Genomic DNA, 71045 nt, shown 5'->3' on the forward strand with positions numbered 1-71045 from the left:
TGTCTTAGAGTTTGTACGTGAGTCACTTGTGGTTAGTTTGTGCATTGTAATAATGTGTGAGATTATTGGTTTAAGACCTTATCTGATAAGGCAAAATCACCTTGGCAGGTGGACTAGATTAGTTTGATAATTTTCAAGTGAACTAGTATAAACATACCTTCTTCTTTCCTTCTTGCAACTTTAACTTTATTATCAATAATGAAGTTTTAAAGGGGATTTCCTTAGAGAAGCTTTTGTTTTTAAAACCCAATTCAAACCCCCTTTATTGTGTTTTTCACACATTTAGTTGGCATCAGAGCTCTGGTTCAGAGTGATAAAAAGTTTGAATTTTTATCAAGAATTTAATAGTGTTAAGTACTGATCCAGACTGTGTCAAAAATAATGGCTAGTCCCACTGTCAACAGTGTCGTTATTGATAATAAGGATAAAGATCAATATAGTGTAAAACCTCCCATGTTTGATGGAGAAAAATTTGACTATTGGAAGGATAGAATTGAAACTTACTTTATAACTTTTGATTTTGATATATGGGATCTGTTAGTTGATGGCTACAGTTATCCAGTAGATGATAAAGGTATCAAAGTTGCAAGAAGTGCAATGACAATTGCTCAGAAAAAGACTTACACGAATCACTTCAAAGTTAGATCAATTCTACTAAATACTATTTCCCACACTAATTATGATAAGATCACAGATAAAGAGACTGCAAAGTCTATTTTTGATTCTTTCAGATGACTCATGAAGGTAATGCTCAAGTTAAGGAGACAAAGGCTTTGGCCCTAATCCAAAAATATGAAACCTTCATAATGGAAGATGATGAATATTCGGAAACTATGTGTTCAAGATTTCAAATGCTTGTTGCACGACTTAAGGTTATGAACAAAGGATATTCTACTGCAGATCATGTCAAGAAAATTATTAAGAGTTTGCCTAAGAAATGGAGACCAATGGTAACTGCCTTGAAGCTGTCCAATTTGAACTCTCTAAGTTCAAATAACCTTTTCAGTACGAGTCTTCCTTGCCAAACCAGAAAGTATCCTCCAGGATCTCATCCAGAGACAGAACAGAATGCCTGCTCTGATACCAATTGAAATTCTGGTGCAGCAAATCCAGATGTCTGATAGGGTGTCGAGACATTCGGTCTGTCATGAAATACACAGGCAAGATATAAACAATTTCAAGCAGTACTGAAAGGTAAAGAACACAAGATATTGATAACCCCGTTCGGTGACAAACACACCTACTCTGGGGGATACCATGCCAAGAAGAAGATTCCACTATCAGTAGTACTATTTTATGTAAACAACCTCTTGTTTACAGATAAACAACCTCTGATTTACCTAGTCATTATCCAATGTAACCTTTATCTTAGAAATCCATCTAAGACAAGAGAACCTCCATTCATTCCCTAGTGGTACCTAACTTTTACAACCCTGTAACAGCTATTTAACAACAATAGGAAAACACACTCCCATGACAATACCTAGCCAAGACTCTTGACTAAGAACAATAACTTAGAGTTGCTTCAAAGCTTCCTCCAAGAACAATAATCCTCTTGCCTACAGGCTTTAAGGTGGAAACTACTTCTCTTGCTTCACAGCTTCAAGAATAACATGGTGATCTTCCCACAGCCCAGGAGATTCACCTAGACAAACCCTAGACTTCTACATCTTGAGCCGTACGAAACTAGGTTACAAACCCTTCTTTTTATATCCAATACCCAACAGGATTTGGGCCTTCAATCACAGCTAATTCGCTGTTACAAATTAGCAGTTACTTCTGCTAAAAACAAGGTCTTCAATTACTTAGCTTCCAGGAATATCTCCTTATTTAGAAACTAAATAAAGCTGTATATTCTTCAAATATTCTGATTGATTCTTCTGACCTTTTAAACATATATCGCCTTATTTGATTGCGCAATATTTTTGTGATTTCTAAATCATAACAGATTTACTTAATCCACTTCAGTTCAGGCACGATTTTGTATGCTGTTATATAGGACATTTCATACGACATGTCATTCCAGATGTTGAGACATCTCAACATAACATGTCTTAGCATGAGATAGGACTTCTTGCTCAATCTGTTCTTGTCAATAAGTTAATTCAGCCTATCTATTAAACCTGTTTTATTTGTTTTACTAAAATTAATGTCATTCTTAAAGCTAGAGAACTTACAAACATGTAACAATCAGATCCATCAACAAACAAATCAATCATCATCAACAATTATACTCAATTTTATCATCATCAACAACACTTTAATCATGAACAATTTCAATTCTTAACAAAAAATATCATGCTTAAGAATCAAATGCAAGAATAATTACCAAATCGCAAAGAGGAAATTGAATCGAAGCAAGAGGAATTTTGAAGAATTGAGATCGGAACGGAGAGAGGAGATCACGAAATCGCGCGGAGGAGCAAGATTTAGTAGCCGACGGACTTGCAGTGTGTGTCGCGGTGGTCTTTGTGATGGAGCTTGGCCAGAATCGCGGTGACGAGCGGTGGAGGGCGGTTCGGTGATGGTGATACGACGATCGGAGAGTGGAAGATTGAAGAGTTTTAATGATGTTTGAGATTTTGTGTTCTAGAGTTCTTATGAACTTGAATGAAGTTGTTGTGATTTTTTAGAGAAAATTATGAGTTTGATTTGATAGAGTGTAGAGAAAAAAGAGAGAAAGTGTTTGCATCGAGAGAGAACAAAAATTGGTGAATGAATGAAATTGTGAGGGGAAAAGTATATGTAGTGAGTCCAAAATTCAAATTTCCAATTTCCCTCGTATTTTTGAACTCCATTTTTAAGGAAATGTGTTTTGGCATGAAAATCAGAGTCGATACCAATATCAAATTGAAGATGACGAAATTTTTGAACTATAACCACCGGAATCGGCTCAATCGGATAAACGGTGAAAAAGTTATGCGCGTTTGAACGACGAGAAATTCATCCGGTCATCTGACGTGGAAAAATCAACTGTGCAAAATTTTCGTGCGCACCTCTCATAGAACGCGATGAAACTCGGTCTTCTAATCAAGATATGAACTCGAGGCCTGAAAATAAGTCAAAGCCAACTAAATTTCAGAAAGAATGATGCCAGAATGGCCTCAATCGAATAAAAAATGAGGAAGTTATGTCATTTTGAATTTTGTCGTGTCGTGCCCAAAAATGCATTTCGGCAAATAAATCCCGACGCTTTTGTATTTTTTTGGAATTTCTGGTACAAAATCAGCCTTCGATCCGAACATACAAAATGTCAAGGACATCGAGACGGAATTACTGTCAAAATTTCAACCCAATCCGATAAATAGTGCGTGAGTAATGAATTTTTTATCATCCAAGAGACAGCGGTTCAACACAATTTCTCACCGTATATCTTCAGGTGAATTGCGAATTCGGAAATCTTCTTTAAAGATTTAATTCTAGTCCCAAACACGTGAAATGTAGTAGACCTCAAGACAGAAATTTTGGCATATGGATCTCCTCAAACGACCTTAGTGGGAGGAAGTTATGAATTTCCGAACCTCTAAAAGACAGTGAACGGTAAAACCGAAATAGGGTCATACTAACGAGTGCCCCAGGGGCACTGGTTAAGAGATTAAAAAGGTATGTTGAGCATTGTTTAATAAAGTAAAAAGATATGTTTTTACCCAAAATATATGTATTAAATGCATTGAAAATATAAATAATTAACTTTTTTAAAGAATATTAGGTGTATTCAATGCATTGAATCTAAAATATTTTCTTAATTTGGAATGCTTAACTAGTGCCCCTGGGGCACTCGTTAGCATGACCCACCGAAATATCAAAAACAATTAATTCCCACCACTTTCCTTAATGAATTGGATTATGGGCCAAAAACGAAAGATGTAGAGAATGACAAAACAGTCTTGAATGCGCGGGAACCGAGCCCATACGACCTTCCAGTCATGAGTTGCGAATTTTGCACTTGCACCGTAAGAACTGACTTCTGCACTGAATTGTCTCAAAAACCGTGGAAACTCTTGATCCAAAGCACACTTGAGTGCAAGGACGCTTACTATGACAAGGATTTGATTGGCCCCTGACAAGAGAACTTGAGAAAAATCTGCGGACCGTACCGCACTTCAAGAAACCTGAATTCTCGATTCACTGTATCGACTGACGGGTCCGTCATATCTGTTGTATCTTTTGAAAGAGTGGAACCTTGATCCTGTGATCAGAGAGCCAATGAAATGTATCTATGCATATGGGCTAATGTGAAGCCTAAGTTAGTTAGAAAAAGATAGAAGAGCAAATTTTAGAGTGCAACAGCTATAAAATATTTTTTTTTAGATTAATATTTTCAAGAGTGTATTTCTAAATATAATTTTCTTATGCATGTGTTTAGTGAAAAATTAATTTTTATGTGAATGTTTATAAATTTAATTTAGTCTAAAAATTATAAAAATAAAAAGAAAAATAAATATCAATATTAGTGGAAAGTTGAGTTAATTAAACTTTATTCCCATGAGAATGTTGGATTTTCATTAGGGGTGGAAATAGATGAGGTTGACTAACAGGGCCTACGGCCTAACCTAGGCTTTTTTTTTTAAATAGAAAAGACTTATTCTTTTTTTATTAGCCTATTTAATTAAAAAGGCTATGCCACAAGCTATTAAAAAAGCCTTTTAAGTCTATTAGACTAGCCTATTTAAAAAATAAGAATAAATTTTTTATTATTATTATTATTATATTTTATTTGTACTTTAAATTAAAATACAAAAATAAATCTTAGTTATCTTGAAGATCTTACGAAGATAAATTGAAAAAAATTTATGAACAATGTTATTAATTGTTTTCATAAGTTCTCTTAAACAAATAGTATCGCAAAACTAATGTTAATAGATAAACTTAATAAGTAAATGCAAATAAGTATTTAGTCTCATTGATATTTTAATTTGTTAGTCTATTTAAACATTAGTTGAATTGCTTATTTATAAATGTTCAAATATAATAGGCTTTTATGTAGGTTAATAGGTCAAACAGACATTCGAAAAGGTCAGACTCAAACCTAAAAATAAGACAATTTCTTTATCCACCCCCCTGGGGTGAGAACCCCTGCTGAAAACCCCATAATACCCCTCACTTCGGAGATGCATCTCCGAAGTCACATTTTTTTTCCTATTTTCTCATAATTCGGAGATGAATCTCCGAAAACATCCATTTTCGGGTGTTTTCGGAAATGCATCTCCGAAAGCACTTATTTTTCAATTTAAACGTTGGATTTAAACTATCAGGTGTTTTTTCGGAGATGCATCTTTGAAAATACCTTTCATATACCTTTTCCCTCCTTCACTATTTCATTCATTTTCTTCCAAACAAAAGCTCAAACCCTCTCCAAAACCTCCATCATTTTGAATCTATTTTTCGTCTCCAAATCAAGTTTCAAGTGGTTGATCATACCAAAGAGGGCATACAAAGCTACAATTTAAGGTAAATAATCTTCATTTCATCTCTTATTCCACTACATTGTTGCTGATTTGTTGTTGAAAATAACTGCGTCAGTTCGGAAATGCACTTTCAAAATACACCACCTAATAATTTTCGGAAGTGCACTTCTGAAATAATCTCTGATGTAGAATTTTAAAAAACTGTTTTAACAGCATTGATGTTTTTTGCATATGTTAGGTATGGTGCATCCGGACAACATTGTCACCGATGAGTTAGTAGTCCCGGAAAAGGACAACGTAGATGCTAAGCCTAATGAGCCGGTTAACGATGTTAAAACCATTACCGTTGCGGTGGATGTCCGACCACAATTTACAAATGATATGACTTTCGCTTGTCGTGAACATTTGCTAGATTGAGTCCGAAATGAAGCTAGTAAACTTGGATTTGACATTGTGATATTAAGGTCCGACAATGAAAGTAGTAGAAGGAAAGCTTTTGTTATGTTGAATTGCGAGAGGGGTGGGAAGTATGTACGAACAAACCGGGTGTTAAAACACGATGACACGGAATCGAGAAAGTGTGCGTGTCCGTTTAAGTTGCGCGTAACTCGTAGGATTGATGGATTGTGGTGTTTTGGCGTCATATGTGGAGTTCATAATCATGCACTGGAAACTAATCTTCACGGGCATCCAATTGCGTGTCAGTTGTCTCGCGAAGAGAATGATGTTATTTCAGAATTATTGACAATCAAAGTTGCGCCGAGAAACATACTTGCGAAATTGAAGCGAAAAAAATCAGATAGTGTTTCAAATATCAAGCAAGTATACAATGAACGGTATAATCTTAAAGTCATGAAAATGGGTCTGAGGTTGGAAATGCAACACCTTTTGAAACTTTTGGTCGATAACCAATACGTTTCAAGCTTCAGAACTTATGAGGACAAAGTTACGGTGCGTAACATATTTTGGACTCATCCCGAAAGTATCAAGTTGTTCAACACATTTCCAACTATTCTTATAATTGATTCGATGTACAAGACCAACAAGTATAGGCTTCCGCTTCTAGAAATTGTTGGTGTGACCTCCACGGACAAGACATATTCAGTTGAATTTGCTTTTTTGGAATGTGAGAAAGAAGATAACTTTACATGGGCTTTGGGAATATGTAAGACTTTGTTGGTTGATCAAAAGAATATGTCTAGTGTCATCGTTACCGACCAAGATAATGCTCTGATGAATGCGGTCGGTACCGTCTTCCCAGCATCAACCGCATTACTTTGTCGATATCATATAACATGCAATGTGAGAACTAAGATCAAACTCGCAGTTGGCACGAAAGAAAGAAAGGATGACAACGGAAACATCATCAAAGTCGGTGTTGTGGTGGACAAGATAATGGCCGCATGGAGGGAGATTTTAGATGCACGTTCCGAAGAATTGTATACCGAGAAAGTGGTACAATTCCGAACATTGTGTGTTTCTTTGAACATTTTTTGTCATTACGTCGAAAGTACTATCCTTGAAAAAGTAAAAGAAAAAATTGTTTGTGCTTGGACGGACCGAGTTAGACATCTGGTTGCACTACAGCTAACCAAGTTGAATCCGCACATGCGGCATTGAAGATATGATTGTGTGGCAAGGGGGATTTGTGTAAGGGATGGGACACCATGAACCAAATGCTCCAAAATCAACATAATGAAATTCAAACATCGTTTGGTCGGAGCAAGACGGTTGCGGAACACCAGTTTAAGGGAAAAAATCTATACTCGTAATTGATTTACAACATATCCCGTGCGGGATTGAATTTTATTTTTCATGAAGCGAAGCGGGCGGAGGCAACGGGTCCGGATAGTTCAAAATGTGGGTGCACAATTAGAAAAATCTACGGGCTTTCATGTGCTTGTATACTTTCTAAAAAGATGAAGTTGAATTCCCCGATAAGCATGGATGAAGTAATTGATCATTGGAAAAAGCTCCGTTTTGATGATTTCGTACCGGAAAAAGAGGGTGAATCCAAAATTACCATCTCCGACGAGTTGGAAGAGATAATGGATAAATTTTCTAAAGCGGATGACACCATGAAATTGCACATAAAAGAACAATTGCGAAAAAATGCATTTGACCGATTTGAAATCAAGAACGACAAAGATTTAGCGCTTATGTGGACAACTTTTGACGATTTTCTTCGAAGGGTCCGATCGAGTTGGATGCGAAACTTTAAAGATCAGGAGTCGACGTTATCAAAATGTTGACTCATCCTCAACTACCCGTGTTTAATAATATGTAACTTTAATTTCATGTTGATCTATCTTTGTAATTTCGATTATTTATGATAAATCGAAGCTTTGTTCGTTTGTTTTTTGTTTTCTACATCAGACAATATTTCGGAAATGCATCTCTGAAATAGGTGTTTTCAAAAATGCATCTCCGAAGACACATTTTTTCTCAAAAAAAAAGTGTTTTCAAAAATGCATCTCCGAAAACACCTTTTTTTCTCAAAAAAAGTTGTTTTCGGAGATGCATTTTCGAAAACACCTTTTTTTCTAAAAAAATAAGGTATTTTCGGAAGTGCACATCCGAAATCACCTTTTTTTTCATAAAAAGGTGCATTCGAAAATGCACTTCCAAAAAGTAGGAGCGTTTTTGAAATTTCGCCGCGGATTCCTAAGAAGGTAGGGGTGGATAAAGAAATTGTCAAAAATAAACCTATGATAGGCCACAAACTGGGCTTAGGCTTTGTAATTTTTAGCGGGCCAAACGCTTGACAAAGTCAAGTAAACAACATTGTCTAGTATAAAAGATACCCGAGAATAATTTTTTAAAAATTAAAACAAATATTATATTGTATTTCCAATATCATATTCATGAAAATGTTATAAGTTATCCTTGTTATGGCATCAAAAATTACTAAATCACTTAACAATTTATAATTTTTATATATATACAAATAAATGAACATATCAATTACAATTACAATGGTAGAATGACATAGTAAGAAATATGGGTGTAAGCGGATCAGAAAAGTCTAATGAAACCGACGATCCATTCTAAACCAAACCGAAATAAAATTGATTGTTTTTGGTTTGGTTCTAAAACCGAACCAAACCAATAAAAACCGAAGTGGTTTGGTTCGGTTCCCGGTTTTAGTTTTTAGGAACCGCCAAACCGATGAACCAAACCAATAGAAATAATTATGCTCTAAATATTTTAATCCACTCATCATTAAGCCCAAATTTTATATCGGTCCCACCATTTTCCTTCTTTGTTTACACTTTGTTTCTTTAGTAAAGCACACATCTAGAACCAAACTCTAATACATAGAAAGTAGAAACCATAAGTCACAAAAAAATTGCTTTCTTGGAATTGCTGCTCTCACTGCCCGCCACCATTGTTGATTTCACTACCGTCATTCTGATATATTATAGTTGTCTTCTTCGTGTTCAAGTTCACTTCGATAATTTTCATTTTTTTTACCTTCTTTTGTTTCTTTTTCAACAAAATTCCTTCTAGTCTTGTTAGAAAATAATTTCGATATGTGTTTGAGGTGTGAAACATGTTAATTGATTTGTGTTCTATTTATTAAGCCTTCAAATCTCTTTCCAACATTTTGAAGCCAAGTGTTAACTTTTGAATTTGATAGTAAATTTATTTTATAATGCAATGAAAATCATGTCAATGTTTCGTATAAATTAAATGCAATTCGTAATTTGTTTGAAAAAATAAAGCATGAAATAAATTACGTTAAATGTAATTTTAAAAAAATAAGAAGTAGCATAAAATACACCGAAAAATACGATAGTAAAGAATATCCTGATGAATATAATGTTTGAAAAAAACATTGTAAACCGATCAACCAAACCAAACCGGTTAGTTGTTAAAAATTGAACCAAACCAAACCGATGGATATATCATCGGTTCGAACCTTTTTTTGACTAAAAACCGATCCAAACAGATCTGATTACACCCCTAAAATAAAGCATGCAATAAATTATGTTAAATGTAATTTAAAAAAAGGGTTAATGAACTTTTTGGTCCCTCTAAATATTGCAGATTTCGTTTTTAGTCCCTCTAAAATTTTCCTTTAGGAAATCGTCCCTTAAAAATTTTTCATCTAAACTATTGGTCCCTAACGTCAAATTTGCTAGAGATTAGCTACGACTTTAGCCACCGATTAGCTACGAAATTTGACATTAGGGATCAATAGTTCAGAAGAAAAATTTTGAAGGGACGATTTCTTGAAGGAAAATCTTGGAGGGACTAAAAACGAAATTTGAAATATTTAAAGGGACGAAAAAGTTCATTAACCCTTAAAAAAATAAGAAATAACATAAAATACACCGAAAAATACGATAGTGAAAAAAACATTATAAACCGATCAACCGAACCAAACCAAACCGGTTAGTTGTTAAAAATCAAACCAAACCAATGGATATATCATCGGTTCGGACCTTTTTTTGACTAAAAACCGAATCCGATTACACCCCTAGTAAAAAACTTCTTTGAGAGACACACCACTTATCCACTTAAAACCTTAAGGTGATAGGTGAGTGAGTTCTCCCACTTATAAATGTTCAAGTCTCCACATTACTATCCAATGTGGGACTATTTCTCCATTTACTCACACTTGCATTATTATCAATTTACACGCCTTATTTTACAATAGCAATTCCTTCTCAACAAGATAATTTATAATAACAAAGTAAACATAAGATTGAAGTTGTCAACTTGTATCCAACAACAACAAACTTCTATTCAGCAACAACAATCTTAAGTGTTATTCTGCTAGATGAGATTCACTTCCACATCATAGATCAAATGACACCAACATTTTTTCATGTCTTCATTGATTATGTGGGATGTTGAGGCTGATTAAAAGTCGACAATCTTTTTCTCCCTGAAACTTTCCACAGTCTCCTTGAGGCTGACTTCCAAAGGAGTAAACTCGATTTCCAAGCTTTTAGCTTTTTCCTTGGAAATCTGAAATGTTGTCTTATATGGCTCTTCATCCTCACACCTGATAAAATTGTAGAGAGTGCATAGTTTCATAAGTTGTATGGGAAAAGTGTGCACAGAGGCAGGAAGACAAGTATGAGAAGCAGTAGGTATTGAGGCAGATGGTTACACTTCTTTGCATGAGAAATGAACTTTGTTGAATAATAATATAACAATATCCTTAGAGATGGACAAAAATCATGAGGGCGCGCGCATTTGTAACCGTTGTGAGAGGTTGATTAACCGAAAGAGAAACATCATTGACAGCAAAAATCTAATTTGTGTTTGTTGTATGGTCTAAGGAAAGGGAAACATGAAAAGGCAAAGACTCTAACGAAGTGGTAGGAAGCTTGTTAAGGAGATAAACATGTTTAAAAGACATGATCCCAGAACATTATGGTTGTGGTTTTTTTGACAGTGGTATCTACTCCCTAGTTTGTTTGAACAGGCATAGATTGAATACTTTCTTAGTTTCAGTTCAGGCATACATTTAAAATTCATATTTTATGTGCATTCTTGGAAGCATAGCGACGAACTTACTTGTCAGAAATTTGTAATGTTGGGTATAGACCATGTAAAATCTTAGCAAGTTCTGAATAGTGTACCACTCTCTCAGCCAAACAATATCTTCCACTAGCTGAAGCAATCTCGTATGCGTGAATATGGGCGTTCGCAACATCTTTCACATTCACCCATCCAATAGCACTATTCGGAAAAGGTATACCTGCATTCAAAAACTCAAGGAGTTCTTTTATTATACAATAGTAACAATTCTTTTCTGGAATAAATACGACATTACTTAATATGTTACACCAGTGCAAAAATTCATGATTATTAATTGATCAAAGCAACATATATACATTAATAATCAATGACATACTAAACACAAATAATAGCAGAGTAAACATCAGAGATATGAGAAACAGCTACTTCATGAGCGAAACCTTTAAATACTTTTACCAATACTAAAATTTTGACCAATAACTACGTCGCAGAGTTGGTAGAAACAATACTGTTTGGACCTATGTATAATTTTAGTATCCGTAAAAATAGCAGAGTATTGAAAGACAAATAAACTGAAACTGTTTTTACCAATACTAAAATCATAAATAGGCCCAAATAATATTTCGGATTTATTTGTTAAAAACAGTTCAAGTCAGTTGAATAAATACAATTCTTCCAAATTATTTAAAGGAAATTTGTCATTAAAACCTTACCAAATGCACACAGACCCATAGGGAATCTGAGCCTATGAACAATAACATTCACAATGCAACAGAAGATTCATTGGTCATTAACTACCTTAATCTTATCTAATATCAATAAAAACTATTAAAAGATATTTGGTAATCTATATCTTTTCTTGCGCACATCACATCAATAACCACAAAACACAAATCAATCAAGAATATAAACAGAACTCATATTCAGTCAGGAAAGGATTACCATTTATTAGGTTTAAAATTGGTTGAACACTTTCGTTAACCTCGGGTTGTAAGAGAGGACCTACAACCATTGTTGGATTAATAACAACCATGTCAATCTTGTTTTCATTTACAAATTCCCACGCAGCAGCCTCAGCCAAAGCCTTTGAGAGTATGTACCATAACTGAAACCACAAACAGAAGTTGGCAAGAAAGCTAGTCTTAATTTATAAAAAATATCCAATGATAATAATTGCATCTTAGAGTAATTAAGGATAACATAGGTTGTTCCTTTGGATTGAGTTCCATATTCCCTTATATATTAGCATTTGTTTCCTTATTTAATTAGGATCAAGAGTCTGTATTAGTATAATTAAGGATTGTCTTTTATCATTTGTAATATCATCCAGTGATTTATCTTGTAACAGTGAAAAGTACATCATTCAGTTCTTACTTCAGATAAACCACATCAAAATCGCAAGTCCCAGGTTCACGAGCTTCAGGTTTTCATATTGAATAGAAAAAAACAATGCTAACCTGTGATTCCCTACAGAAATCTGGATCTGAAAACCATGTCTCATCAACTATGACTCCGGGATTCTTCGGCCTTGTGTTATATGCAACTGCAGCATTAGAAGAAGTAAAGACAACTCGTTTCACAGATGGTGATTTTGCACATGATTTAAGAACATTAAGAGTTCCCTTCACTGCCGGATCAATCAACTCAACCTGAAATAAAGAAATCAAAGCTAACAGCGCATACATTGGCAACTATCTGTTTCGGAAAGACAACAAAAAAACTTGTTTTAAATCAAGACTGATAAGTTTTTCAAAGAAACCAAACCATATTTAAATGCAAGTAAAGCTTATCCTTAATCACTTTATTTGTAAATTATGAAAACCAGTTAAACAATATTTCATTTACATTTCAAGGAAAAAAACTTCTTTTATGATAAAGAAATAACAACATGTGTGAAAGGAAGGTGCGAAACAGGTCATCAGATGAAGTTCTTTATATTACTAGTCATAAAAATAGAATGTTTTTTGACCCAACGAAAAAACCTGACACACGCATGAAGAGAGATTAGGCTCGAAAAGAATTTTAAAAAAGTGACATCTCTCACCTTACAAGTTGGTTTTGTATTGATGAACTAGGTCTAAATAAAACCTAATATGCTGCCTATCAGGGCCTAAGGATGAATTAGGCTCAATATAAAACATAATAACAAGCATGCCGCATTCAACTATTTATAAACAATAGAATGGAATGAACCTGAGGGTCGTCTACGACAAAACGAACAGGAGAAGCAGTATGAAATACACCATCACATCCCTCAACAACAGAGTCAAAGGAACCTTCGTCCAAAAGATCTGCCTTAAAAAGTTGCAACCTCTCCTTTGCACCATCAAGTTTAATCAAGTGGTCAACCTTTTTAGGATTACCTGCTTGCACACCAATAAAACCACTCATTGATTAGGATAAACAAATGGCTAAAACAAAAAGAACAAGAATGTTGATGAATTTATATAAAGAGAGAAAGAAGTTGAAGGAAAAAAAGCACCGACCCAAGTCACGAACAGTGGCTTTGACGGTGTAACCACGTTGAAGAAGGAATTTGACAATCCATGAAGCGATATAACCAGAAGCACCTGTCACACAAACCACCTTTCCTTCTCCACTCATTGTCCTCTTTCTCTTTTTCTTTCACAAGTTTTGGACTTCCCTTGACTATTATATTTAAAAATTATAGATTAGTTCTCATATTTCATATTAAATGATAATATGCTCAAGTTTTCATTACCTTGTCCTTGAGCTTCTACAACTAATTGTATCAGTTTAAAAAAACACACACACAGAAACTTAAGTATTCTATCATCTAGTACAAAATCTAAACAGAAAATGAAGTAAAATGAAAGCAAATAAAAGAAATAGAAACTGAAGAGACTATAATAGGGTAGAAGACCAATATACTTACTATATCACAGTAAAAACAAATGGTAATGTTAACTTGTACCATAAGGGCACATGTAAAGAAATTATAAATGGAATGTTTGTGTTGAAAAGGAAACAACACATTTAAAACTCAAAATTGGTACTTGCCGACACCGATACGAGAACACGATCAAAGCAAACACGATTTGCAAACAAGGAGGAATAACAAAATTGCAACTTATGAGCACTACCAGAAACACGATTTTAAGCACCAGAGATTAGAATCGCAATCTTGGAAGAGATTACCGAGAACCGAGATGATTTCAACTACCGAGAAACGAGATCTACCGAGATGATTTCAAGAGCGACCCAGTGGGGTGTCGCTGAATAAAGCCAAGATTAACCTAAGACTCACAGGTTTGATCGAAAACCTAGTGATACCCATGTCAATAATTCTTGGCTTCATACCTTTCTCATTATTATTTCTCTTATATATAAAGGTTACAAGGTTATATCGGTAATTACACTAAATAATTACATTTAAACTAATTCTTATTCACAATAAAGTGAAATACAAGATAAGGTATTTCCTTAACTAACTAGTGTAGTATGTGAAGGCATAAAAGGAAATAGAATTACAATTATTGAAAGTCAACAGATTTTCAGTTTTGGTATAATTATCATCATGAGGCAATTTTAACAGAATTGATGAGAAGAAAATCTGATATAACTAACTACATGTTCTCACATACACCAAATAAAACGATAAATCTCTGTACCTAAGAGACCGTGACTTGTGAGAGCAACGGTGGATGACGGAAACTTTGGTGTGCGTCTGAGACTGAGCCGCAGATAAAAAAGGAAAGAAAAACGGTGCGACGGCACCACCACCACAGAGTTAGTCACTTGAAAAGAAATAAGAAAATCGGTACCTTAGGTGGAGACGTTGTTGGTGTCGTCGTTGAGTGTTGAGCAAGGAGATGAAAATGCCGCTTAACTACCACCGCGGAAACTAATTTGCTATACTCACCATTTAAACACTATTAGGCTGTCAAGCTTTATTAGTTGTCCGATCCAGTTGATAATAGAAAATATGTTTATATTTTATTGGGTTAAATAAGTTTTTGGTCCTTATAAATATTGCAGTTTCATTTTTAGTCCCTTTGGGGTTTTGGCAACGGTTTTAGCTGGTTTTGGCAACGGTTTTTTTTTGTAAAAACTGTTGCCTAAAGGTAGGGAGGGACTAAAAATGAAAACTGCAATATTTATAGGGACCAAAAACTTATTTAACCCTTTTTTATTTTATAATTTTAAAAGAGAAATTTTCAATGCACTTGATTCTGTTCCGTAAATGTATATCTCTCGAAGTATTTTTTTTATAGAAAATTAATTTTTTTTTCATAGTTGTATTTATGGAAGCATTTTAAGCTAATAAAAATTTGGAAATTTTCAATTCAATTCGGGGATATTTCCGTAGGTACATCTACGGAACGGCTTAACGCCAGATAATTTTATAGATGTATCTACGGAAGTATCTGATATACTTTGAACCAGCATGATGACTCCCCCATTGTTACATTTCTTTTTCAACACTCATCTCTCTACAACCTAAAAATCCTACATCAACAATATCATTTTTCACTTCAAAACTCCAACTTTTAAGTGCAACAAATTAAATGAGCAAGAGAAAACTGAATTTCAACATAAATAATCTTATTTGTCCATTACATTGCTCACATTATGTATAGTTTTATGGAAAAAAAAAGAGTAATGTTGCTTCTGTAGGTACATCTACGGAACGTGTTGAAGATAAACACGTTCCGGAGGTGCATCTACGGAACGTGTCTGTGCAGATTTTTCCAGCAGTCTTGTGATTTTGTGTTAGTGTTATTGTTTATAAATCGATATGGTGCACCCCAATAATATCTCATGAGAATTAGTTCCTTTAGTCGATGTTTTTTCGAATGTTGACGGGGTAGTCGTAAAGGCGGTAGATGTCGACGGTGACTTTAATAACAAACAAGAGTTTCATGATCGTGAAAGCATGCTCACATAGATTCGTAGTAATGCAACTAACCTTGGTTTTTGTGTGGTAATAGGAAGATCGGATAATGGTACAACAAGAAGAAACACTTTCATAACAATGTTGTGCGAAAGAAGCGGGAAATACCATACTTCTTTAAGAAAGTTTAAAAGAGACGACACGGGTACTAGAAAATGTGAGCGTCCATTTAAAATTCGTGGTTATATGTTGGCTAGTAAGAAGTGAAAATTTAGTGTTATTTGTGATTTGCATAACCATGATTTGTGCTCAAAGTTACAAGGTCATCCTAGTGTATGTCGGCTCAAAGTTACCATGTTAAACTTTGACCACCATTTAACAGAAAATTTCTTCACTAATTGAGTGGAAGAGGATCTTTTCCATAATGGTTCAGTTGAAAAAGTCCAGTATGAAATCCACGTGCTTCCAAAAACAGCACAAAAACATAATAAAAAAAATATTAAGAAAATATTAAGTAGATTTTGTGTAAAATTGTTGAAGGCTTTAGAGGCATATTAAGAAAATATTTGTAAAATTGGCTTAACAATTTGGAACCACTGAATAAACCAATTAGGGAAAGCTTAGTAAAATATCTTTGTTAAACCATATAAACCAAGTGTGGTTAAAAGGTTCAACAGACAAAAAATTGAACCAAGCACCCATATATGTAATCAAAATAAGAATAGTATTGTGGAGTAAAGGTTCTACAATAAGATTTTAATTCTGATGGAGGTTGTTTCTAATCAAAAGGAGATAAAACCTTATTAATTTTGAATTTAGAGAACTTAATTTTAGTTTTATCATCTTGATCTATTTAATGGGTAAGAGTAATAGACTCTGAATCAACTAAGATAAATTCGTAGAATTTTTCGGTCTTAGGTGGATCTTTATGTATGAAAAAAAACCTGGGGGGGAAAAATTCTCGAAATATTTTGTAATAACGACAAATTTGGAGTACAGTAATTTGTTTCTAAAGGTAATATGGGTATAGACAAATATTTAGTAACAAAAGTTGATTTTGGTAAGGATGGAGGAGGAGTATAATAGGATAATTTAGACGGGAAAGCTTTGAAGAGTTAAGGGACTAGTAATTTGAGAGGTAAAAGCCAATGAGGTTAATAAAGTAAGCTTCAGAGGAGTGGCAAGAATAGGAGAGATAACTTTAGAAATAAAAGAAGGAGAACCTAAAATTATTTCCTTATCTTTTATATCTTTAATGGGAGGACCATAATCATCTCTGGGGTCAACTGATTTTTTACTCATGTTTTCCATGTAAAAGTTCTCTAGTTAGAAAATCTGGTAAGGAGTTTTTAATACCTTGAATATGCTAGATTACAAAATCAAACAAGAAAGTAATACTTGTCATCCTAGTCAATTACCCTATGTGTCATGGTCGAAGTAAACACATAAAGATGAGGTATCATTTTCTTAGGGATCAAGTAAATAAAGGGAAGTTTGAACTTGAGCATTGTAAGACAAAATGGTAACTAGCTGATATACTCACCAAACCCTTGAAGAAAGTCAGCTTTGATGAGTTGAAGAAAAGTATTGGGATGAGAAGTCTTGAAAACATGAATTAGGTGGTGTGTTAGAAGTCTCAAAAACATGAATTATGTGGTGTGTTAGAAGTCAAATTCATTATTTTATAGAAAGTTTGTATTCGACATAAGTATGTTCGACCAAGTCGAAGTAGTAAAAGTCATCTGTAAATACAGCTTATAATTGTTGTACCAAAGATAAAATATGATTTTGTATGTTTTGGACTGGACATTTATTGTCAATAAATAGGTATGTTATTGTAATAGTTTTACACACTTAACACTTAGCGGTTTTAACAGCTTCACAAATTTTGAAATATAATTTTTCTCTCATTCTCAATCTTTTTTCTCTCTCTTTTTCTTTCTTGTCTTCCTTGAAAACTCTAATTGTTTCAACATAAATAAAAAAAATTTAAAAATAAAGTTATTCTCGTTATATGGTGCCAAATTTTTCTAAAAGTTACTAAGTGATTTTTATATATAAAAACAATATATAAGATGAGAAAAAGGAATCCATTGATAGTATAAAATAATTTTATATTGTCAACTAATAAGCGATGTGTATCCTGCCAAAACACTCATATTTTTTAAATACTTAGGGACCGTTTGGTGCGTAGGATATGATAGAGACATGATAGGATATCAAGCAGGATAAGAATAGGATATGATGCAAACATGATAAGACTTATCCTATCATGTGTTTGGTTAACACAGGATAACGGATAGTGTGTATATATATATATATATATATATATATATATATATATATATATATATATATATATATATATATATATGACAAAATTACTTTTGCAAGAACATATATTTAATTTGATAAAAAAATAAAATAAGAATTCATATTTTTATAATTTTAATAATTATTTTATTTTATTAAATTAATATTAATATTTTTAATTTAATATCAAATTATTTTTTATTTATATTTTGTCATATTTAATTTTTTATTTTAAATTATATTTTATAGGGGTAAATTAGTAAATCATTTTCTTATCTTATCCTGTCGGATTCTAACCCAGCTCATATTCAGGATAACAATTTGAACTAGTGAGGTAGGATAGGATAAGTTTCAAAATTAACTTATCATATCCTGTTGTGTCAGCAAACACTGGATTGAGATATGATATGATACAGATATCTTATCCTGTCTTTTATCTTGCGCACCAAACGGGCCCTTATATGACATAGCAAAGTAGTAATTTTTTATCGAACGATCGTATGAAATCATTTTACATCGTCAATATGGTTTTAAATTGCGGCCTGCATCAAATGATGCGACCACAATATTGCGGTTGCAATAGTGTCTGCAATCGCATTAGCCCCCAATTGCAGTGTGATTGCAATTCACAATAAAAACCTCATCATGACACCGCAACAACCACATCATAACACCACAACCGCCGCATCAGCCCGCAAGAGATTATGCAATGTTCGCAAAATGGTATTTGATCTCTTTATATTATAGATTTAAGGTATGTTTTAAAAGGATTAGTGATATTCAAAATGATGATGAATATATATATATATATATATATATATATATATAAATTTAGAGATAAAATGGAAGACGAGTGAAATCTAAAATAAATAATAAAATGTAATATTTTATGTTCATAAATATAAATTCACGCTGTAACGACTTCAATCTGTATGACTGCAATAGTCACAACCACCGTAGCTACAACTACAATTTAAAACCATGATTAGTGTATATCTATTGAACTCATATAAAATACTAATATAGTATCAATTAAAAAGTTTAATTTTTTTTCCAAATCCTCATCAAATATATATATCAAACTTCTTTTTCCATAGTTATATGATATCCATTAAAAAATTCTTTAATTAATAAAGGAACAAATTCGGTATTAAACAAAATTCATTAAAAAAAAAAAACTCATTATTATCTTCAATCCTTCAAGACAATTACAAAGGTAGATTGACATAACAAAGCAAGAATATAGATTTACATGATGAAAAAACCAGCTTACATTAGTGCCGAACAGTATTGACCCGTTTTGATTAAACACAAAGTTTACACCTTATTTTACAATGAAAATTCAATTCAACAACTACAATCATAAGTGTTATTCTGCTAGATGGGATTCACTTCCACATCATAGATCAAATGACACTAACATTTTTTCATGTCTTTATAGAATAAGTGGAATGTTGAGGCTGATTAAAAGTCGACAATCTTTTTCTCCCTGAAGCTTTCCACAGTCTCCTTGAGGCTGACTTCCAAAGGAGTAAACTCTATTCCCAAGCTTAAAGCTTTTTCCTTGGAAATCTGATACGTTGGCATATATGTCTCTTCATTCTCACACCTGATAAAATTGTAGAGAGTGCATAGCTTCATAAGTTGTATGGGGTATAATCCATTAATCCATTTTATTTTGTAAACAGGTATGGGAAGCAGTAGGTACTGAATTTCTATAATATAAACTAACTACTAGGCTTAAATTGAACAGGCTTTGAATATTTTCTTAGTTTCAGTTCAGGCATACATTCAACAATTCATATTTTATATGGAAGCATAGCGACGAACTTACTTGTCAGAAATTTGTAACGATGGGTACAAATCTCGTAAAATCTTAGCAAGTTCTGAATAATGTACTACTGTCTCAGACAAACAATATCTTCCACTAGCTGAAGCAATCTCATATGCGTGAATATGGGCGTTCGCAACATCTTTCACGTTCACCCATCCAATAGCAAAATTTGGAAAAGGTATACCTGCATTCAAAAACTCAAGGATTAAATATGACATTACATAATATGTCACATTGCGAAAGTTGACAAAAGTGATTTTGAATGAAAGAATTACCATTTATTAGGTTTAGAATTGGTTGAACACTTTCGTTAACCTCGGGTTGCAAGAGAGGTCCTGCAACCATTGTTGGGTTGATAACAACCATGTCAATGTTGTTTTCATTCACAAATTCCCAAGCAGCAGCCTCAGCCAATGTCTTTGAAAGTGTGTACCATAACTGAAAACACAAACAGAAGTTGGCAAGAAAAAACACATGTGCGGCTTCACAAACTTCAGATTTTCATTCTGAAATGGAAAAACAAAGCTAACCTGTGATTCCCTACAGAAATCTGGATCTGAAAACCATGTCTCATCAACTATGACTTCTGGATTCTTTGGCCTTGTATTAAATGCGACTGCAGAAACAGAAGAAGTAAAGACAACTCGTTTCACCGATGGTGATTTCGCACATGATTTAAGAACATTAAGAGTTCCCTTCAGAGCTGGATCAATCAACTCAGCCTGAAATATAGAAATCAAAAGTTAACGGTGCATATACTTACAAGCACGCCACATTCAACTATTTATAAAAATTAGAACGGAATGAACCTGAGGGTCGTCTACAACAAAACGAACAGGTGAAGCAGTATGAAAGACACCATCACAACCGTCAATAATAGAGTCAAAGGAACCATCTTCTAAAAGATCAGCCTTAAAGAGTTGCAACCTCTCTTTTGCACCATCAAGTTTAATCAAGTGGTCAACCTTTTTGGGATTACCTGTTTTCACACCATTAAAACCGCTTATTCATAAGGGTAACCAAATAGCTAATAAATTTATATACAGAAAAAGAAGTTGAAGGAAAAAGAAGCACTGACTTGAATCACGGACAGTAGCTCTGACGGTGTAACGACGTTGGAGGAGGAACTTGACAATCCATGAAGCAATAAAACCAGAAGCACCTGTCACACACACCACCTTTCCTTCTCCACTCATTATCCTCTTTCACAAAGTTATGGACTTCCCTTCACTATTATATTAAGAAATTATAGATTAATACTAATACATTAGTTGTATCAGTTTGAAAGATAACAAAACAACATACAAAAACATCACTATTCTTTCCTCTAGCACAATAAAATAAAGGAAAGAAAGATGGTGCGACGGCACCACCGTCCACCACATAGTTAGTCAATTGAAAATGAAATAAGCAAAACGATACCTTAAGTGGTGACGTGAGAAGAAAGAAAAGATTGGAGGTATGGTTTCTTGACGGAGACGTTGTTGGTGTCATCGTTGAGTATGAGTCGCCTTATCCACCACCACGGAAATTAATTTGCTACATGTCAATCAAGCTGCTCCATTAGTTATCAGATCCTGATCTTGACTGTAAGATTTCAGAATTTGACGACCGTGCTAAATCCGAATCGCCGCCATCACATGCTTTCAAAATTGTCGTTACACTATTTTTTTCTACTACTCCACCTAACTAAAAAAAATATAAAAATAGTCATATTGATGCATACAACAGCTGTTTGACACTTTCTACTTTGATTAGTGTGAAGCCATGTGACATTGATGCTCCAGCTGCTAAGGTTAAATAAAAAGTTGTTGAGGGTAAGAGGACTAGTGGGGGGAGACACTCCCGTTGGTATAGTATGTTTCAAATGTGGGAAGCCAGGTCATAAAAGTAATGCATGTACTGGAGAGGTAAAGAGGGGTTTCCGTTGTGGTAAAGTCGCGTATGAAGTAGCTAATTGTAAGCACAAAGAGGTAATTTGCTTCAACTGTGGCGAAGAGCACTACTAAAAATATTACATTTGGTTATAAGATTTTACATCAGGTATAAATAAAACTGATGGGAAAAAAATATATCAAAGAATTTTACATCAGGTTTTAAAACAAATTGATGTGAAAAAATATTGATTTTGAGATTTTACATCAGACATTTAATGGAGCTGATGGGAAAAATAACTCAAAAAATAAAAAACCACTACACGGTGGCATTGTTGTAAATAACGTGAAATATTTTATAAAGCCTCTGACATCGGTCCAATTCATAACCGATGGAAAAAGTCTTTTTAATTGGGCTTTTCCATCGGCCCAATTCATACCCGATGGGAAAAGTATTTCTGAAAGGGCTTTTCCATCGGCCCATGTGAAAACCGATGGGAAAAGTACCCCATTTTTTCCACCATTACAAACTAAACCCTAGCCTCCTTTCTCACAAAACAATATTTCTTTTCTGCGTAACTTTCTTCACTCCTCACAGCCTGCGTAACATTTCTTCACCTCCTCTGTCAACACCTCCGCGCGCGACCTCCCTCCGCCAGCCTCTCCTTCGCCGCCGCCAGCCTCTCCTCCGTCAACACCTCCGCGCGCGTCCTCCCTCCTCCGTCAAACCTCCGCGCGCGACCTCCCTCTGCCAGCCTCTCCTTCGCCGCCGCCAGCATCTCCTTCGCCGCCGCCAGCCTCTGCTTCGCCGCCGCCAGCCTCCGCAATCAGCCACAAAGTCCGTTCAGGTTCCCCTCTTCGTCTTTTTATCTCAGTGAATTTTTTCAGTCTCAATAGAACGAATCTTTACTGCAGTTCCAATTTGGTTTTTGTTTTATTCTATTGTTTTAGATTGCTTACTGTGTGCATATGTGTGATTGCTAATGTATCTTCTTAGATGTCACCATAGAAGCTTGTTTGTAGAATCTAAAATTTTAGCTATGTTACAGTAAATAGTTATCTCCAAATCTCATCCAAAGAATCTATTTACCAAAGAAAATTTTAGCCAAGGCCTGATGATAACTCGGTATTGAGACCCTAGAATAGCGTTAATGAAACAATTGTCTTTGTTTTGAACTTTCGTTTAGATGCGAAACCATAAAGAGACAGAAACTTCATTTTGGCATTCAATAAAAAAGAATATTAATTAACATACTTTTTTGACTAACAGATACAAGTTTTGAACTTTTTCTTTCTCAAGCTACAAAGACCTCTAAATTTTAATTATATGAAAAAACGGCAAAAGTGAATATGAAATATGAATGGGTGGTAATAATAACACTTTATAAAACAAATTAATAACTATAACTACTTTTTTAACATAAATATTATGAATTTAGATGAAGTTTTTATGATAAGGGAATGAGTGAGTATGATAGTACTAGTAACCATCTCACTTGAGGTATTTAGAAGAGTAGTAGTGATAAAAATGGTTTTGAAAAGAAACTCTCAAAGTGTTTGAATCTTTTCCGTTGGTAAATTTCCAATTTCACACTATCCAAAGAGAAAACATTATTATTTCAAATAAAACTCTTCTTTTTGATTATTTTCAAATTTTAAATTATCCAAAAGCGAAAGAAAAATAAAATAATAGTTGGTTGCTTGTTGTGACTTTGTGTGTTGCACTGTATAGACTATCAAAACAATTTTCTAGACACTCAATCTAAAGGATGCTAATTTAAAAATAAAGTACATATCATAATAGAAAAAGTATGGAAATTCCAAAATACAAGTTAATTAACATATGTAAACATAGACAAAAGTGACAACTAGTTATTACATGCTATAGGCGGTTTGTTTCATTTCTATCCAATGAGATTCTTTTCTTAATGCTCAAGAGTGACTCATAAAAGTGTAGATATTTAAAGTATGTTCTAGCCACTTTCTCCAAACAAGTGTGCTCAAGTGTGTTGGTTTTTTATTACTTTTATTACTCAAGTGTGTTGGTTTAAAGTATGCTCAAGTGTGTTGGTTTTTTATTACTTTTATTACTTTTACAGTTTGTATTTGGTATCATAAAATTTTGGATAATCCTACATTCCTTGTTTTTTATTACTTTTACAGTTTGTATTTGGTATCATAAAAGATTGAGTGTAAACATTAGTGGGAAAGAATCTTGTAAATTGCTAGGAATATTGTTTCTCTACAGCAAATGAAACTCATATTAATTTGAACCTTATCTTGCATTATTGATTTTATAGCATTGGAAGTAGTTTATGATTGAGAAAAATAAATGACTAGATGGTGCTTGTCATGTCAACACGGATATGGGATGAGATTTATTTTATTCAAAGTTTTGATTCCTTCTGTTGCTAGCTATAATATAATAACTGAGTGATTTGTTAAGTTGCAATTGACAGTTTTTGACATTTTGTGTGCATGAGTTGTATTTTATCATACAAGCCGGTGTTTATTTTTGCTTAGATCATCATAGATTATTTAAGTGCTTAGGAATAAAAAAATAGTTTAAGAATATTGGGAAGGAAAAATAATTACAAGTTACAATGATTCAATGTTGTGCTTTTATCAATGTATTATATAAAAACTATACTTAGAATTGATTCTAAGTATTAATTAAAAGAATACTTTAGTGAGCCTAAAGTGTTGTACCTCATAACATATGCTATAACAATTATTTGATATTATATAAAAACTATACTTAGAATTTATTCTAAGTATTAATTAAGTTTACGTTGTAGGTATGGATCGTAGTTGGATGAGAGCTAATCGATTAAGTGATGAGTACGAACATGGGGTGATGGAATTTCTAGAGTTTGCTGAAAGTAATGCTAAAAAAGATCTTCCTCCTCCTAAAAGTAATGCTGAAGATAGTCACCCTACGCTTTTTTTCTGTCCATGTGTTCGTTGTGCAAATAAAGAACCAAAGCTTAGTAAGAAAAAAATCATGGATCATCTAATTTGTGAAGGGATTTGTCAAAACTATACACAATGGATATGGCACGGTGAAGTGGTAGAAAATTCAAATGTGTCCCAAAGAGATAATGTTAGTGTAGAAATGGATGATCGTCTGGAAGACATGATGTGTGATATTGGACAAGATTCGTTTAAGAGGGCACATGCGTATGATAGTTTATGCAATGACAAAGATACACCTTTGTACCCGGGATGCACAAATTTTACACGTTTGTCAGCCGTCTTAAAATTGTTTAATCTGAAGGCAATTAACGGGTGGACTGACAAAAGTTTTACCGAATTGCTCTAACTGTTGACACAAATGCTTCCAGAAGGTAACGTACTGCCAAGTCGTTATTACGAGGCGAAGAAAATACTGTGTCCGATGGGTTTGGAGTATGAAAAGATACATGCATGTCCTAATGATTGCATATTATACAGAAAAGAGTATGTAAACTATAACCATTGTCCGAAGTGCAAGGCGTCACGCTACAAAAAGAGACATGGTGAATCTAGTGATGATGACGAGGTCAAAAAGGGTCCTCCCGCGAAAGTGGTTTGGTACCTACCAATAATTTCAAGGTTCAAGAGATTATTCGCTAATGCAAACGATGCAAAGAATCTTAGATGGCATGCAGAAGAAAGAAAATGTGATGGACAAATCCGCCATGTAGCTGATTCTTTGCAATGGAAGAAAATAGATTCTTTGTTTCCAAATTTTGGCAAAGAGTCGAGAAACCTTAGACTTGGACTTTCTACTGATGGAATGAATCCGTTTGGTAATCTAAATACTAACCATACTTCTTGGCCAGTTCTTCTGATGATTTACAACCTATCTCCTAGGTTGTGCATGAAGCGTAAATATGTGATGTTATCCATGATGATTGCGGGCCCAAAACAACCAGGAAACGACATAGATGTTTATCTAAGTCCACTGATCGATGATTTAAAAGTGTTGTGGGAGGAAGGGGTGGATGTTTTCGATGCGCATTCTGGTGAACAGTTCAATATGCGTGCCATGTTGTTTTGCACCATCAACGATTTTCCGGCATATGGCAATTTGTCTGGGTATAAAGTTAAAGGGCATAAAGCGTGTCCTATATGTGAAAAAGACACATGTTACCATCAGCTTGAAAAAGGAAAGAAGACTGTTTATCTCGGGCATCGAAAATTTCTAAATCGTTATCATCCATATCGTAGATTGCGGAAAGCTTTCAATGGGGAACAAGAGTATGGTGTTGCTCCAAAACCCTTAACTGGAGAGGAAGTTTATCAACGACAACAGGGCATTACTGCTGTTTTTGGAAAGTACCAAAAGCGGCCTATTGCGAAAAATATATGGAAAAAGAGGTCGGTTTTCTTCGATCTTCCATATTGGTCTAGTCTTGAGGTAAGACATTGTATTGATGTGATGCACGTGGAGAAAAATGTATGTGATAGTGTAATCGGAACACTTCTCAACATTCAAGGCAAGACAAAGGATGGTATTAATGCTCGTCTAGATTTGGGCGTGATGGGTATACGAGAAGAGCTAACTCCACAATATATAGGTACCTACTATGTGTTCAAATTAAGCTATCATTACCTTTTGATGTTAAAATAGCATTTTCATAACTTTAATTGTTGAAATTCTTGATGATAACATTATGTAGGTAACAAGACGTATTTGCCTCCTGCCTGCTACACTTTGTCGAAAAAAGAGAAAACAAGTTTTTGTGAGTGTTTAGAAAGTATCAAAGTGCCGCATGGTTACTCATCAAATGTCAAGAGGCTTGTATCGGTTAAAGATCTCAAATTAGTTGGCTTAAAATCTCATGACTGTCATGTCTTAATGTAACAACTACTACCAGTGGCTATTCGTGGGATATTGCCTAACAATGTTAGGAAGACTATAACTAGGTTGTGCCTGTTTTTCAATGCAATTTATTGCAAAGCCATTGATCCATTAAAGTTAGAAGATTTGGAAAATGAGGCTGCAGTTATCTTGTGCCAATTAGAGATGTTTTTTCCTCCTTCATTTTTTGACATTATGGTTCACTTGATTGTTCATCTAGTAAGGGAGATTAGATTATGTGGTCCAATTTTTTTACGGTGGATGTATCCAATAGAGCGATACATGAAGATACTAAAAGGGTATACGAAGAACCCACACCGTCCGGAAGCATCGATAGTTGAGAGGTACATTGCAGAAGAAGCAATTGAGTTTTGTTCTAACTATTTATCGGAAATGAATGCTGTAGGGGTTCCCAAGTCTCGTCATGATGGAAGATGTGAGGGTGTGGGTACACAAGGTTTAAAGATCAAGAGCTTAAGTATTGATGTGGTTGTTCAAGCGCATTTGTATATATTGAATAACACGGATGAAGTTCAACCTTACTTATCTGCTCACAAAAGCATCATAAAGAAAAAGTACCCCAAGATGAGTGAAAGAGGGTTGTTAAAAGAGCATAATAAGAGTTTCTCTGAGTGGTTTAAAGAAAAAATTGCTGGTGATGATAGTGCTTCAAAAACAATTAAGTGGTTGTCCTATGAGCCTAAATGCAACATAATAACTTGGAGTGGATATGATATTAATAAAACTTCCTTTTATACAAAGGCAAAGGAAGACCGTAGTACCACACAAAATAGTGGGGTTATGATTGTGGCCGAGTCCATGCACTTCTCTAGTGCTAAAGATAAAAACCCGGTTATGGCATCTACACCCTACTTTGGAGTGATTGAAGAGATTTGGGAAGTTGATTATGTTGTGTTTAAAGTTCCTGTATTTAAATGCAAATGGGTTGATATCAATAGTGGTGTAAGAATTGATGAATTTGGAGTTACATTGGTTGATCTTAGCAAGTTAGCTTATGCGGACGAACCTTTCATCATGGCATCTCAAGCAAAACAAGTTTTTTATGTCACAGATCCTTGTAATAAAAGGTGGTCCGTTGTTCTACAAGGAAAGGTGCATGATAGTGATGAAAATCAAGATGCGAATCTTGATATTTCCGAAACTCCTCCTCTCTCAACAAATGTGCCTACCTTCATTGAAGAAGATGTAGAAGATGATGTGCATGCTATTCGCACAGATCATGAAGAAGGGATATGGGAGAACTAGTATGGTGTTTTTTATAAGTTAATTCGACATTTCTTTGATTTCTAATTGTTTTAATTTTATGCCTAATTTTATGTTTAATCGTTTTTATCTCGTGCTTAATTTTATGTCTATTTGTTTTTATCTTGTGTTTAATTTGATTTCTAATTATTTTGTTTTTGTTTAAACAGATACATGGCTGATTCAACCGAGAAGTCCTCTTCATCTGGTAATCCTAATAAAAAAAGAGTTAGAGGTCCAACTATGATGACACAAATTGACAAAGTTCATCAAACGGGTGAAAAGATAAAGGTCGAGTTTGATCAAAGAACTTATGAATGTACGGGTGTTGGTAAAAATGCTGCAAATTTTAAGAGTTACATAGCATCTCTTGCTCGGCAGAAATGTTCTATTTTGAAAGATGAGTGGAAAGACATAGAAAATGGAACAAAAGACGCTATATGGGCTGATGTTCAGGTATTTTAAATTCAACACTTTATTATATTTTATTATCACATATATACTAACATATGCCATATACTGTATGTTTAGATTCATTTCACTATTCCAGATTGGTGTGTTAAAGACAAGGATGGTAAAATCAAGGATCTGTTGAAGAAGGAGTGGATTAAATATGCAGGAGAGAGATGGAGAGGTTTTAAGACACAACTCACAGACGAGTATGTTAATAATCCCAAAAAATATCGCGCTCCTCCATATGTCAAGTATAATTTTATTAAAAAAGAAGTATGGGAAGAGTTTCTAAAGTCTCGAGATACCGAAAAATTTAAGGTTAGTAGGAGTTATATTTGAGTTTTTTATGATAGCATTTTTATTATGTTTAGTGGTAACTGTTTGATTTTATAATTAATAGGAAAAAAGTCGAAAGGGTAGAGAGAATGTGGCTAAGAATGTATACCCACATGTATTATCTCGTGGAGGGTATCGCATACTCGAGGAGACGATTAAAAATGAAAGGATATCATCAAGAGATGATTCTACATTAGATGATAATGGTAGTCCATCTCCACCGTCACGCCATGAGTTATGGAAGAGAGCACGACAAAAGAAAGGAGGAGAATACACATCAAAGTCTACACAAGCTGTTGCGGAGAAAATTGTAAGTAAAACTTGAATTTGAAATATATTTGCGGATTGTCATGTGAGCTTGCCTAGTCGTTGTGAATTGACATGTTTGTGATGACTAATTGATGCGCAAAACTTGGAATTAAATTGATTGTCATATGTCATACATACTTGAAGTCATGTCTCTATGTATCAAACTTCGATGTCTTGCTTGCTTACTCTTGTGCTAATTGTCATGAACCAAATTCTTGTGATGATGTTTAATTTTGTGGACTAAAATGTGGATTTTGGTGACTTTCTCTTGATTGTTTCGTGGCTGTACTAGGGTTGTTAGAGTCATAATTTTGTTGCCTAATTTCGTTTTGTATCCATCCTTGCTTGCATGTTCTTAAAGTGTTGATTCATATGATAAAATTTCAAAATTGAAGCATGTTTCCATGAATTTCTACACAAGTGTGCATTGCTGTCCCATATTAAATTTAGTTGTGTTTTTTGCATTTTGTAGGATTCTCTGGTTGAAGAAGCTGCAAAAGGTGACTTTGTTCCACATGGACGTAACGATATCCTAACAGCAGCCCTTGGAACATCTGAGCATGGCGGCCGTGTTCGTGGTGTTGGAAGACACCATAAACAAAGCACTTACTTTGGACGGTCTTATTCACGTCAAGGACAACACGTAGATGTGAATGAACAACTTGAACAACTTTCATCAAAATTGGAAGCAAAACTTAGAGCTGATTTTGATCAAAAGTGCAAGGCGTTGGAATAATCTTTTATGGAGACACTTAAGTCTATGGGTTTGTCGCAAAGTACTGATAATGCTAAATGCGTTGAAAAAATGGAATTAGTCGAAGCAAGCGGAAAAGGAAGTTGTTCAGCTGCAAAAGGAAGCACTAAAGAGGTTGAAGTTGACGATGTTCAGAGATTGTTACTCATGGTTCTGAAAATGGCTGACAACCACTTGGAAATGGATTTAAGTCATTGTAACTCTGCCATTCATTTTTATATGTCAGCTAAGTGTATCAGAGAGTTGTTGATGGGTTTTCATTGCCTTGACGTGTCTACTCTACAAGTTTGGAGCACGTGAGTACATTTTCTTCTTTTATTACTTTCAATAGGTTATATCTCCATCACTTTGAATCTAATGTTTATTTTAAAATTATTCAGGTATATTCATCGTCTATGTATTGATAATTCCACATCAGAAGTGTATGGAATTATGGATCCTGCTATGTGTATATATAATGATGATGTGCCGAAATCTTTAGTAGATGTTAGGAAATACGTACAAGAAAAGTTGATGTCGCAAAACAAAGTTTGCTACTTACTACCACTTGTTCATGCGTAAGTTTTTATGAAATTCTGTTTTCTATTTTTTAATTTTGATAACATAGATATTTTATTTGACTTTTTGTATTTCCATACACATGTACAGAGAACATTGGCAATTATTTGTCTTGTGTCCAAGAGAGAATACTGTGGTCTTCTTTTGTTCACTTAATTGGGATGTTGATAAAAACACGAAGAAAATTATTTCAACGTAAGTTTATCTTTTATGTGAATTTTGTTATAATATAGTATATATCATATATATGTGGCTGAATATGTGGCTGAATATGGAGTTTTATTTGAATCAGTGCTTTTGAGGTTCATCAAATTTCAAATGGCAATAGAAAAAAGGCTATTACATGACTTAAGCCCGATGTAAGTGTGATGTAAATTATAATTCTATATTTAATGTTATGATAATTATTCATTAATTATGTCTTTCATTTTGTAGTCAAGGAAACAACATAACAATACTGATTGTGGATACTATGTGATGAAAAATATGTTGGATATTGTCTCTGCCAATATAACTGAATCTTGGATGCAGGTAATAAAATAACTCTAATTTGTTATTTACTTTGCGTTTTGCAACTTAATAGGAATTTTCAAAGAATAACTCTATATTGTTATTTATGTATTGTAGGTATTTAATGATCCTACAGAATTGACACAAGAAGATTTGTATGATTTGCGACTCCGTTGGGCAAAATGTTTCTTTGAGTTATATAAAGGATAACTTTATGTTTCTCGTGGATGCGTGTTGGTTTCTCAAGTGCGCGAAAGTACTTTATGTTTCTTTGAGATAATTATCTTGTAGTAGAAAATCGTGTGTAAACCTTTCTTATCATTTTGAACACTTGTTTATTCTAGATTAATATTTTTGTATATTTTGACGAACATATATATGCATCTTAGCTATTTGGTCTGTGTGTTGTGAGTAAAAAATATATAGCGACCTCTTTGGTCTGTGTGGCTTATGTTTTTCAAATAAAAAAATTCAATATTTTTCACATCAGACATTTTCCCTAAACCGATGTGAAAAGCAGTCTATTACATCGGCCACGTTTAGAAACCGATGTAAAAGGTTGCGTATTTTTTTTTTAATAAATTTTTTTATTGTTTTTCACATCAGACCTATGAAATCAACCGATGTGGTATGGTGACTTTCACATCGGGCTCTGACCCGATGTAAAATGTCTCAGACTTTTTACATCGCCTGTGTTTACATCGGGCCTAGAACCGATGTAAAAAGTCTTTTTCGCCCGATGTAAAAACTATTTTCTGTACTAGTTATGGACTTCCCTTCACTATTATATTAAGAAATTATAGATTAATACTAATACATTAGTTGTATCAGTTTGAAAGATAACAAAACAACATACAAAAACATCACTATTCTTTCCTCTAGCACAATAAAATAAAGGAAAGAAAGATGGTGCGACGGCACCACCGTCCACCACATAGTTAGTCAATTGAAAATGAAATAAGCAAAACGATACCTTAAGTGGTGACGTGAGAAGAAAGAAAAGATTGGAGGTATGGTTTCTTGACGGAGACGTTGTTGGTGTCATCGTTGAGTATGAGTCGCCTTATCCACCACCACGGAAACTAATTTGCTACATGTCAATCAAGCTGCTCCATTAGTTATCAGATCCTGATCTTGACTGTAAGATTTCAGAATTTGACGACCGTGCTAAATCCGAATCGCCGCCATCACATGCTTTCAAAATTGTCGTTACACTATTTTTTTCTACTACTCCACCTAACTAAAAAAAATATAAAAATAGTCATATTGATGCATACAACAGCTGTTTGACACTTTCTACTTTGATTAGTGTGAAGCCATGTGACATTGATGCTCCAGCTGCTAAGGTTAAATAAAAAGTTGTTGAGGGTAAGAGGACTAGTGGGGGGAGACACTCCCGTTGGTATAGTATGTTTCAAATGTGGGAAGCCAGGTCATAAAAGTAATGCATGTACTGGAGAGGTAAAGAGGGGTTTCCGTTGTGGTAAAGTCGCGTATGAAGTAGCTAATTGTAAGCACAAAGAGGTAATTTGCTTCAACTGTGGCGAAGAGGGACATATTAGCACTCAGTGCCAGAAGCCGAAGAAAGCATAATCTGGTGGGAAAGTGTTTTCTTTAGTAGGATCTCAGACATCTAGTGAGGACAGACTAATCGGAGGTACATGTTTCATTAATAGTATTCCTTTAATTACTATTATTGATACTGATGATACTCATTGCTTTATTGCTGCTGATTGTCTGAAAAAGTTAGGTCCTGTGTTGTCTTCGATGAATGGAAAGATGGTCGTTGTTATTCTAGCTAAGGGATCGGTGACTACTTCTCTAGTGTGTTTGAAGTGTCCTTTGTCGATCTTTGACAGAGACTTTGCTGTTGATTTAGTTTGTTTGTCGTTGAGTGGATTGGATGTGATATTGGGTATGAACTGGTTTGAATATAACTATGTTCATATTAATTGTTATAACAAATATGTGTGGTTTTCTACTCCCGTCGAGGAGGAGGAAATTGGTTTATTATCTGCTAGACAATTGCGGAAATTGGTGCAAGATGAAGCTTAAGTGTTTTCGTTAATAGCGTCGTTATTTGTTAAGAATTAGGCTACAATAGATGAATTACAGGTGGTACGTGAATTTCCTGAAGTCTTTCTCGATAAGATTCCCGATGTACCGGCAGAAAGAGGAGTTGAATTTGCTATTGATCTTTTCCCTGGTACCAGACCTATTTCCATGGCACCATACCGGATGTCAGGATCTGAGTTGAAAAAGTTGAAAAAGCAACTAGAGGATTTACGTGAGAAGAAGTTCGTGAGACCAAGTGTATTACCTTGAGGAGCTCTAGTGTTGCTAGTGAAGAAGAAAGATGGAAGTATGAGGTTGTGTGTTGATTATAGACAGTTAAATAAAGTAACAATCAAGTACAAGTATCAACTTCAAAGGATAGATGACTTGATGGATCAATTGGTGGGTGCACGTGTGTTTAGCAAGATTGTTTTGAGATCAGGTTATCACCAGATTCGAGTGAAAGATGGAGATATTCAGAAAACGACTTTCAGAGCCCGATACGGGCATTACGAGTATTTAATTATGCCTTTCGGTGTTACTAACGCGTCAAGAGTGTTTATGGAATATATGAATTGCATCTTTCATACTTATTTAGATCGGTTTGTGGTGGTATTTATTGACGATATTCAAATTTACTCTAAGCCGGAATAAGACCATGCCGAACATTTGAGGATAGTATTGCAGGTTTTGAAAGAGAATAAGTTATATGAAAAGCTGTTTAAATGTGAGTTTTTGTTAGAGAAGGTTAGTTTCTTTGGTCATGTCTGTAATACGGTGGGAGAAATGACTTTTATTTTTACTTCGCAAACAAATGTTGCGGTGAGTAAGAGTCGCCACCGACTTTTATTTTATCCAATTTGGAAAGGCAAAAAAACAAGAAAGACCTTTGAAAGATTTTGAGTTCGGGGGGTAGGTTATACAAAGGGAAGGTATAAGCACCCTTTGTATCCATGGTTATCCATGGGCTCTTAATTGCTTAGCTCACTTTGTTTGTTTGAAATGTTTGAAAAAGTGTAGTGTGTGTTTAGAAAATCAATTTGTTTTGAAAATGTCTGAAAAGACAATGTTAAAAAACGGGAGTCTGAAAAGCATTTGATTTGTTGTGAGCAAACACTTAAGAATTACCCACCCTAAGTTTGTAAGGTCTTTCTTATTCTAAAGACTTTCCTTGAGCGATAGTACTATCCATATCATTTGAGGGTAGGTAGTCCTATACATTGGATGTGTTCGGGACATCGAGGGTCATCGTATAGTCATAGGGATATCCTCACGTTCGAGGGACTTGACTATTTAATCGAAAGGCAACAGAAGAGGGGAAACCCTAAAGGTGAGTGTGTGCGAAGAGTGTGTTAATTACAATTATGTTAATCTTGTAGTTAGTGATCTAACGTTGCTTTTAAATCTTGCCATACAATCCTAAGCATACATCTAAACAGATATATGAATGCAGAAAGTAAAGGCAGAAAATAAATCCTACGTTATTACAAGGCTTCGGGGATTAGTGATACATAACCAAAAAACTGGGGGAAAAGGTAAATGCGGGAAAGTAAACGCTAAGTTAAGCTATTACAAAAATACCCTTGCGACCTATACATTGATTTCTAGAATTTTAAATGAACACTTAAATAAATAAAAAATGACAAGCATGCGACAATCATAGAGTTTGAGAGGAGAAGAAGAATCGAGTTGTAAAATTAGGTTTCAAGGAGATTAAGCGAAACTAGTTATTAAGTTAATTGTTACTCGAATTCTAAATTAATTATGAAAATAACCCTAATTAGTTAATTATGTACAAATTAGAACTAATTAAATTAACCTAAATATCTAATTGATTTTAATTAATAAACCTAAAAAATTAAATCCTAACTATTAGGATAGTTGAAAATATGTCAAAATTGAGTAAATTAAAACCTAAATCCTAATTTTTTTTTATATTTTTTAATTAAGTGATAAATTAAACTAAAAAAAATCCTAATTAAAATTAGTGAAAATAGTGGTTATATTGGTTATTAGTTTAGCATTGGTTAATCCTAATTATTAATGATTAATTTAGCATTGGTTATATTGGTTGATTAGAAAATAATGGAAAAAATAATTAAGGAAGAAAAGGTTAGAAAACATGGTAAAAAATGATTGTGGGAGCCAGGGCTCGAACCTTAACCTACTCCCTTGGGTTCACAAAGAAACTCTCTTCACCAACTCTGCTGCTTGCACTATCTGTCAAGAATATCATCACTAATAAAGAAAAGCGAAAATACGAGTTAATGGACCAAAATCAGAATTAGTCAACGTGGACCCCAGTCTCTTTTGAACAAACCAATCGCACGTGGGAAGAGAATTCAGATCGTTGATTGGCCAATAGAATTGCGCCGCGTGTGGTCCATCACTATTCATCGTTGTAACACCCTGATTTTTTTACAGCGGGAGTGTATTTTTTTTTCTTTTTAAAAATAATAAATTCTTTTAAATAAAAACATTTGTGATCATTTTTGATATAGATCTGAGTAAATTTTTTTGTAAGACAGTGATTAGAATACTAGGCCTCTTTTATAAATTATTTTCTCAATGAAATGTTTAAAAACACAATCAAACATAATGACAATATTTATTTCAACAAATAAATAAACAGAGTTTACCACAATTACAAGTTACAGAGAAAACGGTAAGGAAGAGTAAAACAAGACTTCAACAACAACCCCTAAGCTGATCATTGGACTCTAACTGAAGATGGTTGGGTAACGACGACCCACAAACAACTTCAAGCCTCCCACTTATCTACACCAGACTGGTCGTCTTCCTGATATGACTCCAAGTCACCACGATACCAGTGAATCTCACAATCTAAAAAGAACCTGGGCGTCCAGCACCAGATCATGGATAACGTAGAGGGTCACCATCTAAATACAACATATAAACCAAGAATACGCTATACGAGATATGCAATACATAGCAACATATAATCAACAACATATCAATTCAAACCAGTGTAATATCAAATGCACAAATATCCTACCAATGCAGACTCTATATGAGTGTGATCGCCCTAACCGGGTTCCTCACATGCATGATTCCGGAATTTCAATCCCTTCGCAAAGGGTCGTGGTATCGCTTTAAGATTTAGCACCACTAAGGTGATAGGTATCTACCCATCAATCAGACTCAATGATCCACTTCGGGATAAGGTGGTTCCCTCTTGGACACGCACCCCGTGCCACCTCTCCGGTGTGCACCTCGTGACTCCTCTCCGGTAGCCACGTAACTATGAAATGCATGAGTATATATATGTATCACAACTTAGGTATTTCATGGTCATAACTGATCCATCTCAAATAGCCCACCTGGCATACACATATCACATATATATACAAATGCAACATCATTATTTCTCAATAATCAATTCATATATTTATCCAAAATCATATGAAAGAACAGTCACAAATTTATCATCATAATACAAACACACATCCCCAACTGGGCACACAAATAGTATCACACAATCAAGCAAACAACTCACAATTTCACATAAAAAAAACAATTACACATACATTCAAGTATTCGGCATTTCCGGTCTACATGAGATAGTTAGAGAGTGCCCTAACCTTAGCAAGCTTTCCACACGTTCAACTTACGTTATGCGAGCACAACCTGTCTCTCGACAAAGTCTCATGTCTGGTTCACACTTTCAACCTTTTTAAAATACATAACTTAATTAAGTTAATATAAATCCAACTACATCCATAATTATGGCTTTATCTAGGCCACTTACCTAATCAATTAGGTTTAGATTTTATTACCGTTTACCTAATCATTTATATAAAAAAATCTTTTCAATTAAAAAATGGTTCTTCTCTTGTAAAATGAAATAGAATATAAAATACAAATTCAAAGAGTTTCTAAAACACTAGTTTAAATTCATTTATTATTTTGAGCAATTAAATACTTTGAATATAGTTGATTAAAATTATTAAAAATAAATTGTTAAATATACAAGAGAATAATATTGATTATTTTTTTTGAATAAGGTTTATTTATAATAATATAAACATACCGATTGAGATTAAAGTTAAAATCAATAATTTTTATTAACCTCCAAATATTTAGTCCAAATTATGCAATCCAATATCATAAAAATAATAATAATAATAATAATAATAAAAAAAAAATAAGAATAGTATTTCTTATTTAAAATAATAAACTATTTCGTTCTTAAATCTTTAGACATCATAACTCTCTTTTTAAAACATATTCCAAAATAAAATTAACCTTTATTTAGACTAGAATAAAAGTATAAATATATTCTTTTATTTGATAGAAATGGAATAATAGTTGATATACACACTATTAGTTCAATCTCCAGTAATTTGATTCTGCTAACCAAAACGAGTTCTGACATTTTTATTTCTAAACAAAATTTATTGATTGTTCTTAAATTGTTATTGAATTATTACCAACCATAAATATTCAGAAATAAATTAAAATTGAATATAATAACAAGTTGATTAAATTTTGAAATACAAACAATAAATACAAATCTTTTATTTAAAATGGTGATAAATTAATTTATGATTAAATACATTTCTATCTCAAACTTCATTTTACTTTTTCTAGACGTCTTCAACTTAAAATCACATATATAAATATAAAATTATTTATAACACCTTTAAAAAATATTAGTTCCCATGACCAACAATCATATTCAAATATTTATTTTTAACTCATCTTGGATATATAGAAACTTAGTGATATATAGATATTCTTAGAGAGAGAAAAATGTAAGGTTAAGAAACTCACCCTTTACCACAGAGATGACAGAAGTGGCGGTTATGATTTTCGGCATGGTTGTGAGATTTTCGATACAATGGTTTCTAGTAAAAGGTTGTCCGATCATGAATTTCATTTGTGGGTTTTGTATGTGTTATCCAGATAAAAAGATTTGTAGGTTTATTTTTCTTTTTTCTCACATAGTAACAAGTTCTTAGTTTCCAGTCCAAAGATCATGAAGATTTAATAAAGTTTTTTTTTTTGTTTTTTTTAAAAAGGGTATGTCATGTTATCTTAGTTATATAATTCCTAACTTCTAATTTCAAGATCAATCTTCCAATAGATAAAAATGGTGGAAAGAGGAAACTTTTGTGAAGGTTATGGTGTTGTTCAAGTCTTGGCCGAGTGACAAAAGTGAGGGAGAATAAGAATTGCTTTTTTTTTTCTTCATATCTCACTAACACTTCATTTTTCTTCATAATCTCTTTTGACAAACAAAGAAATGAAAGAAAGTAGCAGGTGGAAGAGTTTTTACTCGTGAGAGGAGATAAATGAATGAAATGGAATGAGTCTTAAGACTTGTTTATATAGAAAGTCTAAAATAATTCTAACCATTGATTGAATTTTGGTATGTGATAAGGTTGATCATTAACTAGTAGATCCCTCTCTCTCACATTCCAAAGTCATGATTACTAGAAAGAAAATATCATCATATTTTTAGTTATCACATGGAAGTGATATTAGTTTATTTACTTTTATTTTTAACTGATGCCGACATATGCAAATAAATTTGGAAAGGATTGTATTTTATTTGAAATATACTCATAAAAAAATATCCGGAACGATTAACAGTCGAACACGCGTTTGATCAAAAAATAAAAATGAACATATTAAAATGATCTATACGGTACGAAGTTTATTAAAACAGACTGAAAATGATCAAAATCAAAAATAAAAATATCCAGTTAAAAAGGCTCTGACAGGTAAATTTATGACCGTAAAAGCCTTCGAAAACATAAAATGAGCTTACCAACACGATTTACGCGCAACATAGATTAATAAAATATTCTGGTACAAGTCAAATCTCAAAATATTTTGCCTACTAATTTTTCACACCGTGTCGAATCGCTTCAACCGGTCGGTCTATAAAACTCCTATTTAAATTTTGACAAAATAAAAATATTTTGCATGGATAATTAAAACTATGAGAATATGGTACTAATATTAATAGAGTTTTGGTAGTACTTCGGCATGGTCTCAATAACTCTGTGTTATTTATAGACAATTATATAAAAAAAATCGATAAAATAAAATTGCATAATACTATTTAATATTCTCAAATTCTAATTTATGCTAACGTACTTTTACGGGTCTTACAATCGTCTTCTCCAAAATCCTCCCCTGAAATTGCTACGATTTTGCTTAGGTATTGCTACGGTTTTTCTACGAATATTTCGTAGCTATATCTGCGACCTTGACACCTGCAAAAAAACGTCAAACAAAACAAAGTAACACCGTAGGCCACCTAATTACGACCTTGTGAATCCAATGGGCATGGTTTCGTGGTCTGAAACTACACGCAACGACAAGTCTGAAACTTTGCAAGGTCCAAGGCCTATCAATGGTAGACGACAGTTTAGAGCATAAAGCTCGCATGTGATGCGTTAGACCTACACCAATTACTCTCAGGAACACATTAAAATAACCATCTTGCGTTAAAACACAACAATAATTAACATATAGAAAATTCAACGTGAATGGAGAAGATGACCCTGGTATGTTACGCTTCAGGTGTTACCAAGCATGGTCTTGAATTTAATCTTACCCTTTGACGTCTCAGGAAAGGAATGAAAGGGTTTGCTGGCCCTGAATCTTTCTGAAAACGAAGTTCTTATGTGCCCTAGTTTTGAGAGTTTTTTTTGTGAGTTTTTTAGGATTCTTGATCTAGGTTTTCGTGGCTGCCAGGTTAAGAAAACATGGAAAGAATCAAATGGAATCATATGTTTGATGATGGTGAAAATTTGATTTGATTTTTGTATGAAATCTTTCCAATTTTGGTTCCACTATATTTTCAACCTTTTTCTCATTGATTCTTGGCCCTTGGATTGATTTTGAGTGATCAAATATATTTGGAGCATTAATCATATAATATTTTATGATTTTATTTGATTTAATTTGAATTTAAATTGATAAAATCAAAAATAAAAGAAATAAACTCATTAAAAAATAAAAAATGATCTATGGGCCTCTTATAAACTCATTGTCACGTGGATAACTCAATATTATAGGCCCATTATCCAAAAGTTTGAATTTGCTCATTTAGGGTTTCATGCTTTTCTTGAATTTTAGCCAACTTCTGACAATCATAATTCACTCAAAATTTATCCTATGAATGTGTTCTAGGACTTTTTGGAAAGCTCAAGATGTCCTCTACAAGCCACTTTAGAACCTTTTTTGCATTTGGAGATTTTATCTTGATGATATTTGCCTTGACAAAAAAACAGCTTTTTGTGAACTTCTATAAGGACCTGTAATGTTTTGGCTAATATCTCTCAAATGATGCATTTCTTGGTCTTGGGCCCAACATCAAAGTTGTAGAGAGTTGAATTTACTTGAGAATGAGCTTTGGTTGGAGAATTTCTGATGAACCATGTGAGAGTTATGCTCAGTTAAAGTTTTGTTGACTTTTAGTTCAAAAAAACCTAATTTAGAAATTTTGAGTTTTGTTGATTTCTTAACGTTTCTTGATGAATCATGATCTACTCTTGATCAAATGATGAATGTGACTTCATATGCTTGATATTGACAAAAAATCAGGAGTTTTGACTATAAATTGACCATAGTTGACTTTTAGGTCAAACTAGTCGACTGTTGAACATTTGAGCTTTTGTTTGGGTAATCTTGTCAATCAGAGTTTGAAACTTGGTGTGAGTATTCTTTGAAGCATATGAGATGCTATGAAGTCCTCTTAGAGCCTTAGAACCTAATTTTACCTTGAGAGGAGCAAAACCTAATTGTGGGCTTGTTGCTTAGGAGACAGATAGTCATGCCTATTTCTTGTGTGGCCTTGAGTAGCTGAAGATCATATGAGCCAAAATATCTTGAAATATGATGGGTAAATTTTAGGGTATGACAATATCATTTTAGGTAGTGACATTGCCATGGATCCATCCAAAGTAGATGCAGTGTTGCAGTGGGAAACTCCAAAATTGGTCATGGAGATTAGAAGCTTTTTGGGCTTGGCTGGTTATTATAGGAGATTTATCGAAGGCTTTTCTAAGTTAGCACTTTCGTTAATGCAACTGACTTGCAAAGGTAAAGCGTTTTTATGGGATGTTCAATGTGAAAAAAGTTTTACTGAGTTGAAGAAGACGTTGACGACAGCTCCAATTTTGATATTACCTAATGTTGAAGAATCTTTTTTATGTATTGTTATGCTTCTAAATTGGGCTTAGGTGGTGTGCTTATGCAGAATGATAAGGTGGTAGCTTACACGTCGAGACAGTTGAGGATTCATGAAAGGAATTATCCTACGCATGATTTGGACCTAGCCGCAGGTATTCGTGTTCAAAATTTGGAGGCATTATCTTTATGGTTCTAGATTTGAAGTGTTCAGCGACCATAAGAGTTTGAAATATTTGTTTAATTAGAAGGAGTTGAATATGAGGCAACACAGGTGGTTAGAATTGTTAAAAGACTATGATTTTGGCTTGAATTATCATCCGGGTAAACCTAATGTTGTAACCGATGCTTTGAGTCAGAAGACATTGCATATGTCAATGATGATGGTTAAGGAATTTGAATTAATTGAACAGTTCAGAGACTTGAGTTTAGTTTGCGAGAGGACACTAAAAAGTGTTATGTTGGGAATGCTGAAAATTAATAGTGATTTCTTAACAAGAATCAAAGAAGCCCAAAAGTTGGATGTGAAATTGGTAGATATGATGGTTGGTGGTAATCAATCAGAAGATGGTGATTTTAAAATGGATGTACAGGGTGTGTTGAGGTTTTGCGGTAGAATTTGTACTCTAGATGATGACGAGATGAAGAAGATAATTCTTGAAGAAGGACACTGAAGCAATTTGAGTATTTATCCTTGGGCTACTAAAATATATCAAGATTTGAAGAAATTACTTTGGTGGCCTGAGTTGAAACGTGATGTAGCACAATTTGTGTATGCATGTTTGACTTGTCAGAAGTCGAAGGTCGAAAATCAAAGAACCGTAGGATTGATGCAACTATAGACGTTCCGGAATGGAAATGGGATAGTATATAGATGGATTTTGTGACGGGGTTTCCAAGTACTCCTAGAGGGCATGATACGATTTGGGTGATTGTTGATCGATTGCCGAAATTGGCTCATTTTGTTCCGATTAATATTAGTTTTCCTGTGCCAAAGTAGGCAGAGATTTATATCCGTGTGATTGTGAAGCTTCATGGTGTTCCATCAAGTATTGTGTCGGATAGAGACATGAATTTTACCTCTGAGTTTTGGAAAATTTTTCACGACACATTGGGCTCTAAGCTAAAGTTTAACTATGCGTATCATCCGCAGAAAAACGGTCAGACAGATAGGACTATTCAGTCGTTAGAGGACTTGTTTGAGAGCTTGTGTTCTTAAGTAGGGAGGTTCATAGGATATTTACCTTCCGTTGTGTCATACCCCAAAATTTGCCCATCATATTTAATCATATTTCAGTCCATCTGACTTTCAAATGCTCAAAGATACACAAGAATGAAGCATGCAGTCTCTCTCCCAAACAACAGCCTCTAAACTAGGGTTTTGTATTTCTCAAAGTAAAATCAAGTTCTAAGACCTCAAATGGATCCCATGGCCTCTCATATGCTTCAAAGGGTCCTCATGCCAAGTTTCGAGCTCTGATTCATAGGATTGCTCAGTCAACTACTCAAATGATCAATAGGCGACTAGTTTGACCTAAAAGTCAACTGTGGTCGAAGTACAGTCAAAAATTTTGATTTTTTGTCAACATCCTCATTCTGAAGTATCATTCATCATTTGATCAAGGAATGATCATGATTCATCAAGAAGAGTTCAGAAATCAACAAAATCCAAAGTTTCTAAATTAGGGTTTTTGGACTAAAAGTCAACTGAACTTTGACCAGTCATAACTCCCACATGGAATATCAGAAATTTCCCATCCAAAGCTCATTTTGAAGGAAATTGAATTCTCTACAATTTTGTCTCCCACAAGCCAAGTCCAAAAATGCTGCATTTGAGAGATATGAATCAAAAGATTACAGGTCATTTTTGAAAGTCAACAAAGACACCTTTTGGGTCAAAGCTCATAACTTGAACATGGTAAACTCAATTGAGATGAGACAAAAAGGAGGTTTTAGAAGACATCTTGAGCTTTCTAAAATGGTCAAGAACACCTTTATAGGGTTAAAATTGAGAGAGGTACACATGGTTAAAGTTGGGCAAAATTGAGAAAATGCATGAAGTGCAAAATGAATAATTTTGATCTTTTGAGCCCATGGGCCTAATTTTTGGATTCTAAACTTATCCATAGGTTAATTCAAGGCCCATAAATATATTATTTTATTTTTATGGATTTTATTTATATTTATGTGAATTTTCATTCATTTAAATGTTAAATAAAATAAATAAAATATAAGATGAATATATTTAAATCAAGGATTTATTTTCCAATCATCCAAATATGAATCAAATTTCGTGGTAAATGTGATTGGAAAGAGATGAATATAATTGGAGCCAAAAGAGAAAGATTTTATGCAAAAATCAATGAAATCTCTTCAAAATTTTCTCTCACCAATCAACTTAATTTTCAAGCAATCTTTTGCCCTATTTCTGATCAATATATATACCCAATACACTCAGCATTAGGGGAGGAAAAAAATTTGGACAAGGAGGCTAGGGTTCCAAGAATCAAGTTTTCAAAGGAAAGGTGCAAAGTTCACATCACGAGTTCAAGCAAGTTTCAATTCCAAACAATCGTCCCAATCACATCTCAAGGCAGCATAAGGTAAGGATGAACCATGGTGGAGGCCCCATGACGTGTATTACGTTTGTACCATGTTCATGTTCTACATGTATTCTTGAATTTTTATCTGCCATGTTTTGATGTGTTTCAATCGAATTTAACGCCTTAAATAAGTTTCTGGTAGTATTTAAGACAGGCTAGGACCTCTGGAACGAAGCTTGGACGTAGAACCATGGAACCACCATTGTTAGGGCAAAAGCAAGCTCCTTCATCGGGTTTAGGGTTACGTGAGTTTTTAGACCAAACGAAGGTCATATTCATGACCAGGGGACGAATTTAAGGCAATCTGTACGTTTGGTTTTTTCGCTTAACTCGATGTTGTAGGTTTATGAAATTGCAGAATTTGCTAGGATATGTTGTTGCAGAATCGGTAGCTAAATCGCAGGAATTCCGTAGCTAAATTTGGAGTTTGAATTGATGAAGATGGTGAACAGCAAAGGAGACCTTTTGACCGCACATGGCCTGGCGTGATTGGACAGTCAACCAAACGCAGCTCTCTCTCTTCTTTTTATTGGACGACGCGTAGATACCTGGCCCCACATTGACTCGGTTATGTAGTGTTTGATTTGCCTTTTTTTATTCAAGATTGATTCCATAACAGCAAAAACGTGTTGAACTAGTGGCCAAGTGAAAAGGGTGAGAATCTTCAAGACCCAGGTTTGATCCCTAGGTCAGTCTTGTATTATTTTTTATTTTCATTAACGTGCAGGTTCTAAAAGAATCCAATTCACCCATTCCATCGCACGTCCACAATGCACCCTCACGCTACGACCATCAGATCGTCAGCATCCAAGATCCAACGCACAACAAGATGCCAGTCCACCATGTACTTCCAGCCATACCACACTAGATCCAGAGCTAAGTTTTTTAATTTTCCTTTTATTTTTAATTACATAAATGCTTACATTTTATTTTCTTATTTTCTTTTTCTATTATGATTATTATTAGTTATGTTTTTATTTATTTTAATAAATTAGTTTTTTATAGTAAAATTATAACTATTTATTTTTTAATCGTAAACTCGATTTTTCCACAATTTTATCAATATTTGCTTTTAGACAATAAAAATTATCATTTTTTGTATATACTTTTAATCAATTAATTTTTTTAGGTTTGTTAACCTCGATCTATTTATAAACCCTAGTAGCCTTAGGTTTACTGGTAGGTGTTGCCCATTAACCCTGATTAACTTGCTCCCTATTTGGGGTTTTGCCAGTTCATTTGTTTGCCTAAATTATTATTATCTTAATTTTTGATCTGCCACGTTATTGTTGAGGTCTTTAATGCACTAACATTTTTCTTCTTTGCGCCCAATTTTCAGGGTTAATCAAAGAACTTTCAGGCACGCGCCCTACCAGATCAAAAAAGCTAAGTTTCTAATTTCTTTTGTTTAAACACCATTTTATTTTTATTTCGCATCTTGATTAAAATAGGGTTTACGTCAATAGTCCATGAATCATTCATACACTAACCTCTATTATTTTCCTTTTAATTTTCAGAGTCAGTCGAGGGTTCGAGGGAGATCAAGGCATTCAAGGATTTTTACTGATTATTGTTCCCTCTTATTCTTTTGTCTTTTATTTCCCTTTCTCCGCAGGTGTTTATTGTAATAGCGTAGGACTTTTAATTTTTGCCTTTAAATTTCTGTATTTTTTTTAACTGCGTGGATAGTAACCCTAGGGAGTGATAAACCATGAATTGAACATAGATCACTAATTTACAAGATAAATATCATCGAAGTTAATCACTTGATTGTGCCACACACACACATTTAGAGTAATCCCTTCTTGTTGCCTGTTGCCTGTTGCCTCTAATTATACTAAAAAATAGTCAAGTCCCTCGATTCCAAGGATACCTAAAGCAAGGTTGCCTTTAAAAGATTGAAAATCATCTAGTCCCTCGAAGTTGCCTCGGTAAATGATGATTGTCCCAATTGCTAAGGTATCCTCGCATGATGCCTAAAAATATTAAATGACTATTATATCCTTCCCTTAGACTACCTGCCCTCTTTATGGCAAGGGGCAGTCTTATAGCGAACGCTATCTCGATGACCCTTAACATCCAATTGAAAGACTTCTTGCCCTCTCATGGTATGGATAGACCCTTTCGCCCGAAAGACTTAAAGAACTAAAAGACGGTCTTAGGGTAGGTGTTCTTAAATGCTTGCTCACAATCATTTCAAAATTCAAAATGCTTTTCACACCTCCTTTTCAAATCAATTCAAAAAGGCTACGCTTATTTACAAGCTAAAGTCTTTATTCAAAATCTTTTCAGACAAATCAAACGAACAAGTGAGCTAAGCAATTAAGAGCCCATGGATAACCATGGATACAAAGGGTGCTTTACACCTTCCCTTTGTATAACCTACCCCCTGAACTCAAAATCTTTCAAAGGTCTTTCCTATTCTTTTTGCCTTTCCAATTGGATAAAATAAAAGTCGGTGGCGACTCTTGCTTACCGCGACATTTTCTTTTAAAGTCAGTTCACCGTATTACAGAACTGGCGACTCTGCTGGGGATTTTTTCGAATAAAAGAGGGGTTACCTTAAATTTTAGGATCACTTTAATTGTTTGATTTGTTTGTTTTATCTTTAAAGGTTGTTTGGGTATTCTTCTGTGTGAAAGATCCTACACCCGGATCTAGTGTACCTTAGGTATGTGGCAAGAGACCAGGGAGGTTGTACGACATGTATCGTTATGGTTGAACTGGTGGCCACCGTTAGTGCGACACTTTGGTTTGTCCTGATGGCCCTTGAAAGTGATCGAGGAGACGTTTGGCTACCGTGTGGTGTCATAAGCACTAATTCTCCCTTAGAACCTTAGCTGAACTTGACTTTGGCTTATAGGAAGTAGCGAGATAGCTGGCTTTGGATTCCTGACTGAAGCCGGTTGATACTCGATGCTACACTCATTGAGATTGGACTATAGGGATGCTTTTGGCTGGCCAATCGAGTGCCATGTTGAGACAATGCCCGCGAGAAAGATCAGGGATATGAGCACCATAGAACCCGGTTACTATTCTAGGACAGGCTGAACCAACTAAACGTCAGTGGGGTGGGTACTTACCTACGAACTTCATGCAAGCCTTTAAACCTAAGGACACTTGTGTGACTTGTTTGTGTTTGCTACTAACCTTTGTTTTCCTTGCAGGTTTTGATTGTAGGACATACTTGTCCTTATTACCTTATGCTTTACTTAATGCATTACATCTGCATGACATCATGACATCATGACATCATAACATAGCATGATCGACTAACCCTTTCAAGGATCTTAAGAATTTAGGGCGCACAATTTCAGGTACTCTTATCAAGGACCGAATTCCTAATCAAGGGGCAAGAGGATTTATTTTCCTCTGGCCACATACCTTCCAATTCAGAGACTCAGTACCTATCAAGGGGCAAGAGGATTTATTTTCCTCTAGCCATATACCTTCAGATTCAGAAGTATCCCGAATCAGAGGCGATGACCCACTCGATATGGTGAGCTTGATTCTCAAAGAAGGACGTTCAAGGACGAAAGCCAAGATCCTTCATACGAAGTTGTGACTGATTCAATGTCTAAATGTCGCAAACTAAATTTCCTAAAGAACCTTGAAAATATTGCATTTGCATTTATAACATTGCATAACAGGTTTCCACAATAGGTCTCTCATCTTCTCTCGCTGTTTATTTCAGCATGAATGGATCTCGAGCAATCAGTCAAAGACCTTCAAGCTCAGAACGCCCAGTTCCAAGCTTTGATCTTGAACTTGTCCAAGGGGCAAGACGAGCTGAAAACCCTCTTGACCAAGAAGGAGAAAAAGACTAGAAGATCAGTGGGTATCCTTAACATGGGAAGAAGATTCCGAGGACCACTCAAGAAAGCTGAAGAAGTTAAGGTTTCTAAAGAGGAGGACAATGAACAAGACGACGACGCTAGTGTCAAAACTGACGAAAAAAGCAACCACGATTTTGTCAAGCCCTCTGAGGAAGAAGAGGACTATTACTATGAGGACGAACATCCTGATGACAAGTACAAACTGCTGGAAGAACGTATGGAAGCCATGGAAATTCGGAAGGTACCTGGGCTAGACTTTGAGGAACTATGACTCATCTCTGGAGTTGTTATCCCTGCGAAGTTTAAGACTCCCACCTTTGCTAAATACGATGGGGTCTCCTGTCCTAAACTGCACCTGAAATCCTATGCGAGGAAGATTCAGCCTCATACTGCCGATAAGAAGCTATGGATCCACTTTTTCCAAGAGAGCTTATCTGGAACTCAACTCGAATGGTACTATCAACTAGAGGGTACCAACATACATACATGGGAAGATTTGGCAACTTCTTTCTATAAGCAATACCAATACAGTTCTGACCTAGCGCCAACCCGCATGCAACTACAAAGCATGTCTATGGGTTCTAACGAAAGCTTCAAGGAGTATGCTCAAAAATGGAGAGACCTGGCTGGCAGAGTTCAACCTCCTTTAGCTGACAGAGAGTTGGTAGATATGTTTATGAGTACACTGACTGGTCCTTTCTATAGCCATTTGCTGGGTAGTTCCTCATCTGGTTTCACTGATCTCATATTGACTGGGGAACGTGTCGAGAATGGCATCCGAAGCGGTAAGATTCAAGCTGCTACATCCCCAGGTGTTATAAAGAAGCATTTCAATGGGAAGTCAGATTCAAATGAGGTGTATGGTCAGAAAAGGAATCACCAAGACCAATCTGTTGGGGCAGTTCTGATCTCCACACCGGCGCCTCAAAAAGATCGTCAAAACAAGCAAGACATGCCTAGGCGTCAGTTCACAAAGATTAATATGTCACTGGCTCAAGCATTACAGCACCTATTGAAGTCAGAGTTAATCACTTTAAAGGATCCTCCTAAGAATCCTAGTACTTCTGCTCGTAGTTATAATCCCAATGTGAGGTGTGCATATCACTCTGATAGTCCTGGTCACGATACGAATAGCTGTTGGACATTGAGGAACAAGATCCAAGATATGATTGATGTTGGGGAAATTGAATTTGATCCTCCTGAGACTCCTAACGTAACTGCTAATGTTGTGGATGGCTAGAAGGAGGGACTTTCTGACCATTAGTTTTACTTTCATTTGCAAATTTCTATTCTGTTTGTTTAAACATTCGACTTATGATAGACATTATCTGTTTTAATAATCATCATCAGTGCATTGCATATGTTTATCTTGAATAAATTATTTCGCTATCACTCATTTTAAACTGTGTCTTTACTTTGCATATGTTTTGTGATACTCAACTCCTGCTAAAGCTGTATGCCTTTTGAGGGAGGATGACGAAAACGATACCGCAACTTCATACAATATGCTTTTTAACAGACTATGCTGATGATGTACAGGCATTGTTTCAGTTCCTAAACAGTGGAGATATAAGGATGTTAATCCCTCGTCAACCCCTTTGAGCCTAAGAAGTAGAAGTTTTCTTTCTTGTACAGTTCAAAACCCTTAATCATAACCCGGGGCAGGGTAGTTACTCAGTTAACTCAATTATACCAGCCGCTGTTTATACCAATAATGATGGGTTCCCGTAACCATTAAGTCAGGCAGTCAACATCCACCAAAAAAAAAAGTTGTCAAGTCAAAACCTATGAAGGAGACTTATTAAAAATCGAAACATCCCGCTGACTGTAATCTCAAAATAAATAGTTCGGGCAAAAGTTAGGGATAATAAAATCAAAAAAGAGGTCACTTCAAATCCTCGACAAAAGGAAAAAATTACAAAAAAGGATGACTGTCTGTCCAAATAAACTGCCGGTGCTTTAACCATCACAAAATGTCGATGTTACGATTTTAAAGCTCTACTAGAGCTTAAACGCAAAGTTAACTAAGCATAGGATCGAAGAACATCACGAAGATTGGGAAGGGTACAAATAAATTTTGAGCATTTATCCTTTGTTTCTTAAACCGTGAACCAAGCCATGTTACAACCCTTGAAAGTCCTAACTGAAGCACGGTTAGTTCAAAAGCATACGGTCACAAGAAAAGGTATCCCGACTCCTTAAGGTTTACCAAAAATGCTGAGTTGGTACTTCATTTTTTTACAAACGTCACGTTTTTACAAATATCACGCTTTTACATCTCCTGTTTTAATGTTTTTCAAAAACTCAAGACAGACGTATGCATTGCATCTCATGAATTCATTATTAAACATATTCTGCTACATAATTTCAGATGTTAGCAGCAGAAAGAATTTGCACATGGTATGACTAATGACTCAAAGTTATCCCGACCAACAAAGATTACTCCGAGAAGCAATGTCTCCTACGTATACAAGGGGCATGGCACGTTTGGCCCAATCGATCTGGGGCAATCAAGTCAAGATTCCAAAAATCTCTCAAATGCCAAAAATTCAAAGGCATACATCCCAAGTGGGTTTCAAACTATTTCCCAATCAACATGGGACATTGTCCTGGGCCTATGATTACTAGGGGCATGTCGCCCATAGTGCACATCTCATAAAGTCCTCGAGAGGCGAATCTTTCCAAAGTCTCTACTAGCAGGGGCAAATCTATGCAAGTCCAGCTTGACATCTTGATCAATACTCAGTGGTGTGTCCTAATCAATATAAGTCCAGGAAAAGCAAGAGCTATAAATCACTGGGGGCAAATATTCAAAGCATTCATGCTTTCCCACAAAGCCAGTTACACGGGATCATATCCCCATAGAGTAATCATTAAGAAGATATCTTCAAATGTTCTCGTCCCGACAAAGACTTAGTTCCTCCACAGAATTTACATCTTCGACACTGCCGGTTCTCCGATACCTTTCTTGTGTCCAAAACAGGGTTATCCATCTCTCTTGTCCCAAGTCAAGGTGCATCAAGGATCATTCATACAAACGGCTCTCATCCCCAAGCAGAAATCATAAATCCCCAGCTGAGCATCTTCAAGACAAGATCAGACATCAAAATCACAATGATATAGAGATTTATTTTCTCAGTCAAGAAAATCACTCCAGATAGCATAAATCATATTCATGCACCATATATCATATACATATCCATACATTGCACATAGCGTCTCATACAAGTCCCTCATTTATTTTGAGAGACTCATCACATAATACATGCATCATGACATTTCATAGAGACTAACTTTACCTTTTTCAGGATACTGGTACCAACAGATAAACAATATCTCCAAAGATTCGATTCGGTCATAACGAACGGTGCTGACACGATCAACATTCAAAGATTTAATCATGACACTCAATTCAGAAAAGACCACGACAATGGAGTCACGACAACTGAGTCACGATAATGGAATCACGACAACTGAGTCACGATAATGGAATCACGACAACTGAGTCACGACAACAAAGTCACGACAACTGAGTCACGATAATGGAATCACGACAACTGAGTCACGATAATGGAATCACGACAACTGAGTCACGATAATGGAATCACGACAACTGAGTCATGATAATGGAATCACGACAACTGATTCACGATAATGGAATCACGACAACTGAGTCACGACAACGAAGTCATGATAATGGAATCACGACAACTGAGTCACGATAATGGAATCACGACAACTGAGTCACGATAATGGAATCACGACAATTGAGTCACCATAATGGAATCACGACGATGGAGTCACGACAATGAAGTCACGACAACGGAGTCACGACGATTGAGTCACATATCTAATCCGGTATTCGGTTCAGAAACAATCATGACAATGAAGTCACAACGATGGAGTTACGACGATAGAGTCACAACAATCAATTCACTCATATGATTCAGACGCTCAGGGCAATCGAGCCAACAAATTCTGACACCACAGATGCGGTCTAATGTACGACTCAGTCTGACGCACGTCAATACATCAACTGATGGCATCTGTAAGCCCATCTCCGACAAACGCCTTTCAATACTTCAAGCTCGGATATAGTCTAACGTACGACTTATTCTGACTTTCATATTTATCCAGATCAGATGGCATCTTTAAGCTCGTCTCATACATCTCTTCCAACACTTGGACGGCATCTTTAAGCCCGTCTACGGCAAAAGTCCCTGCTTCAGCCAGGGCAAATTCCTGGGTATTCTAGTGTTCAATCCTCTTCTACCTTCAGATTCCGACAGGCACATAAGCCAATCTACATCCTCAGATATAAGAAGATTGAACAGGGGCAGCTGTCATATGTTAGAACAAGATTTGTTCTGATCAATATTCTTAGTTTTGATGATAACAATGTATATGAATTTTGTATGAGATAATGTGGTACTCTAATACTATGCAATTTCCATTTCAGGAATTATATAAAGAGTATGCACAAAATCAGCGCAAGAAGCACTGACTCAGAAGGTTCAGCATGCAACATCAGAACATGGTCTGGCAAGACATCAGAAGATGGTCAAGCAGAATCAGAACATGGTCTATGGAAGCATCAGAAGGACTTGAGATCAGAAGCAGAAGCACTGAAGTTCTCATGGTATCACGCTCAGAAGCACTTCAAGGTCAGAAGACAAGAAGATGCTCTGCACCAAGCTGTTTGACTCTGATGATATTCAAACGTTGTTCACACAAACATCAGATCAAAAGCAAGTACTAGCTGGCAGGCTACGCTGACTGACAAAAGGAACGTTGAAAGCTATGAAAGGCAACGTCAGTAGACAGAGCGAAAGCAAGGCTCGAGGTAGTTGACAAAAGAGTGAAACATTAAATGCAATGCTGTACGGAATACGCAAAGCATTAAATGCTCCCAACAGTCATCTTCTCAAGCGCCTATAAATATGAAGTTCTGATGAGAAGCAAGGTTACGAACCACGAACTACGAAATACAACTCTTGCGCAAATATACAGAAACGCTGTCAAATTCAAAAAGCTCTCAAACTTCATCATCAAACTCACTACATTGCTGTTGTAATATCTTAGTGAGATTAAGCTTAAACTTAAGAGAAAATCACAGTTGTGATAATAGCTTTATTACAAGCATTGTAACTCTTAATAGAATTTGTTTACATTAAGTTGTAAGAACTAGAGTGATCAGGTTGTTAATCAGAATACTCTAGAAAGTCTTAGAGGGTATCTAAGCAGATTGTTCCTAGAGTGATCAGTATACTCTAGAAGACTTAGAAGTTGTCTAAGTGGAAAACCATTGTAATCTTGTGTGATTAGTGGATTAAATCCTCAGGTGAGGTAAATCACTCCAAGGGGGGTAGACTGGAGTAGTTTAGTTAACAATGAACCAGGATAAAAATCATTGTGCAAATAGTTTTTATCTTACAAGTTTTAAAGCTACACTTATTCAACCCCCCCCCCCCCCTTTCTAAGTGTTTTTCTATCCTTCAATTGGTATCAGAGCGCCGGTTCTAAGGTGCAAGCACTTAACCATGTTTAGAAAAGATTCAGGAAGAGAAAAACGCTTCAGTACAAGATGGCTGGTGAAGATCCATCACATACATCTACATCTGGCTCAGCTGAGCAATACAATGGAAATGGTAACAATGGTTATACTAGACCACCAGTATTTGATGGTGAAAACTTTGAATACTAGAAAGATAAACTTGAAAGTTACTTCCTTGGTCTAGACGGTGACTTATGGGATCTTCTGATGGATGGTTACAAACATCTAGTGAAAGCTACTGGCGTAAGGCTTACAAGACAAGAAATGAATGATGATCAAAAGAAGCTTTTCAAAAATCATCATAAATGTAGGACTGTTTTGCTGAATGCTATCTCTCATGCTGAGTATGAGAAGATATCTAACAGGGAAACTGCCTATGATATATATGAGTCATTGAAAATGACCCATGAAGGAAATGCTCAAGTCAAGGAGACCAAAGCTCTTTCCCTAATCCAGAAATATGAAGCCTTCAAGATGGAGGATGATGAAAATATTGAGAAGATGTTTTCAAGATTTCAAATGCTAACTGCTGGATTAAGAGTCCTGGACAAAGGCTACACCAAGGCTGATCATGTAAAGAAGATCATCAGAAGCTTGCCCAGAAGATGGGGTCCAATGGTGACTACATTCAAGAAAGCAAAGAATCTGAATGAAGTCTCTTTGGAAGAGCTAATCAGTGCCTTAAGAAGCCATGAGATAGAGCTGGATGCAAATGAGCCTCAGAAGAAAGGTAAGTTTATTGCATTAAAATCTAATTATAAAAAATGCACTAACGCTTTTCAGGCTGAAGAAGTGGATTCTAAAGAATCAGAATCAGAAGAAGAAGATGAATTGTCCATGATCTCCAGAAGGGTAAACCATCTCTGGAAGAGCAAGCAAAGGAAGTTCAAGAGCTTCAGAAGTTCAAAGAAGCCTGAAAGAGGAGAATCTTCTGGAGGCAGAAGATCTGACAAGAAGAAGGTCATCTGCTATGAGTGCAATGAGCCTGGACACTTCAAGAATGAATGTCCAAAACTTCAGAAGGAGAATCCCAAGAAGAAGTTTCATAAGAAGAAAGGTCTTATGGCAACATGGGATGATTCTGAATCTGAATTAGAATCAGACTCTGAAGGAGAGCAAGCAAATCTTGCACTGATGGCCACAGTGGATGATGGATCAGAATCTACATCAGAATCAGATTCTGAAGAGGTATTTTCTGAACTATCTAGAGAAGAGTTAGTTTCCAGTTTAACTGAACTTCTGGAACTCAAGGCTCATCTTAGTATCAAATACAAAAAGCTGAAAAAGCAATTTGAATTTGAAACTAAGAAGCTGGAAGTGGAAAATTCTGAACTGAAGGAAAAAGTTTTAAAATTATCCAAAGATAGTGGATCTCCTTCTGAATCAGAAAAATCCATTCCTAGTCTCAATCATATTCTGAAAGAATATGACTCGAGCTTCAGAAAGTTCCTATCTAGAAGTATTGGCAGAAGTCATCTTGCTTCTATGATATATGGTGTTTCTGGAAACAAAAGGTTTGGTTTTGGCTATGAGGGTGATACCTCACACAAATTTGAACCTGTTGATGATTTGAAAATCACATACAAGCCATTGTATGATCAGTTCAAATATGGCCACTCATATGATATTAGGCTCACTTCACATGCCAAAAGCTTTAACACTATACACACCAAGAAGCAAGTGACACAACCTAAAAAATATCATGCTGCCAAACCTAAAGAATATCATGTTGTTCCTCCTGTTACTTATCATGCTAAACCCAAGTTCAATCAAAACTTGAGGAAAACTAACAAGAAAGGACCCAAGAAACTGTGGGTACCTAAGGAGAAGATAATTTATGTTGCAGATATCCTTAGCAGCAAAGAAGACAAAGCACAAAATGTCATGGTACCTGGACTCTGGGTGCTCGTGACACATGACGGGAAGAAGGTTTATGTTCCAAGACCTGGGGCTTAAGTCCGGTGGAGAAGTCAAGTTTGGAGGAGATCAGAAGGGCAAGATTATTGGCTCTGGAACCATAAGTATTGGTAACTCTCCTTCCATAACTAATGTACTTCTTGTAGAAGGATTAGCGCATAACTTATTATCCATAAGTCAATTAAGTGACAATGGTTATGACATAATCTTCAATCAAAAGTCTTGCAAGGCTGTAAGTCAGAAGGATGGCTCAATTCTATTTACAGGCAAGAGAAAGAACAACATTTATAATATTGATCTTTCTGATCTTGAGAAGCAGAAGGTGACTTGTCTTATGTCTGTTTCTGAAGAGCAATGGGTCTGGCACAGAAGATTAGGACATGCTAGTTTGAGAAAGATTTCTCAAATTAACAAACTAAATCTGGTCAGAGGACTCCCAAATCTGAAATACAAATCAGATGCTCTTTGTGAAGCATGTCAGAAGGCCAAGTTCTCCAAACCTGCATTCAAATCTAAGAATGTTGTCTCTTCCTCAAGGCCGTTAGAACTTCTGCACATTGATCTGTTTGGACCAGTCAAAACAGCATCTGTCAGAGGGAAGAAATATGGATTAGTCATCGTAGATGATTATAGCCGCTGGACATGGGTAAAGTTCTTAAAACACAAGGATGAGTCTCATTCAGTGTTCTTTGAATTCTGCACTCAGATCCAATCTGAGAAGGAGTGCAAAATCATAAAGGTCAGAAGTGATCATGGTGGTGAATTTGAGAACAGATTCTTTGAGGAGTTCTTCAAAGAAAATGGTATTGCCCATGATTTCTCTTGCCCTAGAACTCCACAGCAAAATGGAGTTGTAGAGCGAAAGAATAGGACTCTACAAGAAATGGCCAGAACCATGATCAATGAAACCAATATGGCTAAGCACTTCTGGGCAGAGGCAATAAACACTGCATGTTATATTCAGAATAGAATCTCTATAAGACCTATTCTAAATAAGACTCCTTATGAATTGTGGAAGAACAGAAAGCTCAACATTTCATATTTTCATCCTTTTGGATGTGTTTATTTCATTCTGAATACTAAAGATCATCTTGGTAAGTTTGATTCTAAGGCACAAAAATGTTTCCTTCTTGGATATTCTGAACGCTCTAAAGGCTACAGAGTATACAATACTGAAACATTGGTAGTTGAAGAATCAATCAATATCAGATTTGATGATAAGCTTGGTCTTGAAAAGCCAAAGCAGTTTGAGAATTTTGCAGATATAGATATTGATATATCAGAAGCTGTAGAACCAAGAAGCCAAGTTTCAGAAGCTGAAAATCTCATAAGCAAAGAATCAGAAGATCAAGTTGCTGCATCTTTAGAGAATCTCAGAATTTCTGAAGAGCCAACAGTCAGAAGATCTTCTAGACTCACCTCAGCTCACTCAGAAGATGTGATCCTTGGAAAGAAAGATGATCCTATCAGAACCAGAGCATTCCTTAAGAACAATGCAGAATGTCAATTAGGTCTTGTTTCTTTGATCGAGCCAAATTCTGTTGATCAAGCTCTAGAAGATCCAGACTGGATAATTGCCATGCAAGAAGAACTAAATCAGTTTACAAGGAATGATGTATGGGATTTGGTTCCAAGACCAAAAGGATTCAACATCATTGGTACAAAGTGGGTGTTTAGAAACAAGCTTAGTGAGAAGGGAGAAGTGGTAAGAAACAAAGCCAGACTGGTGGCTCAGGGATATAGTCAGCAAGAAGGGATTGACTATACAGAAACCTTTGCACCAGTGGCCAGGTTAGAATCTATTCTCTTATTAATTTCTTTTGCCACTCAGCATAACATCACTCTATATCAGATGGATGTTAAGAGTGTCTTCTTAAATGGTTATATAGATGAGGAAGTCTATGTCCACCAACCTCCTGGTTTTGAAGACTCTAAGTCTCCAGAACATGTTTTCAAACTTAAGAAATCATTGTATGGATTGAAGCAAGCTCCTAGAGCTTGGTACGAAAGATTAAGTTCTTTCCTTCTGGACAATGGTTTCACTAGAGGACAAGTGGATACGACTCTCTTCTGTAAAACATCTAAGAAGGACATTTTAATTTGTCAAATTTATGTTGATGATATTATTTTTGGAACATCTAATGCTTCACTTGGAAAGGAGTTTGCTAAGTCTATGCAGGCTGAATTTGAAATGAGTATGATGGGTGAACTCAAGTACTTTCTTGGGATTCAAATCAATCAAACTTCTGATAGAACTTATGTTCATCAAACGAAGTATGTGAAAGAACTACTGAAGAAGTTTAATCTTTCTGAAAGCAAAGAAGCCAAAACTCCTATGCATCCAACGTGTGTTCTAGGTAAGGATGAGGTAAGTAAGAAGGTAGATCGGAAGTTGTACAGAGGTATGATTGGATCTCTTTTATATCTTACTGCTTCTAGACCTGATATTCTATTCAGCGTTTGTCTGTGTGCTAGATTCCAATCAGATCCTAGAGAATCTCACTTAACTGCTGTTAAGAGAATTCTGAGGTATCTGAAAGGTACTACTAATGTTGGTTTAGTCTACAGAAGATCTAAAGAATACAACTTAGTAGGATTTTGTGATGCTGACTATGCTGGTGATAGAATTGAAAGAAAGAGTACTTCTGGAAATTGTCAATTTCTTGGAAGTCATTTGATCTCCTGGTACAGCAAGAAGCAAGCTACCATAGCCCTCTCAACAACAGAAGCAGAATATGTTGCTGCTGCTGGGTGTAGCACACAAATGCTCTAGATGAAGAGTCAGCTAGAAGATTATCAAATATATGAGAGTAACATTCCTATCTTCTGTGATAATACATCTGCCATATATTTATCAAAGAATCCTATCTTACATTCCAAAGCTAAACATATTGAGATTAAACATCATTTTATTAGGGACTATGTTCAGAAGGGTGTTCTCTCTTTGAACTTTGTGGATACAGACCATCAATGGGCTGATATCTTTACAAAACCCCTTGCTGAAGATAGGTTTAAGTTCATTCTGAAGAATATCAGTATGGATTTATGCCCAGAATGAGAAGATGAGAAGATCTTATGTATGGTTATCTTTTGAAATGTGTCAGAACTAGGTGTTTATAAGAAGTTCTGATAATGATCAATTAGAAGTTCTGATTCTGTTATCACTAACGTTTCATTATCTAAGTTGATTCAGAATCTCTTTTAAAGTAAAACTGCTGTCACCAGTTTTCCAGAAAACGAACACGTGTTTACTATTTCTGGACAAGCATGCGTGCAGTTGAGGAGACACCGCCCTAGGTAACTGTGCAAATCATTTCATTTTGTCACTTTATCACTCCTAACGTCATTTCTCATTAAATGCAAATTGATGTCATGTTTTTCTGTAATCATTTCACTTAAACCATATTGCATTTATTATTTTCTTTTATTCATCTTTTAAATACCCGCTTCATCTTCATTTCATCTTTTTCGCTCTCTCTCTTCATTCGTCCCTCTCTTTCTACATTCATCACATAAACCCTAGCTTGTGTCTGTAACTAAGCATTTCACCATGAATCCTTCATCAAGTTATTCAAGTCCAACGGAAGTATCATCCACTCAACTGGTTCTGAGCAAGCGTGGTTTTGCTCCGTTGAAAACCTGCTCCATTCCTACTGAAGAGATGGAAGTTCTTTGTGAGTCATATGTTGACTTTGAAAATCTGAAAGCAAATGGTTTCCAACCTGATGCAAGGATCTTGGCACAAGGCTGGTCAAATTATCTTGGTAGATTGGTTGGACCAATTTATCCAACTCTTATGAAAGACTTCTGGGCTCATGCAACCGTTACTTCAACTGCTATCATCTCCTTCGTGTTAGGGCATGAAGTTGTGATAACTGAGAAACTGATCAGGAAACTGTACAACTTGGATGATGAGAAGGATGCACTGGTCCTCTTCATGGTAGAGTTAATTAGCTACAGGTTGAAAAACAAATCTCACTTGCTACTGGTATTGAATCTCATAAAACCGGTACATTAAGGGCGTTCTATCAAGTTTGGGCTGAAATTATTCTGGGTTCTCTCCATCATAGAAGGAAGTCAGTCGTTCTCCTCCTCTTACATCAGTCCTGATCACAAATACACTCTCTTCTGCATTGGAAGAAGAATTGAACTGAATATCTCCAACATTCTGTTTCAGAATATGAAGTTGGCTATTGAAGAGTCAAGAAATGAAGAACGTGAGAAGTACCCTCACCTTCCCAGATATACTATTCCTTTCGCCAGAATGATCTCAGATATTCTGCTAGAAAGTGATTTGATGGACACTCTAAGGACTATTGGAACGTCCAGGTTTTTTAGAATGATTCATGGCCCTGTCATCAATGGTGTTGATTTGTTAAGATTGCAACTTATCAGGGAGATAACCTCTGCTCCTGTGATCCCCACAGATATTCTGTCTAGAAGAACTCCTGTGGAAGGCTTTGCTACATTGTTCCAAGTAGAACTTCACAAGGCCGTTAAGCATTACTTGGAAGATTCTGTTAGAACTCAATCTTCTGTTGATCCTGCGTGGATTCGTGGAAGAGTGCTTCCTTCTCAAGCTGATCTTCAGAAGAAGGCTCAGAAGAAGCAAGAAGCAAGGCTGAAGAGAAAGGCTGCAGAAGAAGCTGCTAAAGAAGCTAAGAGGCAGAAGGTTACTTATGACCCTCTCAAAGTAGATTCTTTTCAAGCAATAAGAACGGGTAACTTCTCCAGGCAAGTATATCAACCTCCTCCCTCTGAACCTCAAAACACCTTCACCATTCCAAATCCTTCTCAACCATCTCTTTCTACACCTGTTTTGAACCCCACTCCACTAAATGTCTGTCCTCCCACACCTTCTTATATCCCATCATCATCAACCCTCCCCGCTGCTATACCATCCTCTTCAAACATCCCCACAGATATTCCATCTTCTTCAACCACAGCACCTCCACCTTCTATATCCCATCCCTTTCCTACCAGAAAATCCAACCCATACTGCCTTCTCTACCCTGACTACAAATTCACCTTCAATCCTCCTGAACCTGAACCTCATATTTACCAGGAGCTGCTCAGAAATGAAGTTATCAGTAGGCTGGATCTCTTGAAGGATGCCTTCCTCAATGATCTAGATGATGTTTCAACTAGAAACCTATGGAGAAGCTTTCGTCGGGATTTTCAAGTTGGAGCTATGGCTGTTCAGAAGAGACTAGTGGCTGCTGCTCCTGGTTATGCTGGATATCTTCTTGAGGTTGATAATGGTGTCTATTATCATCCCATCAGAAACAGGAGAGTTCTTGAGGAGAAGATGTTTGTTGATGAGCTGCTGGACAATCCTTGCAGGGATATTATGGTCTGGAGACCTAAGTATCCAGTTCTGACTGGAGACTTCAAATCTCTGTTTGACTTTCTGAGGGACAATCCTTCTGAGGAAGTCCCCAACTTGGTCATTCCAGAAGTTGTTGACCCGCCAGAAGTTGAAGGTCCTTCTGCCCCAAGGAATCTTGCTGCCATTCTTCAAGCTCTTGAGAATGGAGATTTTGATCTGCCTGCTGCAGAATATAAAGGAGATGCTTCTATGGAAGAAGCTGGTGCTGAAGATCATCCTACAGGAACTATTCCTGTTGAGGAAAATCAAGGTGATGATCTGACTATGGAAGTTGCGGTTCAGAATGTTGTCCCTCTGAACAGAAGTTGTGAAGCTTCTTCTGGTGAACCCTCTCTTCTGGTGAAGACTCTAGAGGTTATTTAGAAGAACCAAGTTGAGCTATCTTCTCGCATGGACGCGCAAGATACTACCAATGCTGAGTTCCGCACTTTCATGGAGAGGCAGACTGAGAGCAATGCTGAGATTCATGACATGCTGGGCAAGATTATGTCTAAGCTAGGGTCATCTTAGTCTTTGAGTCTTAGTTGTTTTTCTTTGTTTCTTGCATCTGTCTTCTATGCATCCTCCTTGTATTTTTTCTGATAATTCTCCTTTGCCTATCAATGAAAATTATCTTTTCTTCTCTCATATTGTTTGTTTTTTCATCTGAATCTTTTATGTTTTTTGATGTTATGACAAAAAGGGGGAGAAAAATGTGATAAATGATTTGATTTACTTTATCAGTTGCTGGGAGAAAGTCTCCACATTTCTAACAGAACTTGCAAGTTCTATGTCTTTGAGTGTTTTGCAGGAAGTGAAGATCTTCTTAAAAGCTCAACATGAGAAGCAAAGACATGAGGAAAAGCAATTCTGTATGGAATCAAGCTCATGGAAATTGAAGCAAGCTGAGTGCTGTAAAGCTTCAAGATCAGAAGCAAGAAGGAAGAATGTTCTGATATTCTGATGATAGAATATGTTCCAACTCATTCTTATTCCTTATATGTTCTGATGCATGTTTTTTAGTTCTAAAATATGCTCTGAAACATTATTGTTTGCTCTGATACATAATTATATGTTCTGATACATATTTTATGTTCTGACTCATTCATGCTTTGACTTTTGTCGTTTAGTTTGTTATGTAACATTTCAGGATGTAGAGATGCTCTGATGATGCTCTGGTACATTCAACAATGTTCTGATACAATCTAGCATGCAATGATTCAAGAAGAAATTCAAGCTCTGAAGCTGTCCTATGGAAGCAAGAATCAGAAGCTATGAATGTTCTGAAGATCTAAGCATATGTGATCGTCTCAACTGAAATGGAAAATACTCAGGGAAGTCCTTTATTTATAAATTTCTTCCAGTATTTAATTCAGGGGGAGATTATTTATCTCAGGGGGAGATTGTTAATCTCAGGGGGAGACATACTCACACACTATGTTTATATGCTTATGCTATAGCTGTGTAATTGTCTTTAGCCATCTGATATTCTGATCGCAAATTCATATCATTTATGTATGTTTTTGTCATCATCAAAAAGGGGGAGATTGTTAGAACAAGATTTGTTATGATCAATATTCTTAGTTTTGATGATAACAATGTATATGAATTTTGTATGAGATAATGTGGTACTCTAATACTATGCAATTTCCATTTCAGGAATTATATAAACAGTATGCACAAAATCAGCGCAAGAAACACTGACTCAGAAGGTTCAGCATGCAACATCAGAACATGGTCTGGAAAGACATCAGAAGATGGTCAAGCAGAATCAGAACATGGTCTATGGAAGCATCAGAAGGACTTGAGATCAGAAGCAGAAGCACTGAAGTTCTCATGGTATCACGCTCAGAAGCACTTCAAGGTCAGAAGACAAGAAGATGCTCTGCACCAAGCTGTTTGACTCTGATGATATTTAAACGTTGTTCACACAAACATCATATCAGAAGCAAGTACTAGCTGGCAGGCTACACTGACTGACAAAAGGAACGTTGAAAGCTATGAAAGGCAACGTCAGTAGACACAGCGAAAGCAAGGCTCGAGGTAGTTGACAAAAGAGTGAAACATTAAATGCAATGTTGTACGGAATACGCAAAAGCATTAAATGCTCCCAACGGTCATCTTCTCAAGTGCCTATAAATATGAAGTTCTGATGAGAAGCAAGGTTACGAACCACGAACTACGAAATACAACTCTTGCGCAAATATACAGAAACGCTGTCAAATTCAAAAAGCTCTCAAACTTCATCATCAAACTCACTACATTGCTGTTGTAATATCTTAGTGAGATTAAGCTTAAACTTAAGAGAAAATCACAGTTATGATAATAGCTTTATTAGAAGCATTGTAACTCTTAAAAGAATTTGTTTACATTAAGTTGTAAGAACTAGAGTGATCAGGTTGTTGATCAGAATACTCTAGAAAGTCTTAGAGGGTATCTAAGCAGATTGTTCCTAGAGTGATCAGGTTGTGATCAGTATACTCTAGAAGACTTAGAAGTTGTCTAAGTGGAAAACCATTGTAATCTTGTGTGATTAGTGGATTAAATCCTCAGGTGAGGTAAATCACTCCAAGGGGGTGGACTGGAGTAGTTTAGTTAACAACGAACCAGGATAAAAATCATTGTGCAAATAGTTTTTATCTTACAAGTTTTAAAGCTACACTTATTCAAACCCCCCCTTTCTAAGTGTTTTTCTATCCTTCATCATACCCCAAAATTTTCCCATCATATTTAATCATATTTCAGTCCATCTGACTTTCAAATGCTCAAAGATACACAAGAAGGAAGCATGCAGTCTCTCTCCCAAACAACAACCTCTAATCTAGGGTTTTGTATTTCTCAAAGTAAAATCAAGTTCTAAGACCTCAAATGGATCCCATGGCCTCTCATATGCTTCAAAGGGTCCTCATGCCAAGTTTCGAGCTCTGATTCATAGGATTGCTCAGTCAACTACTCAAATGATCAATAGGCGACTGGTTTGACCTAAAAGTCAACTGTGGTCGAAGTACAGTCAAAAATTTTGATTTTTTGTCAACATCCTCATTCTGAAGTATCATTCATCATTTAATCAAGGAATGATCATGATTCATCAAGAAGAGTTCAGAAATCAACAAAATCCAAAGTTTCTAAATTAGGGTTTTTGGACTAAAAGTCAACTGAACTTTGACCAGTCATAACTCCCACATGGAACATCAGAAATTTCCCATCCAAAGCTCATTTTGAAGGAAATTGAATTCTCTACAATTTTGTCTCTCATAAGCCAAGTCCAAAAATGTTCATTTGAGAGATATGGATCAAAAGATTACAGGTCATTTTTAAAAGTCAACAAAGACACCTTTTGGGTCAAAGCTCATAACTTGAACATGGTAAACTCAATTGAGATGAGACAAAAAGGAGGTTTTAGAATACATCTTGAGCTTTCTAAAATGGTCAAGAACACCTTTATAGGGTTAAAATTGAGAGAGGTACACATGGTTAAAGTTGGGCAAAATTGAGAAAATGCATGAAGTGCAAAATGAATAATTTTGATCTTTTGAGCCCATGGGCCTAATTTTTGGATTCTAAACTTATCCATAGGTTAATTCAAGGCCCATAAATATATTATTTTATTTTTATGGATTTTATTTATATTTATGTGAATTTTCATTCATTTAAATGTTAAATAAAATAAATAAAATATAAGATGAATATATTTAAATCAAAGATTTATTTTCCAATCATCAAATCATCCAAATATGAATCAAATTTCGTGGTAAATGTGATTGGAAAGATATGAATATAATTGGAGCCAAAAGAGAAAGATTTTATGCAAAAATCAATGAAATCTCTTCAAAATTTTCTCTCACCAATCAACTTAATTTTCAAGCAATCTTTTGCCCTATTTCTGATCAATATATATACCCAATACACTCAGTATTAGGGGAGGAAAAAAATTTGGACAAGGAGGCTAGGGTTCCAAGAATCAAGTTTTCAAAGGAAAGGTGCAAAGTTCACATCACGAGTTCAAGCAAGTTTCAATTCCAAACAATCGTCCCAATCACATCTCAAGGCAGCATAAGGTAAAGATGAACCATGGTGGAGGCCCCATGACGTGTATTACGTTTGTACCATGTTCATGTTCTACATGTATTCTTGAATTTTTATCTGCCATGTTTTGATGTGTTTCAATCGAATTTAACGCCTTAAATAAGTTTCTGGTAGTATTTAAGACAGGCTAGGACCTCTGGAACGAAGCTTGGACGTAGAACCATGGAACCACCATTGTTAGGGAAAAAGCAAGCTCCTTCATCGGGTTTAGGGTTACATGAGTTTTTAGACCAAACGAAGGTCATATTCATGACCAGGGGACGAATTTAAGGCAATCTGTACGTTTGGTTTTTTCGCTTAACTCGATGTTGCAGGTTTATGAAATTGCAAAATTTGCTAGGATATGTTGTTGCAGAATCGGTAGCTAAATCGCAGGAATTCCGTAGCTAAATTTGGAGTTTGAATTGATGAAGATGGTGAACAGCAAAGGAGACCTTTTGACCGCACATGGCCTGGCGTGATTGGACAGTCAACCAAACGCAGCTCTCTCTCTCTTCTTTTTACTGGACGACGCGTAGATACCTGGCCCCACATTGACTCGGTTATGTAGTGTTTGATTTGCCTATTTTTTTATTCAAGATTGATTCCATAACAGCAAAAACGTGTTGAACTAGTGGCCAAGTGAAAAGGGTGAGAATCTTCAAGACCCAGGTTCGATCCCTGGGTCAGTCTTGTATTATTTTTTATTTTCATTAACGTGCAGGTTCTGAAAGAATCCAATGCACCCATTCCATCGCACGTCCACAACGCACCCTCACGCTACGACCATCAGATCGTCAGCATCCAAGATCCAACGCACAACAAGATGCCAGTCCACCATGCACTTCCAGCCATACCACACTAGATCCAGAGCTAAGTTTTTTAATTTTCCTTTTATTTTTAATTACATAAATGCTTACATTTTATTTTCTTATTTTCTTTTTCTATTATGATTATTATTAGTTATGTTTTTATTTATTTTAATAAATTAGTTTTTTATAGTAAAATTGTAACTATTTATTTTTTAATCGTAAACTCGATTTTTCCACAATTTTATCAATATTTGCTTTTAGACAATAAAAATTATCATTTTTTGTATATACTTTTAATCAATTAATTTTTTTAGGTTTGTTAACCTCGATCTATTTATAAACCCTAGTAGCCTTAGGTTTACTGGTAGGTGTTGCCCATTAACCCTGGTTAACTTGCTCCCTATTTGGGGTTTTGCCAGTTCATTTGTTTGCCTAAATTATTATTATCTTAATTTTTGATCTGCCACGTTATTGTTGAGGTCTTTAATGCACTAACATTTTTCTTCTTTGCGCCCAATTTTCAGGGTTAATCAAAGAACTTTCAGCTGAAGGATAGAAAAACACTTAGAAAGGGGGGGTTTGAATAAGTGTAGCTTTAAAAACTTGACAGATAAAAATAAATTGCACAGTTATTTTTATCCTGGTTCGTTGTTAACTAAACTACTCCAGTCCACCCCCGCAGAGATGATTTACCTCAACTGAGGATTTAATCCACTAATCGCACGGATTACAATGGTTTTCCACTTAGTCAGCAACTAAGTCTTCCAGAGTCTTCTGATCACACACTGATCACTCCAGGAACAACTGCTTAGATACCCTCTAAGACTTCTCTAGAGTATACTGATCCACACGATCACTCTAGTTACAACCTGCTTAGATCACTTCTAAGACTTCCTAGAGTATTCTGATCCACACGATCACTCTAGTTCCTTACAACTTAATGTAATCAATTCTAAGAGTATTACAAATGCTTCTTGAAAGCTATAATCACAAACTGTGATATTTCTCTTAATCGTTTAAGCTTAATCTCACTAATATATTACAACAGCAATGTAGTGAGCTTTGATGAAGATGAAGATTCTGAGCTTTTAGTTTAACAGCGTTTCAGCAAGTTTAATATGAGTTGTTTTGGTGCAGAATCGTTAACCTTGCTTCTCATCAGAACTTCATATTTATAGGCGTTAGAGAAGATGACCGTTGAGTGCATTTAATGCTTTGCGTGTTCCGTACAGCATCGCATTTAATGTTATACGCTTTTGTCAACTACCTCGAGCCTTGTTCACGCTGTGTCTACTGACGTAGCCTTTAGTAGCTTTTAACGTTCCTTTTGTCAGTCAGCGTAGCTTGCCACTTGTACTTTCTTCTGATCTGATGTTTGTGAATACAACGTTTGAATATCATCAGAGTCAAACAGCTTGGTGCATAGCATCTTCTGATCTTCTGACCTTGAAGTGCTTCTGAGCGTGATACCATCAGAACTTCAGTGCTTCTGTTCTCTTGTTCTTCTGATGCTTCCATAGACCCATGTTCTGATTCTGCTTCGACCATCTTCTGATGTCTTGCCAGACCATGTTCTGATGTTGCATGCTGAACCATTTGAGACAAAGCTTCTGAGCGCTGAATTATGCGTACTCTTTATATATATTCCCTGAAAAGGAAATTGCATTGGATTAGAGTACCATATTATCTTGAGCAAAATTCATATTATTGTTATCATCAAAACTAAGATAATTGATCAGAACAAATCTTGTTCTAACAATCTCCCCCTTTTTGATGATGACAAAAACATATATAAATGATATGAATTTGCGATCAGAAAGAACAGACGGCAAAAGACAAATTACACAGCTATAGCATAAGCATATGAATATGTCTCCCCCTGAGATTAACAATCTCCCCCTGAGATAAATAATCTCCCCCTGAAATAAATACTCGAAGAACTTTAATAAAAGACTTCCCTGATTATTTCGGTAGAGACGATCATATAAGCTTCTGTCTTTAGAGAATTCATAGCTTCTGACTTCTGCTTCCATTGGACAGCTTCAGAACTAGAATTTCCTTAGATCCCTAGAACACTCACAGCTTCTGATTCCTGCTTCCATCTAGGACAGCTTCAGAACTTGAATTTCTTTGATCTTCTGAACATTCACAGCTTCTGATTTCTGCTTCCATCTAGGACAGCTTCAGAACTTGAATTTCTTTGATCTTCAGAACATTCACAGCTTCTGATTTCTGCTTCCATCTAGGACAGCTTCAGAACTTGAGTTTTCTGGATCTTTAGAACATTCGCAGCTTTGAATTTCTGCTTCCCTCGGATAGCTTCAGAGCTTTGAATTTCTACCAACATCACTTCATGCTAGATTTGTATCAGAACATTGTTGAATGTACCAGAGCATCATCAGAGCATCTCTACATCCTGAAATGTTACAGAACAAAAACTAAACGACAAAAGTCAGCATGAACGAGTCAGAACATAAAATGTATATTAGAACACATTATATGTATCAGAGCCATATAGGCTAAAATAATGTATCAGAGCAAATAGAATTTTGTCAAAACAATTAGACACATATGAATCAAATTCTATTATCAGTGCTTCTGATTCATTCTTCTTTCTTGCTTCTGATCTCTGAAGCTTGACAGCACTCGGCTTGCTTCAGTTTCCATGGTTTTGCTTCTTGTGTTTGCTTTGAAGATTCTCTTCACTTCATTATACCTGCAAAACACTTAAACCATATAGAACTTGCAGTTCTTGTTAGTGACTGTGTGGGAGCTTTACCCAGCAACTGATAGATTAATCAAATCATTTATCATTTATCTTCTCCCCCTTTTTGTCAAATCATCAAAAAGAATATTTTAAGCGATTCAGATGATTAAAACGACAAATAAAAATACTGGAATATAGACACAAAGAAACTTTTTCATTTATAATCAAAAGATATTACATGAAGATGTTTAACAAGCAGATGCAACAAGGAAAAGAAAACTACAAAGACCAAAGCCTAAGACCCTAGCTAAGACAAAGTCTGTGCCAGCATGCCATGAAGGAGTAAAACGCCTCATTGACTGCTTCTTGGGCTTTCAGGCGAGGGGTCAGGGAGACTTGGTTCTGATGCAGATCTTCCACAATCTTTATCAGAGACAGCATTCTCAGCAGGTGAAGATGAGGAGATTTCTTTGGAATGGGTTGAGGGAGAGGAAAGGTTAGATGAGGAGGAAGTTGAGTCTTGAAGGTCGAAAGATGAGGAAGAGGATGGAGATGATGGAGGGCTTTCACCAGGGGGATGAAACACACGTCTAGAATAGTTTCCAGATAACATTGCTTCGAATGGATTCACCTTGAGAGGATCATAGGTGATTTTTATCTTTTTGGGTTTGGAAGGAGATGTTTCAACAGCTTTTCTCTTGTTGTTTTGATCATTTTCATGATTTCCTGGGCTTGATGAAGAGTTCATTATGAATTTGCAGATAATGAACAGCTAGGGTTTGATATGAATACAAAAGGATCGGGAAGGAAAACAAGGACAAAGTGTAGTAGAGAAGATATAAGAGGGAAAGAGAAGCGTTTGAAGAGTATTTAAAAGAAAATAAAATGAAACGAATGATGAATAGCATTTAATGTTACGTGACGTGAGGAGAGATAATAAAGACAAATGAGGTGACTTGCACAGTTACCTATGGTCGGCGTCCCTTCAACTGCACGCGCGCTTATCCATGAATAGTAACGACAGGTTTACCATCCCGAGATAAAACGTTACAACTGTTTTGCTTTAAAAGAGGTTCTGAATCAACTTAGACAATGAAACGTTAGTAATAACCGAATCATAATTTCTAAAAGATTTCAATTAGAACTTCTGATTAAAAAATAAATCCACATTCATTTCAGAAGATACTCATACGTAAGAACTTCTCATCTTCTCATTCTGGGCATAAATCCATACTGATGTTCTTCAGAATGAACTTAAACCTATCTTCAGCCAGGGGTTTTGTAAAGATATCAGCCCATTGATGGTCTGTATCCACAAAGTTTAAAGATATAACACCCTTCTGAACATAGTCCCTTATGAAATGATGTTTAATCTCAATATGTTTAGCTTTTGAATGAAGAATAGGATTCTTAGATAAACATATAGCAGAAGTATTATCACAGAATATAGGAATGTTACTCTCATATATCTGATAATCTTCTAACTGACTCTTCATCCAAAGCATCTGTGTACTACAACCAGCAGCAGCGACATATTCTGCTTCTGTTGTTGATAGAGCAATAGTTGCTTGCTTCTTGCTATACCAGGAGATCAAATGACTTCCAAGAAACTGGCAACTTCCTGAAGTACTCTTTCTTTCAATTCTGTCTCCAGCATAGTCAGCATCGCAGAATCCTACTAAGTTGTATTCTTTAGATTTTCTGTAAACTAAGCCAACATTAGTAGTACCTTTCAGATACCTTAAAATTCTCTTAACAGCAGTTAAATGAGATTCTCTAGGATCTGATTGGAATCTAGCACACAAACAAACACTGAACAGAATGTCAGGTCTAGAAGCAGTCAAATATAGAAGAGATCCAATCATACCTCTGTATAACTTCTGATCTACCTTCTTACTTACCTCATCCTTACCTAGGATGCATGTTGGATGCATAGGAGTTTTGGCTTCTTTGCAGTCTAGAAGATTAAACTTCTTCAGAAGTTCCTTCACATACTTGGTTTGGTGAACATACGTTCCTTCTGATGTTTGATTTATTTGTATTCCAAGGAAATACTTGAGTTCTCCCATCATGCTCATTTCAAACTCAGCCTGCATAGACTCAGCAAACTCCTTTCCAAGTGTAGCATTAGATGTTCCAAAAATAATATCATCTACATATATTTGACAAATTAAAATATCCCTTTTAAAGGTTTTACAAAAGAGAGTAGTGTCCACTTTTCCTCTAGTGAAACCATTATCCAGAAGGAAGGAACTTAAGCGTTCATACCAAGCTCTGGGAGCCTGTTTCAATCTATACAATGATTTCTTTAGTTTAAAAACATGATTAGGAGACAGAGAGTCTTCAAAACCAGGAGGTTGATGGACATAAACTTCTTCATCTATATAACCATTTAAGAAGGCACTCTTAACATCCATCTGATAGAGAGTGATGTTATGTTGAGTGGCAAATGAAATTAATAGACGAATAGATTCTAACCTGGCCACTGGTGCAAAGGTTTCTGTATAGTCAATCCCTTCTTGCTGACTATAACCCTGAGCCACCAGTCTGGCTTTGTTCCTTACCACTTCACCTTTCTCACTGAGCTTGTTTCTGAAGACCCATTTTGTACCGATTATATTGAATCCATCTGGTCTAGGAACAAGATCCCAAACATCATTCCTTGTAAACTGATTCAGTTCTTCTTGCATAGCAATTATCCAGTCTGGATCTTCTAGAGCATGATCAACAGAAGTTGGCTCGATCAAAGATACAAGACCTAATTGACAGACTGCATTGTTCTTAAGGAATGCTCTTGTTCTGATTGGATCATCCTTCTTTCCAAGAATGACATCTTCTGAATGACCAGAGATGAGTCTGGATGATCTTCTGACAGATGGTTCTTCAGAAATGCTTAGATCCTCCAGAGAAGCTGATACTTGATCTTCAGATTCTTTGCTTCTGAGAAGCTCTGCTTCTGATGCGTTGCTTCTTGGCTCAACAACTTCTGATATATCAATATCACAATCTTTAAAATTATCAAACTGCTTTGGTTTTTCAGAACCAAGCTTATCATCAAACCTGATATTGATTGATTCTTCTACAATCAATGTTTCAGTATTGTATACTCTGTAGCCTTTTGAGCGTTCAGAATATCCAAGAAGGAAACATTTT

The 71045-nt window shown here is 35.5% G+C and overlaps 7 protein-coding genes and 1 long non-coding RNA gene across 11 annotated transcripts; 5 read left to right on the top strand and 3 right to left on the bottom strand.

The window, feature by feature from the left end:
* Window positions 1–9810: 9810 nt before the first annotated feature.
* LOC131625539 (cinnamoyl-CoA reductase CAD2-like) lies at window positions 9811–14844 on the bottom strand. Of its 3 annotated transcripts, none has more exons than XM_058896391.1 (7): window positions 14690–14844; window positions 13391–13553; window positions 13098–13267; window positions 12362–12553; window positions 11847–12009; window positions 10941–11124; window positions 9811–10422 (listed from the first exon to the last, which is right to left on the bottom strand). In XM_058896391.1, the coding sequence occupies exons 2-7, from the start codon at window positions 13506–13508 to the stop codon at window positions 10278–10280; spliced, it is 972 nt and encodes a 323-aa protein (XP_058752374.1). In that variant the 5' UTR covers window positions 13509–13553; window positions 14690–14844; the 3' UTR covers window positions 9811–10277. The 3 variants fall into 3 exon arrangements, with proteins under 3 accessions (XP_058752374.1, XP_058752372.1, XP_058752375.1); XM_058896389.1 differs by having other exon boundaries at window positions 14537–14800; XM_058896392.1 differs by lacking the exon at window positions 14690–14844 and adding an exon at window positions 14009–14230.
* A 4397-nt stretch (window positions 14845–19241) lies between these two features.
* LOC131625540 (cinnamoyl-CoA reductase CAD2-like) lies at window positions 19242–21732 on the bottom strand. Of its 2 annotated transcripts, none has more exons than XM_058896393.1 (7): window positions 21329–21727; window positions 20985–21136; window positions 20716–20885; window positions 20437–20628; window positions 20182–20344; window positions 19907–20090; window positions 19242–19681 (listed from the first exon to the last, which is right to left on the bottom strand). In XM_058896393.1, exons 2-7 carry the CDS (start codon window positions 21100–21102, stop codon window positions 19537–19539), a joined length of 972 nt encoding a protein of 323 aa, XP_058752376.1. In that variant the 5' UTR covers window positions 21103–21136; window positions 21329–21727; the 3' UTR covers window positions 19242–19536. The 2 variants fall into 2 exon arrangements, with proteins under 2 accessions (XP_058752376.1, XP_058752377.1); XM_058896394.1 differs by lacking the exon at window positions 19242–19681 and adding an exon at window positions 19693–19866 and having other exon boundaries at window positions 19932–20090; window positions 21329–21732.
* Window positions 21733–24515: 2783 nt separating this feature from the next.
* Window positions 24516–25102, top strand: LOC131625549 (uncharacterized). Its single transcript, XM_058896401.1, has one exon. It carries the CDS (start codon window positions 24581–24583, stop codon window positions 25100–25102), a length of 522 nt encoding a protein of 173 aa, XP_058752384.1. The 5' UTR covers window positions 24516–24580.
* Window positions 25103–25114: 12 nt separating this feature from the next.
* LOC131625550 (uncharacterized) lies at window positions 25115–27892 on the top strand. The gene is made up of 3 exons (XM_058896402.1): window positions 25115–26342; window positions 26445–26540; window positions 26643–27892. Exons 1-3 carry the CDS (start codon window positions 25115–25117, stop codon window positions 27890–27892), a joined length of 2574 nt encoding a protein of 857 aa, XP_058752385.1.
* A 1855-nt stretch (window positions 27893–29747) lies between these two features.
* On the top strand, window positions 29748–30646 carry LOC131625551 (uncharacterized). Its single transcript, XM_058896403.1, has 4 exons — window positions 29748–30037; window positions 30122–30298; window positions 30390–30494; window positions 30592–30646. The coding sequence occupies exons 1-4, from the start codon at window positions 29748–29750 to the stop codon at window positions 30644–30646; spliced, it is 627 nt and encodes a 208-aa protein (XP_058752386.1).
* Window positions 30647–32576: 1930 nt separating this feature from the next.
* On the top strand, window positions 32577–33134 carry LOC131625552 (uncharacterized). Its single transcript, XM_058896404.1, has 2 exons — window positions 32577–32846; window positions 32925–33134. Exons 1-2 carry the CDS (start codon window positions 32577–32579, stop codon window positions 33132–33134), a joined length of 480 nt encoding a protein of 159 aa, XP_058752387.1.
* Window positions 33135–35395: 2261 nt separating this feature from the next.
* LOC131625537 (uncharacterized) lies at window positions 35396–38162 on the bottom strand. The gene is made up of 3 exons (XR_009290880.1): window positions 37659–38162; window positions 36467–36554; window positions 35396–35719 (listed from the first exon to the last, which is right to left on the bottom strand). It is a non-coding gene; the product is annotated as an uncharacterized LOC131625537 (long non-coding RNA).
* A 2627-nt stretch (window positions 38163–40789) lies between these two features.
* On the top strand, window positions 40790–42249 carry LOC131625553 (uncharacterized). The gene is made up of 4 exons (XM_058896406.1): window positions 40790–40943; window positions 41084–41222; window positions 41305–41575; window positions 42031–42249. The coding sequence occupies exons 1-4, from the start codon at window positions 40790–40792 to the stop codon at window positions 42247–42249; spliced, it is 783 nt and encodes a 260-aa protein (XP_058752389.1).
* The last annotated feature ends 28796 nt before the right edge of the window (window positions 42250–71045 follow it).

Source organism: Vicia villosa, unplaced genomic scaffold (assembly GCF_029867415.1).
Source record: "Vicia villosa cultivar HV-30 ecotype Madison, WI unplaced genomic scaffold, Vvil1.0 ctg.000219F_1_1, whole genome shotgun sequence".
Classification (NCBI taxonomy): domain Eukaryota; kingdom Viridiplantae; phylum Streptophyta; class Magnoliopsida; order Fabales; family Fabaceae; genus Vicia; species Vicia villosa.

Excerpts from the sequence above, each read along its gene's own strand:
- LOC131625553 (XM_058896406.1), top strand. The coding sequence starts at position 40,790 with ATGGATCCATCCAAAGTAGATGCAGTGTTGCAGTGGGAAACTCCAAAA. Across the intron at positions 41,223-41,304 it reads TTGGAGGCATTATCTTTATG|GTGGTTAGAATTGTTAAAAG; the intron begins GTTCTAGATTTG and ends GAGGCAACACAG. Across the intron at positions 41,576-42,030 it reads TGAAATTGGTAGATATGATG|GCAGAGATTTATATCCGTGT; the intron begins GTTGGTGGTAAT and ends GTGCCAAAGTAG.
- LOC131625551 (XM_058896403.1), top strand. The coding sequence starts at position 29,748 with ATGGGTTTGTCGCAAAGTACTGATAATGCTAAATGCGTTGAAAAAATG. Across the intron at positions 30,038-30,121 it reads ACTCTACAAGTTTGGAGCAC|GTATATTCATCGTCTATGTA; the intron begins GTGAGTACATTT and ends AAAATTATTCAG. Across the intron at positions 30,495-30,591 it reads ACGAAGAAAATTATTTCAAC|TGCTTTTGAGGTTCATCAAA; the intron begins GTAAGTTTATCT and ends TATTTGAATCAG.
- LOC131625539 (XM_058896391.1), bottom strand. The coding sequence starts at position 13,508 with ATGAGTGGAGAAGGAAAGGTGGTTTGTGTGACAGGTGCTTCTGGTTAT. Across the intron at positions 12,010-12,361 it reads ATTTCTGTAGGGAATCACAG|TTATGGTACATACTCTCAAA; the intron begins GTTAGCATTGTT and ends TTGTGGTTTCAG. Across the intron at positions 11,125-11,846 it reads AATTTTAAACCTAATAAATG|GTATACCTTTTCCGAATAGT; the intron begins GTAATCCTTTCC and ends TTTTGAATGCAG.
- LOC131625552 (XM_058896404.1), top strand. The coding sequence starts at position 32,577 with ATGAATGGAAAGATGGTCGTTGTTATTCTAGCTAAGGGATCGGTGACT. Across the intron at positions 32,847-32,924 it reads CTAGACAATTGCGGAAATTG|GTGGTACGTGAATTTCCTGA; the intron begins GTGCAAGATGAA and ends GATGAATTACAG.
- LOC131625550 (XM_058896402.1), top strand. The coding sequence starts at position 25,115 with ATGCTTCCAGAAGGTAACGTACTGCCAAGTCGTTATTACGAGGCGAAG. Across the intron at positions 26,343-26,444 it reads GCTAACTCCACAATATATAG|GTAACAAGACGTATTTGCCT; the intron begins GTACCTACTATG and ends AACATTATGTAG. Across the intron at positions 26,541-26,642 it reads AAGTATCAAAGTGCCGCATG|TGGCTATTCGTGGGATATTG; the intron begins GTTACTCATCAA and ends AACTACTACCAG.
- LOC131625549 (XM_058896401.1), top strand. The coding sequence starts at position 24,581 with ATGGATCGTAGTTGGATGAGAGCTAATCGATTAAGTGATGAGTACGAA.
- LOC131625540 (XM_058896393.1), bottom strand. The coding sequence starts at position 21,102 with ATGAGTGGAGAAGGAAAGGTGGTGTGTGTGACAGGTGCTTCTGGTTTT. Across the intron at positions 20,345-20,436 it reads ATTTCTGTAGGGAATCACAG|TTATGGTACACACTTTCAAA; the intron begins GTTAGCTTTGTT and ends TTGTGTTTTCAG. Across the intron at positions 19,682-19,906 it reads TCGTTACAAATTTCTGACAA|GTGTGAGAATGAAGAGACAT; the intron begins GTAAGTTCGTCG and ends CAATTTTATCAG.